At 52.0% G+C, this 69,300-nt stretch overlaps 4 protein-coding genes across 14 annotated transcripts in view; 2 read left to right on the top strand and 2 right to left on the bottom strand.

Moving 5' to 3' along the window:
- PAQR7 (progestin and adipoQ receptor family member 7) overlaps positions 1-4,667 on the top strand; it is a 9,445-nt gene extending 4,778 nt beyond the window's left edge. For all 3 annotated transcript variants that reach the window (XM_006120378.5, XM_075909175.2, XM_075909177.2), the window contains exon 2: positions 1-4,667. This exon is cut by the window's left edge and continues 578 nt beyond it. In XM_006120378.5, coding sequence (XP_006120440.2) covers positions 1-523 — 523 coding nt within the window. In that variant the 3' untranslated portion in view covers positions 524-4,667.
- Positions 4,668-10,031: 5,364 nt separating this feature from the next.
- On the top strand, positions 10,032-15,932 carry AUNIP (aurora kinase A and ninein interacting protein). 2 transcript variants are annotated; one of them, XM_075909171.2, is made up of 5 exons: positions 10,032-10,189; positions 10,469-10,623; positions 10,974-11,109; positions 11,538-11,676; positions 14,136-15,932. In XM_075909171.2, exons 3-5 carry the CDS (start codon positions 11,017-11,019, stop codon positions 15,155-15,157), a joined length of 1,254 nt encoding a protein of 417 aa, XP_075765286.2. In that variant the 5' UTR covers positions 10,032-10,189; positions 10,469-10,623; positions 10,974-11,016; the 3' UTR covers positions 15,158-15,932. The 2 variants fall into 2 exon arrangements, with proteins under 2 accessions (XP_075765286.2, XP_075765289.2); XM_075909174.2 differs by lacking the exon at positions 10,469-10,623 and having other exon boundaries at positions 10,033-10,189.
- Positions 15,933-18,092: 2,160 nt separating this feature from the next.
- MTFR1L (mitochondrial fission regulator 1 like) lies at positions 18,093-41,751 on the bottom strand. Of its 8 annotated transcripts, XR_012897671.2 has the most exons (8): positions 40,010-40,106; positions 36,340-36,477; positions 35,400-35,504; positions 34,609-34,718; positions 32,847-33,058; positions 29,038-29,347; positions 21,270-21,469; positions 18,093-18,597 (listed from the first exon to the last, which is right to left on the bottom strand). XR_012897671.2 is itself a non-coding variant. In XM_025183236.3 (7 exons), exons 2-7 carry the CDS (start codon positions 36,352-36,354, stop codon positions 18,492-18,494), a joined length of 858 nt encoding a protein of 285 aa, XP_025039021.1. In that variant the 5' UTR covers positions 36,355-36,477; positions 41,659-41,751; the 3' UTR covers positions 18,093-18,491. The 8 variants fall into 8 exon arrangements, 7 of the variants coding, with proteins under 7 accessions (XP_025039021.1, XP_075765293.1, XP_075765297.1 ...); XM_025183236.3 differs by lacking the exons at positions 21,270-21,469; positions 40,010-40,106 and adding an exon at positions 41,659-41,751; XM_075909178.2 differs by lacking the exon at positions 21,270-21,469.
- Positions 41,752-42,055: 304 nt separating this feature from the next.
- SELENON (selenoprotein N) lies at positions 42,056-68,924 on the bottom strand. Its single transcript, XM_075909170.2, has 12 exons — positions 68,724-68,924; positions 62,947-63,064; positions 61,936-62,066; positions 61,067-61,279; positions 59,592-59,716; positions 58,076-58,213; positions 56,159-56,240; positions 54,611-54,799; positions 53,353-53,458; positions 52,480-52,592; positions 51,253-51,354; positions 42,056-48,281 (listed from the first exon to the last, which is right to left on the bottom strand). The coding sequence occupies exons 1-12, from the start codon at positions 68,835-68,837 to the stop codon at positions 48,111-48,113; spliced, it is 1,602 nt and encodes a 533-aa protein (XP_075765285.1). The 5' UTR covers positions 68,838-68,924; the 3' UTR covers positions 42,056-48,110.
- Between the last annotated feature and the right edge of the window lie 376 nt (positions 68,925-69,300).

The raw sequence follows: 69,300 nt of genomic DNA, 5'->3' as shown, positions 1-69,300 counted from the left end.
GCCTGGGGCTGTTTTACTGGCTTGGTTATCCTGTGCAGGTTCCTGTTATGCTAAATATCGATATCACCAGGTTCCTCGCCATCTGAGCCGCCTGTGTCAGGAAGTGCCCTTGGGTCTGGCATATGCGCTAGATATTAGCCCAGTAATTCACCGGCTGTACACTGCTCAGCCCTCTGAGCAGGGGGATCCAGCCCTGTTATATCACAAGTGCCAGGTGCTCTTTTTCCTGATCAGCGCCTTCTTCTTCTCCTACCCTTATCCGGAGAAATGGTTTCCTGGAAAATGTCACCTCTTTGGGCAGGGACACCAGATCTTCCACGTGTTCCTGGTGCTCTGCACCCTGGCCCAGGTCCAGGCGGTGGTGCTGGACTATGAGTCAAGGCGGGAAATCTACACCAGCCTGCACGGTGACCACGCTCACAATTTCTCTGCCATGTGCCTCTTCACGGGAGCCTGCTGCCTCCTCACTGCCGCTTACATGACCAGCAAAGTGAAGTGCAAACTGAACTGCAAGGGACAGTGAACGCTGTGGAGGGGAAATTCCCCACTCTCAGCTCCAGCTGTTGGAGGGAATGCCACTCTAACAACCTGGGGTGCAGGGGTGAGGGAGTGCTTGGAAGCCTGCTCTTGTTAAGTGGGCCGCAAAGGGAGAGGCTGGGAGTGTGTGCTCGTTGGGGTTTGATGATGCACACACAGAGCCTGGAAAGGTGCATGTGTAAATGTTTTTAAAATGTTTTCTGTGTCTGCTCCTTTTCTGCATTAGAAATGCAGGCCTTGCCTTTCAAAGGCCTCAACTCAGACCTGGGAGCAAGCCCCTCTTTGCTAAATATGCATCCGGTGGCCCAGAAATCTAAGGGCTGAGACCGGTGACTTGCTCAGCTGCGCTCCTCAGCGCGTCTCCATGCAAAGCCAGTTGTGGCCAGTCTTAATATTCCTCATATTCCTCAGGCAGAGAAAACAAGTCCAGCTTGTCTTTACTTGCCGCGAGGGCGCAAACCAGGGAACAAAACAAACCCTTTTTCTGCTCAGAGCCCTTTATTAGAGATGTTAAATTGCAGTTTATCAGCTAATCAAGAAGAGATGGAATTTCCATTGACTACTCAATTAGTCGATGGGAGGGGGCTTGCTACCCCCACTACTGTTTAAATGTAGTAGGAGTCGAGCCATTTAAGCTGCAGAGCCGCAGCGGGGGTAGCTCCCAGGGGTGGCAGGATCTGGGACTAAGCAGTCTCTTACTACCCTTGAAATGCAGAGCTGCAGCGTCCCAGAGCTGGCATGACCCAGGACTGCTTAGTGCTGGCTCACGCCGGCCCCGGGAGCTACCCCTGCTGCGGCTCTGCCTTCTGTGCTCCCCACCTCCCTCCCCGCACCACGGAGCCGGTGCTGGGGGGAACCGGCTTTTGACACAGGAAGCAAGGGGGGGCAGCGAGTAGTCGACCACTCCCATACATCCCTACCTTTTATAGTCACTTTTCCTGGCACAGAGACGGACAGGTGGCCTGCCCTTCCCAGTACATAAGACAAGCGCCAGCGACGACTGGGCCCTGTCAGGAGAGGGGAGGCGTGTCTTAGAAACGAGGAGGCGGAGGAGTGGATAGAGATGGATTTGTAGGCGAGCTCGGAAAGCAGGAAGCCTTGTCAATACATTGACCCCCTAAAAGTTCCCTCGGGTGCCCCCACCAGTGCAGGTCCATGTAGCACTGCACCAAGGGAGCAGAGACGCTAGCCATTCCTGTGTCCTGCCCCGCAAAATTCCCGGGGGTGACGCCCAGCAGTGAGGGCAGCCTAGAACGGGAATGGACAGTAACTAATTGCAAGCCATTCATATAGAAAGGGCCTCATTTGCAATGTCACTGCTCCAGATTGCTGCTCATAGACACGCTCCTGCGGGACACACGCTCACTAGGCCTAGGCCAGTGTCCTGAGACACTCACCCTGCTAGCCATTATAATACAGATGGTCAATATAAATATCCTAATACAGGCTGGACCTCTCTGGCCACTGGGCTAGGGCTCCAGCCTGCTCCACCGCTGCCCCAGCGCCCCGGGGCTCTCCAGCTGCCGTCAGGACTGGAGCTCTGGGGCTGGAGTTCCACGGCCATAGAGCTCCGACCCCCCCCCCCCCCCGACTCCAGCGGCTGGGAAGCTCCGGCCCCCGCCCCAGCAGCAGAGCCAGGCAGCTGTGGAGGTCCAGCCCTGGCCACAGAACTCTGCAACCACCTGGCTCCATGGCTGGGGTCAGAGCTCTGTGGTTGCTGCTACCAGCGCTCCAGCGTGGCTGATCTGGAGCTCCCTGGCCTCTGGGGCTGGAGCACCCCACCACGCTGCCCCCCTCCCCTCCACAAGGGATCCCAGCTGAGTCTCCGCCCCTGCCCCCCGCCCTTGCCCCGTCGCCAGAGCTCCCTGTTCCTGGGCTCTGTGGTCCAGGACCATCCGTGGGCCAGTGTAGACAGCTCAGATTTGTTTTGCACAAAAAAGCCCCAATCGCCATTTTTGCGCAAAAGCGCGTCTAGATTGGCCACGGATGCTTTTGCGCAAAAGTGCTTTTACGGAGACGCGTCCGTGCCAATCTAGACGCTCTGTTCCGCAAATGCTTTTAATGGAAAACTTTTCCGTTAAAAGCATTTGCGGAAAATCGTGCCAGTCTAGACATCGCCACAGTGTTCAGCCCCCTGGGTCCCTTCCGGCCATGCAGTGTGCTTTTCTAGGACTGTGAGTAAACAGCCTCCCCTGCCAGAACAAAAAGCGGAGGGATGCAGTAAGATGAGGGCCTGAAACATCAGCCCAGGTATCACAGGCTGGATGTGAGGCCTGGCCAGCAATGGTCAAGCCTTTGCTAATATAAAGCAGAGTGAAGCTGTGAGCGAGAGGCAGGCCCTGCTCGCAGACATTGGCAAGAACAGGACTAATATCACAGAAACAAACACGCCTGCCTAAGAGGCTCCAGGCACAGGCCATGAGCTCATTCCAAAGGGGTCATGAGAGACCATTTTGTGGAGGAACACCTTGGTACACACACCCCCTACAGAATACAGGAACAAACTGTCCCAGGAGCAGGACGGGCTAAATTGGCAGCATGCTAGACAGTGATCAACCCCTGCGTACAACATAATGGGGGATCTAGGTAACATCAAAGGGTGGCAACGTGGGAAGTCAGGAGTAATGTGTAACTTGTTTGTACCTGTGTGTAAAAGTGAGCCCCAAAGGGCTGGCCTGGGGTGGGTAAGGTTTCATCCCTAGTACTGACGGAGTTGGTCGATTGTAATGGGCATATGTGTGTTAGCCTAAGTGTCAGCCCTTTGGTCTGGGGAAGCTAGGACGTCCCCCGTCTACAATAGACCCAGCCAATGCCTTTGAGCCTTTCTGATTTGGTGGCGCTCTCAGAGCCTGCTGTGTTGACTATTTGTGCATGGGCAACACAGCCAACCGGAGCAAATGCAGGGACACATGCAGCAAAATGGTGACCATCACTGGAGAAGCAGGAGACCTGTGAGGACACCACACTAGTGACTCCTGAGTGCGACACCCACATGCTCCTTCTCTTGGTATTGAAAGTAATTTCATCTGTGCGTTTTCTGCCCCTTTTACGTAAGCAAGGAGCTGATCCTGAGCAGTACCGAGTCCCTGCAGCTCCCAAGGGACTTCTCTGGCTCAGCTGCCTGCTCTTATGGCAGCTCACTGTGCATCAAGGCTGCGTCTAGACTGGCAAGTTTTTCCGCAAAAGCAATTGCTGATAACACTGGCTGCTTGAATTTCTGCAAGAACACTGACTTCCTACTGTCTGAAATCAGTACTTCTTGCGGAAATACTATGCTGCTCCCGTTCGGGCAAAAGTCCTTTTGCGCAAAAGGGCCAGTGTAGACAGCTCAGATTTATTTTCCACAAAAAAGCCCCGATCGCGAAAATGGCAATCGGGGCTTTTTTGTGGAAAAGCACGTCTAGATTGGCCATGGACGCTTTTCCGCAAAAAGTGCTTTTGCAGCAAAGTATCCGTGCCAATCTAGACGCTCTTTTCCGCAAATGCTTTTAATGGAAAAGTTTTCCGTTAAAAGCATTTGCGGAAAATCATGCCAGTCTAGACGTAGCCCAAGTGTTTTGCCAACGGAAAGGCACGTTGTAACTGCTAAAAAAGCATTAGAGAATCGTGTAATGAACCGGTGTCAGAGCATCTTTCCTCTGCTGCTCCCTTCTGGGGGAGAGGAACGCCCTTGTCCGCTCTGGTCCCCCACAAGCCATTTGGAGGGTTCCTTTATGTTCTCAAAATCCGAAGTGAGGGAGTTTTGTGCCATCTTGTCTCCGGCACTATGGATCTTGAATAATGGCTGACTTCAGTTCTCCTTAAGGCTTGTCTTCATGGGAGGCGGCATTTTCTGAATGTAAATATTTGATTCTTCTAGTCTATTGGTACACAAAAAGCCTTAGAATGTAGTGTGAATTTTAGATTATTTTTACTTTGTTGTGGGGATCCAGGATTTCTCTACCCTTAACATGTCAGAATGGCAATGGACTAACACCCATGTGCCTCCCAAAGATGGGAAGGGGTCTGGAGCTGAACTTCTCCAAGGAGTGGGTGTGTCGGGATCTAGGATTGCGATTGAATGTTAGAGAAGCTTTGCTCTGGATGGATCTCTAGTTTGTTTAAACTATTAAAATGTTTCATACATCATGGTGTTGTTTTGGAGGTTTTTAAGGCCCAGCCTGACAAAGCTTTGCCTGGGAAGATTTAGTTGGGGCTGGTCCTGCTTTGAGCAGCAGTTGGGACTCTATTACTTACCTCCTGAGGTTCCTTCCTACCCTAATCTCCAATGAGTCCATATAAAATCGACTAGGGATGCAAAACCCTGTTTACCCGGTTAAATATACAGGCAGTTCCCGGGTTACATGGATCCGACTTACATCGGATCCCTACTTACAAACGGGGTGAGGCAACCCCGCACTAGCTGCTTCCCCCCAGCAGACCAGGGAGACGCAAAGCTAGCGCCCCTCCCTCCCCCCAGCAGACCAGGGAGACGTGGAGCGGCTTTTCTCAGCAGACACCTCAGCTTGAGAATAAAGGATTGAGGGAAGTGAGGTGTGGGAGAATAAAACTGAGCTCTGGAGAAATGTTTGGCTAGAGTTTCCCCTACAATATGTACCAGTTCCGACTTACATACAAATTCAACTTAAGAACAAACCTACAGTCCCTATCTTGTACGTAACCCGGGGACTGCCTGTATTGGTAAACAGGTTAACTGGTTAAAGGGGGGGCAAGTAGGGGGCTGGAGTGGCCCCTCCTGCCACAGGCAGAGGCATGCCGGAGCAGCCCTTGCCGGAGGGACGCCCAGGCCCACCGTGGACCGGGCCTACTCCAGCCCTGGAGCAGCTCCTGTCCATGGTGGGCCCTGGCATTGGCAGTTCAGGGTGAAGGGCAAGACCTACCACCGATGGTCGGGAAGGGTTTATGGGTCACCGAAGACCACTCATGGAAATGGGTTTGTAACCGCGTGGGCTACATTTCACTTTGGCAAGACTCAGGGCAGGCTCTGAGGGAAGAGAATGCCTAGAGGTCAATAGCCAAAATGGACTATGAAAGACGCCCGAGCAGTCTGGTCCTCCTGGCTTTGAGATGATGGCCAAGCCTCTACTGACAGGCTGAGATGGATCTTGGTTTAGTTTCACAATTTTTTCTTGCTGGTAGCAGAGTTTGTTTTGCTGAAATCCTCCTTGTAGGAGTTAATTTGCGAGGCATGGAGGAGCTATTAGAGGAACACAAAGAACAAGCTCCGACAGATGTGAGCAGTGTCTCCCAGGCGCCTAGCTTCCATCCCTAGACCTGCTGCAGCGCCACATGCAGGTGGGGTCTCCTCTGATGGGGACTGTATCTTCCCACTAGCAGCAGTTCAGCTGCTTGGCCCAGGGCAGCACACAGGATTGGTTGCATTGCACTGAAGGGCCCGGCAGTCCCTGAGGGCGGAGCAAACGTGTACAGTTTTAACTTCAGCCGGTTGCCACTGGAAATAGGCCCATCAAAATCAGGATCCAGATTTCCCCTCGTCTGAGCTTAATCGGGCTCAATATAAAGGTGGTGGAATGGCCAGATGCAGGGCCGTCCTTAAGATTTATGGGGCCTTACTTAGTACTATTAAACTGTGCTCAATGGCAGCTGAGGGGGGTGAAAATGAGTTTTTAGCGCTTTGTTTTTACGCATCAGCAACACACGTGTGAAATATTTGAAAGCAAATTTTTAACTGCGGTCCTGTCGACTAACCGGCTACGTCTAGACTGGCATGATTTTCCGCAAGTTTTCCATTAACAGCATTTGCGGAAAAGAGCGTCTAGATTGGCACGGACGCTTTGCCGCAAAAGCACTTTTTGCGGAAAAGCGTCCGTGCCAATCTAGATGCGCTTTTGCGCAAAAAAGCCCCGATCGCCATTTTCGCGATTGTGGCTTTTTTGTGCAAAACAAATCTGAGCTGTCTACACTGGCCCTTTTGTGCAAAAGCTTTTGCGCAAAAGGACTTTTGCCTGAATGGGAGCAGCATAGTATTTCTGCAAGAAGCACTGATTTCTTACATGAGATCGTCAGTGTTCTTGCGGAAATTCAAGCGGCCAGTGTAGACAGCTGGCAAGTTTTTCTGCAAAAGTAGCTGCTTTTGTTGAAAAACTTGCCAGTCTAGACACAGCCACACAGTAAATTGAGAAACTGACAGTCTGTGCTTGGGGATGGCAGACGCACGTGACACTTGAATGGCTCCTCCACAGGTTCAGTGGCTGCTACTAGCGCTGGCAAGCGTTGTCACTTTTAAGTTCACTAGATCCTCTCTGGAGGAAGCAGAGCCACAGAACAGGGACAGGAAAAGGTGGGTGGGTAGACAGTAAGACCCAGTGGTACCCCAAATTTTTGGGTGTCCTATGCAACTGTGTAACCTGCCTGTGAGTAAGGGCGGCCCTGCTCAAATGAGCAAGCAGGTTTCAAACATCCTCACAATGTTGCGGGTGTTAGGAGCTGGACTTTGGTGTGGAATGTTCCCAGGTCATCATGTTCGTAGACTCATAGAACTGGAACTGGAAGGGATCATCAAGTCCAGTCCCCTGCCCTCACGGCCGGACCCAGCACCGATTCTAGTTCATCCCTGACTGGTGTCTGTCCAACCTGCTCTTAAACATCTCCAGCGGTGGAGATTCCACAACCTCCCTTGGCAATTTATTCCAGTGTGTACCCATCGTGACAGGAAGTTTTTCCTAATGTCCAACCTAAACCTCCCTCCTGCAAGTTAAGCCCATTGCTTATTTTGTTCATTTCAACACCGAGGGTCTCCTTGTCCTTTGAGAGACTGATGCTTCTCCTGTCCTGCAGGCAGCCTCTGTGCACGCAGGCTTGTCTGCTGCCAAAGAGCTCTGTGGCGCCAGCCTCCTTCCTCTTCTCGAAGCAGATGTTACTGGTGTGTCATTGTTTATGTTGCAGGCCTTTCCTTCCTGCTGCTCTTATGTGTGCATTCCAGCCTTGGCCCAAGGCACTGCATGCTGACCCCGTTTTTTTTAGCCCCGAAGGACGGAAGTGTAAGAAAAATTCAGTGATAAGTTACATTACTGAGGCTGACTTGCCTTGGTAACACCACTTGCCGTTAGTATCCAGCTGTGCAAGCCTGTGTGGTACCGAGTGGCTGTTCCGGTGCCGGTCGGCACGCCTGCCGCTCTCACAGATGGTGTCATGGTCAGCCTCTCGCTGAACTCAGCCATGATGCGTCTCATAATAGCCCCTAGCTCTGGACCCGGGGTGGAAGGGACTTGTTGAGCTCAAAGCTAGGATGTTTTCCTTGACTTCAGAGCCCACCTGCTTGGTTTATCTCTGCCTGCATTTGCCCTGCAGGGTGCAGAGCAAGGTCCAGCCATTAGTGCAGGTAACGAGCAGATTGTGCTTCAAGATTAAGAACATATGAAGAACGGTCCTTCATTGACACAGTGGCCGTATCAGGCTGGTTGGGGTTCGCATTAGGGTAAGTGTTGCTTTATAACAATGGCTGGAGCCTTCTCCCATGGGCATAGCTTGGCAGTTCCCTGTAGTGGTTGCTGGTTGTACGTCAAACATTACCATATTACTAGGCTAACGAGCCGCCCTTTGCATTATGGCCAACTGCTTCTGTGTCTGGTCCCAGGGCTTTAGCACCACCCACTTCTCCATTTGCTGTGTCTTGCTGCGGTCACGCACCAGCAGCACACCAGCTTTAGTGCACAGTGGGCACTGGTTGGCAGGTGAAGGGAGGGAGGCAGTAGAAGTTGCTGGCTGCAGGTGCAAGAGAGGGGAATGGTCACAAGCTAGTACAATGGTGGTTGCAGTCTGGCAAACTCACCTTGATACCTGAACAAGTTGGGAAGCTCTGTCCACCGTGTCTTAAGCAGAAACAAGGCGTAGTCCTGTAGCACCTTAGAGACTAACACAAATGTACATGTAGTATTATGAGCTTCTGTGGGCAAAATCCACTTCCTCAGAGCAGCTACATGACGGGTCTTTTACCGTCAGAACACCATTGCAGCATCTAGTGTCTGCGGTGGTGACCATGCTACAAACATGTAATACTCAGCGTGCTCAGCAAATGTGAAAACTGGCAAGCCATACCATTTGGCAAAGGTAGCAGTTCAAAGGCCACAAACTCGATTGTCAAATAGCCCCTGCCAGGCCCGAGCAGCAGAACTGATAAGGGAACCTGGACAGGCTGGAATCAAAGCCCTGGTAAGGCCCATAGAACTTATGTGGGTATCACTCAGGTGCGTGTGACCCATACACTTTCAGGGTGTTGTTTGGGAGCTCCTGTGTTTTGTGTGGTGGGTACAAAATAAAAAGCTTGTGACATTCAGCATTGGGCTTTTTTTTTTGCCATTGTTTTGATCTATCCTGTTTGCAATGTAGTGGAAGGCATGTTAGTCCCAGGATCTGATGAAGTGGGTTTTACCCACAGAAGCTCTTGATCCTCTACATTTGGTAGGCTCTAAGATGCCCCCAGGACTACTCATTTAAAAAGAGGGTGAGATAGTATCTTCTATTGGACCAGCAGCCTCTATTGGTGAAAGGGACACGCTTTCAAGCTCTCCAGAGCTTTTCACTTCTGGGAAAGACAGGCTACCTTTCCCAGACCTCAAGACCAGCTCTGTGGCGCACAGATGTTTGTCTCACCAACAGACAGTGGTCCAAGGAACGATAATACGTCCCCTACTTTGTAGCTCAGGCTACCATGTGCAGTGTGCGACAAACAGCACGGGCTGTGTTTCAGCTAGCGGAGGACGCACGCGCTGCGGGTTTACACCGGCCAGGCGGTTCGCGCTGTGTGATTGTTTCCAGACTGCAAGAGGCTGCACAAACCCCTCGGGATTGCTAATCGTAAATACGCAGGGACGGGCCCGGCCTGGTGTTCTAGGGCCGCGTCTGACAAACTTTTAAAATGTCAAATAGTTTTAAGGAAAAAAGTGCGGCGGGACCGGCCTGGCTTTGGGCTTGTTTGGCGGGGGGGGGGGGGGGGGGGGGGGGGGTTGGAAGCAGCCTGGAGGGGTCCCAGGGGGCAGAGGGAGGCTGCTCTCGCTGGGGGGGGGGGAGCAAGGGGCTCAAGTGGCAGTGGGGGGGTCAGGGTGGGATTTCCATGGGGGCGCTGGGATGGGTTCCCGGGGGGGGCGGTGTCGCGGTCCCTGGCTGGGTGGCTGCGCTGGGGGGGTCCCGCTGTGGCCAGGGGCTGGGCTCTGCCCCCCCGGGACGCTGCGGGGGGGGCGATGGCCCAGCAGAGGGTAACGGACCAGACGCTGGGGGGGGCTTTGGCTCACAACCCCCCCCCAGCTGCATTGCCCGCGCAGGTCTGTCCCCCCCCCGCGCCCGCTGCCGGTTATAACCGCCCTGAGGGGGCAGGGCCGAGCGGGGGGGATGGTGAATGCCGGGGGGGGGGCGCGGCGGAAAGCGGAGGGGGCGGGGCCATAAGTTGCCGAGCCGCGCCCAGAGGGGGAGGGGCGGTACCCGCGCGCGCCTGGCGCCCGGCGGGGCCACTGTGATTGGCTCCCGTCCCGGCTGGCCCCGCCCCCCGCCGCTCGTGAGGCGCTGAGGCGGGAGCGGCGGTTGGCGGCCGCGCGCTGGGTGCAGGGCGGCCCCCTGCGGGCTCGAGCCACCAGCAGCGCCGCGCGCCTGGCGGGGAGCAACTTGCAGAGCGCTCGGGGGCGGGGCTTGGGGGCAGGTAGGAGCTGGCTGCAGTGGGCTGGGGGGGCGGAGCCTGGGGCTGCAGTGGGCTGGGGGCTGCAGTGCTATTGGGGGCGGGGCTGGGGGCGGAGCCTGGGGCTGCAGTGGTGCCTGGGGGCGGAGCCTGGGGCTGCAGTGGTGCCTGGGGGTGGAGCCTGGGGCTGCAGTGTGTTGGGGGTGGAGCCTGGGGCTGCAGTGTGTTGGGGGTGGAGCCTGGGGCTGCAGTGCTATTGGGGGTGGGGGAAGGGCCAGGGACTTATCCAGCCCATTCTCACAGCACCAGGGACAGGGGCCCTGCCCCGCGAGCTCCCCTCTCCTGCCAGCTCGGCAGGCCCTGCCTTGCTGCCCCAGCCCCGTGGTCCCCGACGCTCGGGCTGTGGGTCTGTTCGGAGCCCGTCCCCCCCCCAATCTCAAGACTGAACCTGCCCCCAGGTGAGTAGCTCTGGGATGTAAACCTTGTATCCTGTTCGCTGCTTTTCTCTAGGCTCACCTGGGTTTGCTCGTCCCCAGCTTCCCCAGGGGGTGGCACTTGGCCGTGGGAGCTACTCCCGCTGCACTACCCACGGGGCAGTTTCCACTTGTTGTAAAATTCCTTTTTCATGTTCAGGTCACTCACTTTCCAAGCAGGTACACACGTATGCCTTGGTAAATCAGGTACAAAAGATTAAATCAGTTGTCCAAGGTGTGTCAGAGCCAGTTTGTATCAACTGTCCCACCATTGTGCTGGAAATTGTTCATAGCCTGGTACACCGCTGGCAATGCTCTGGCCTACCTTATTTCAGGTTGCAGCAGCTCCTTCGTTTGGGTACTGAAAAAGGATCAGCCATGAAACGTTTAAGAAAAAGCAGCAATGCTGAGCAGCTTGAGACTTGTGGCATCTGGCTGGACACTGCAAAGTTAAAGAAGCGCAAAGTACAGGTAATACAGCTATACTGTTTGTGTTGTCATAGCCGTGTACATCCCTTAAACCTACTGCTTGAGGGTCTCTACCCTAAGGAGTTTACGATCCAAGTTAGAGAGCTCAGATGATGAGCTACCATAGCAACAGGAGAGATTGGCAGGGGAAGAAGCCTAGCTTGTTTTTACCTCTCCCTTTTTTTAAAAAGGAGCCTTCACCAAATTGTCTTAGGTGTGGCAGTGGGGAGTATCCTAACAGAGACTAGCAATGCAAGGAAGGATTTAATGGTGAAGAGATAGGATTTGAGACTTATTTGGGGGGGAAGGGTACTTCATTCCACAGTGGTACCACACTGCTTGAAAGGAAATAAAGGGCATAACAAGGAGAGGGGAATTATGTCACTTATGTCACAGGTTTAATTCACTCTAGCACTTCTCTCCCCATCCAGACTCTCATATCCAAGCCAACTTCATACGTGCCAAATCCACTTATTGAGAAGAACTATAATAGTAATATTTCAATCAATTTACCTCAGCCATGCACCAAGCAAACTACCATCTCTTCATTCTTCAGCATTCAACCAACAGGTACTGTAAAGAAATTTTTTACACGGGGGAGGGGTGGGGAGGAAGGAAGGGGGATTGACCGAATTTCTGTGCAAACATATATTGTCCAGTGAGGACAGAAAATCCACCTAGTGTTATTTCAAGGCATTTTCGATTAGAAGAGTTTAAATTAGAGCAGAGACTAAATCACATGGGATGGGTAGATCAGACCCAAAATGAACAGAGTCCCTTCAGCTCTCTTCCCAAATTTGCCTGATTGTATTCCCTACAAATTTTAAAGGCTGGGATTTTCAAAGGAACCTAATTCATCCTGTATTTGTATAAATCTGGAACTGACGCTACAGTTCACTGATTGTACAAGACTAACATTGATTTACACTTGAACTATCTTACCCATTACCAAGATAGCTTCCCCAATTATCACCTCTAATACCATTAACTCACAAACATCCCACTCTCCCCACCTCTAATATCATCAATTCACAGACACTTACCTTCCTTCCTTTCCCTCCCCCTGCATCCCCCTCCTGTTCTGAAATGTGATTTGTCCTTTTCATATGTGTTCATTTTTTTAAATTGTATCCTTTGGTTTATATGGTTGTGACAATTTTCTTCCACTATTTGATCTAAGGAAGTGGGTCTGGCCCACGAAAGCTCATCATCTAATAAACCATCTTGTTAGTCTTTAAAGTGCTGCATAGTCCTGCATTTTGCTTCAGCTACCCCAGACTAACATGGCTACATTTCTATCACCATTGATTTAAACAAGACCATTGTGCTGTAGAAGGGCTATAGGATCAGGACCTTTGTTGGGGAGGGTAGCACATTAACCCTAAAGTGTTAAAGCTGAGAGGAGATGGTAGGGGAAGGTGTACTCATACTATTGACACATCTCTAATTGGTTTAGCCTACTAGGTCCATCTAGTGTTGAATTTTATCTAACACAGTGTTTCAGTTCTGAAATGCTGACTGTGAGCTAAGCTGTGGCTCAATTCCTATGCTTGGGCTGCTGGAGTGAGCACACCAATGGCTTTGGGGGACCTGAGCCTAGCAGTCTTGATTTTTTTTTTTTAAACACACTCAAACTACTATGTCTCATTTTATTTGTCTCTTGTGGGCAGGGCTTGTAACAGTGCTATTCAACCTCTGCTTATGCTTTGTGCTATTGCCAGCTTCCTGTAGATTCAGTGCATGAAGGTTCCTATCCTTGTATTCACTATAGAGTCCTACTGCAAGATTTATTTTAGACTTCCCTTTAGAAAACTTCAAGCAGTAGTTACTATTGTGTTGTAAATATTAGCTCTTTATTCTGAAATTGAGGGAAAGCTGGAATCTTGGGTAGGATTTAGAAATTGCATTATTTCAAATGGTTTCCAAAGCAGGTGTTTCCTTAATCTAGAGATTTTAAGTTCACTTTCCCACATTCCTCGTGCATCACTAGCTTATAAAGAAGGGAAACATCTAATAGTTAATCACTAAATAGCAATCATATCATTTTGATTCACAAGATTAGAAACTTAGTTTTTATTGCACTGTTCATTAGTAAAACACCTCACAAATATACTGTCATCAAAATCACTGCAACTACCTTAGGGGTGGAAAAATAGGCATTACATAACTGCTAAATGCCACAGCCTATTGAAAGTGTAAGGAACATAAGGTAGGTGGAATGTTTTTTTTTTGAAGCTGGAATTTGACTCTTTGAGGGAGGCTTGAGGAAGAGACAGCACCAAGTAAGGATGTTAAAATGTGGAGACTAGTTGATGGAATTTCCATCGACTAGTCGATAGGCACTTCCGCATTCCTCCCTTGAAATGTACATTTCAAAGGAGGAATGCAGGACTCTAGGTACAGCCCAGAGTCAGGGGGAAGTCCCACTGTCTGAGCTGCATGCAGCGCCTGCTTTGAAATGCACAAGAGCCCCCAGCATTTCAAAACCATGGAACCCGGGGTCAGCTGGGGACTCCCCAGTTGATCCTGGGTTCTGGGGAAGTGCCCTGGGGAGCCCGGGATCATCTGGGAGTCCCCAGCTGCACCTGGGCTCCACAGCAGCTGCCCCTTTGAAATGTGCAGAGGTGGTGTTTTAAAGGGGCAACCACCGCACAGCTGATCCGCAGGGGGATATCAACCAGTCAAAAGACTAGCTGATAAGCAAATGCTTATCTGATAGTCGACTAGTATTTAACATCCCTAGCCCCAAGATGTCATTTCACTTCACCCTCATGGAGGGATATCTTGCTTGATTGTTGCCGCCTTGCTTCCCTTACTGGACCAGCTCTTTCACTAATTTCTGCAAGGAGGCAGAGCTATTAGGATGTTGTGAAACTCATCTGGCTGCATCCAAATCAGAGGAGGGATGGGGCATAATGTACAGTTAGCTAAATCAAATGTGGAGAGGCACTCTGCCACTCATGGCTAAATCTTGAGTTTGAAGAATTTGCATATCATCCCCGTTGCCTTATTCAAATACTTTTTTTCAGGTGAAAAGGATGAACACTTAAAGCCCTATTCTTTTATGGCAAATACAACTCTCAAAGGAAAAGGCTCTGATTCCTTGGCTGTGAAGAACTGTGTACCTCCTAAGCTAGTGGCAGTCCAGGATCCAACCCTGAGCCCTCAGGAGGCCAACATTCAGGAGTGTAGCCAGCCACTTGTACAACACACACAAGAGTGGAACATTCCTCTGCTGAACGAAGCACAGTGTAACATCACGAAGGAGTGCACAGCCATCGCAAGGATCTCTGCTGGTGAGACAGAAGACTCTACCCCCATAAACTTCACACAGGATTCAGAGGGCAATAGGGTTTTAGCTCACAAAAATGCAGCTGACTCATTCCCTGGAAGTGTTTCTGTAGTACATGGAATAATTTCAAGGAAGAGGGAGACTTACTGGACAGGAGAGAAAGAGGGCCTTTTGTGTTCCAAGAGTGGGAGAACGAGAATGGGCCTCAAACCTAAACACGTGATGAAGCAAGGTGGGAAATGCAAAAACCCGCCCTTCAGTGGAATTTCTTGTGTGGATTTCTCAGACATTGAGAATATAAATCCTGCTCCAAAGAGAAAGAAAGGCCAGACCACTCGTCCTCTGCCCCAGGGGCAAACAGCTAAAGCAGAGCTTCTGAGAGACAGTCAAAATTGTGCTGGTTTTTGGACAAGAAACTATTACAATATGGCTGGTTCAGCAGAAGAGCAGGGGGGCAGTAAAAATAGTCCTGCTACGCAATTGTTTACCCAGGATTCAGAGGGACACAGAATCATTTCTCATCAGCACTTTGATAAGAATGTCAGATCTCCTTTGCAGAAAAAGTGTCTACAGGACAAAACCAACTCCGTTCACTGGGCAACTAGCCCACCCACTGCAGCTTGCTTTAAGGTTTATTCCTCAGGGGCATCAGCCAGGACTCCTTTAGCTACTACAGCCATGAATTCATGTGAGCCTGATTTATGCTATGACTTGCTATTCACAGAGGATTCAGAAGGAAATAGAATGATCAAACATTGAGTCATTTTTGCTGAGAAACTGACACTTTAGTGTACACGAACATTCATCTGACGTCTCCACAGTGCACTGCTTTCTTTATGAAAGACTTATTCCTTGTATACGTGTACACATGGTAGATACTGCCTATTGCTGAGTGGTCTAGACCCAGACATGTAGGCTAGTTACTCTGCATGCAGACTTGTCTTTGATTAAAAAGAGATTTTGCACACACACAGTGTTGTAATCAAGTTTTCACATCTAGCCCTACTTCTGTGAACACAGTGACCATGTTGTCATACACTGAGTTAGTAAGCCCTTTTAGGGGGAGAGGGGGCAGAAGGAAAGGGTGATCAATTTGCGTATGTGACAAGGCTTGGCTCAGTAGTGGCTCTACCAAAAAACCCCTGTGGGTATCTTTGATCTCATAGGTTGAGGGATAAGGGCCTATTACTATTCAATGCACCTTGCCCTTGAGTTAGAAATTCCCATTCTTCTTGTAACATTTCTATTTTGCAATATGGCTAAGAAGCCAAAAAGGTTTCCTGACCTCAGTCCTACAGTGTCCACAAACCAGAAGAGCCACATGGTATGCAGGCTAGCCTGTCTCTTAACCCTCCCTCTTCCCACAGGTAAATGTGCTCTAACAGTGACTGACCCCAGAATTTAGGTTCGGTTGCCCGTGTGTGTTTATTTTTTTAGTCATAACATAAAATTCACTGGTAGATCTTAAAAACGGACAGGACCTGTATATAACTAACAGCCTTGGGATTATTTAAATAAAGAAATTTGTAAAGGACACAGAACCTGTTGCTTCAGCATATTGATAGGTGTTTTGAAGAAACTTACCCAGCACTAATTTGCCTGCAGCTTCCTTTGAAGCATGTAGTATTGGTTACTTGACTCGATGGAGCCCCTGGGCTGATGTTGGGTCATATTTTGTTCTAACCAGACCACAGGGGCTATATACAAAGCCTAATACTTCTTGAGGGGCACAGATAGTGGCTCTACCCAGTTCTTACACATTTCTTCCTAAATCTGTCCACTAAATTAGCAGAATTAAGTTACTTGACCCAGCAGCCAAACCAAAGATAATTAGAATCTAGGTGTTCCATCCCTCCTGAAGTCAACTGGTGTGGGGAAGGAAGAGATACACAGCAGGAAATTCGTACCTTGCAAAAGTTTGTAGCTGTGCACAGGGTAGAATCCTAGACTAAGTGCTGGCTGATTGCCAGGAGGGTGTGTAAATAAAGCAAGAGTTCTGTTTCAAAATATGAACCTTGAGACCGCCACTATGAGCAGATCTGGTGTCAATCGACAGGGCTCCAAACTGCCCTAGCAGGGATAGGGAAGAAGTCAGGATAGGAGCTTTCTCGCTGGCCCTACCTGCAGAAGATTTTAACAGCACATTTCCTCCCTGTCTGAGCCAGCTGCTGCAGGAGCAACTTGAATTGAGTGTTTTCCCCTATTTGCCACACTGCCAGGGAAGAGTCTGGCTTAAGGTCTAATTCCTCCTGCTCTGTTGCTGCTGTGTAAGGAGATTAAGAGGCCAATTCACACTCCACTGGGAGGTAGCATGATCATGTAGGGCAGGAATATCACACAAAAATGCCACCATTTGTATTAGCTGACCCACATGTCCCTGTTATAGGGGATCAGGGTCCTATGTTTTCATCTGACACTGCAGCATGCCTACAGCTGTGTGGATATAGATATATTGTGGGAAATGCGGCTATTCCCTATTTACTCACCAGTTGGTACCATAGCAGAGGATTGTGGGTATAGAATTGTGCAATGCCACACATTCCCTACTGAGGCCTACAATGTGTGCCTGCCAGTCCTCTCAGTCACACTATCCCATCCTACTGCAGAGACAGGGGAACTATTGTGGTTAGACACCAACTGCACGTGGTGTGTTTGAGGGAGAACGACAGCGTAGTGTCTAGTTTCCTGCAGCACAAATATTGTGGGAATGCTGCCGTGGAAACTGCTCATTCACTGACATTCCTACTGCTGCTTATTCTAAACACACAGTAAACACATTGAATTTTCAATTCTCTCCTGAGCTGCAAGGATAGCAGAGTGACTTCAGACACACACACAACAAAGTACCAGCTTATTGAAAGCAATACTGAGAGACCAGGAAGAGGCAGCCACTGCACTCAGATTGCTGGACATAGAGAGGTCACATGGAGTCAATACGCAGAATGATGATCCATGCCATATGCTTCAGACAATCACTGAGGCTCATGCCAGCAACACTCTTCTGTGAACAATGTTTCCGATACAAGCAGAAGATGGTACCAATAAAAACAAAAACAAAAACCCCACAGTTCTCAGCAACAGCTGTACTATCAAGGAAATCTACAAATATTATTTGACCACCAAGTAGGTGGCTCCATTTATAAGGAAATTCATATACCTTGAATATGGCTGAGAGATATATTAGCATAGCATGACACTGCAACCTGTGACTCATTTAACTCTTTCCTTTCCTCCCACATGGTTTTCTACAGGATTCACCCCCTAGCTGTGATGGTTCAGTAGATATGCCTTCAGACATTATCTGGATGAAATTCTTACTGAATTTTATGTTAATAAAATAAAATCAATCTAATAGAAAGAACATGTAAATGAAACACTGGAATTCTTGACAGTTACTTTAGAGTAGACTGTAAGTGTCATGTAATGTGACTTTGGGGACAAGCTTTAAAATATTACAAACTAAAAGTCACCAGCCAACAGCAGCTTAGAAAATAGATCTTGATTAAATGAGACAGGAAAGTAATTGGAAGAAACCTTAGGGAATGGAATCCTCTTTGAGCAAATAATGGAAGCTCTTAACCACCCTCAATACAATGAGAACTTCCTTTAAAAACTGAGAACCCAGAAGGAAGAAATAACATACTCTCATGGATAGCTTTGCACCCAACGTTCCCTAGACAGAGAAACAAGTAGATGCTTTATGTTCATTTATATTATAAATTAGTGGCTAGTCATATTGCAACAAGACCATTGTGAATCAAATTAACTTAAATCATTAAAGTCACTTTGGGGAAAACACAGATAAGAGAACTTCATCTAGCAACACTCGCATCACTCGGTGGAAAAAGCGGTTACCAGTAATGCTTCAAAAATGTGGAAAAGAATTTCCCTTTTCTTAGAAAGTTTTGATATATTCAGAGACATGGAAAACACTGCATATCCACAGTTTCCTTTTTGAATAGGTTTCCAGTGCAGAAATCATATTTAGTTAGTGAAGAGGCAAAAAAGTTTTATCCTTAGGAAGGCAGCTACTGTGGAGAAAAATCTCAGGAGCACAATACACTTGCTTACAGAGTTAAATTAAAGTGTAATATCAGTTCTCTTTCATGGTTACATCTTCATCCTTTAGAGCAAATTTTCTTCTTAACACTTCTGATATAAGAACAGCAGGGTCTTCTTCCTTCAATAAAGTTCGGTTCCTGGTGGAGGATACAAAATTAAATGTAACAGCAGCAATTTGGATAGAGATTCTTCAAAATCTATAGATGACACTTTCTGCTAGGCCCAAGCTTTAGGATTTTGTTTACATTTTAAAAATAAGCCTAATTATGAGAAATGTGTCACTGAAACCACTTTTATTTATGCATCTGACGAAGTGGGTCTTTGCCCACTAAAGCTTATGCTCCAATATCTCTGTTCGTCTATAAGGTGCCACAGGACTCCTTGTCACTTTTATTTAAGCATTTTCCTACAGCAATGGGAACCCTGCATGGTTTCGTCAGAGTTGAGTAAAATGCAAAAACTGAATAGAAGACAAAATGAATACAGGCAGTCCCCGAGTTACGCGGATCCGACTTATGTTGGATCCGCAGTTACGAACGGGGCCGTTCCTCTCCCTGGTCTCCAGCAGACCAGGGAGAGGAAGCAAAGCGGCGGAACACAAAGCTCCGCGGCTTGGCTCTGCTTTGCCCCCCCGTCCCCCTGGTCCTCCGCGGCTTGGCTCTGCTTTACCCGCCCCCGCCCCCGCCCCCCCCCCCCTTTTCCCCCTGGTCTGAAGACCAGGGGGACGGGGGCAAAGCAGAGCAAAGCCACGGAGCCCGAGGGCAGCAGGACAGCCACGGTGCGTCTGGGCTGTCCCACTGCCCCCGTGCTCCGTGGCTTTGCTCCGGACACCTGTGGTACAGCAGCTGGGGCGCTGCCAGTTGGTTCCGTAGCGCCGCTCTGGGCACTACTGGACCAACCGGGCAGCACCCCAGCTGTTCTGCCCCAGGCGTCCTGATTCAGCCACTGCTGGTCAGATTCAGCAGCGGCTGAATCAGGACGCCTGGGGCAGAGCAGCTTGGGTGCTGCTGGGTTGGTCCAGTAGCGCCAAGGAACGGTGGCACTACTGGACCAACCCAGCAGCACCCCAGCTGCTCTGCCCCAGGCGTCCCCAAGTCAGCCGCTGCTGAAACTGACCTGTGGCTGACTACAGGAAGCCCCTGCCCCGGGCTTCCTGGAATCAGCCGCTGATCAGTTTCAGCAGCAGCTGACTTGGGGATGCCTGGGGTTCTTAAGTTGAATCTGTATGTAAGTCAGAACTGGCGTCCAGATTCAGCCGCTGTTGAAACTGATCAGTTTCAGCAGCGGCTGAATCTGGATGCCAGTTCCGACTTACATACAGATTCAACTTAAGAACAAACCTACAGTCCCTATCTTGTACGTAACCCGGGGACTGCCTGTAGTGCATTCCTGCCTAGGCAACGTTCAGTCACAGTTTCCATTAACTTCAAGGGGAAATCATACATCTAAGTGCCCCAAGTGGTGTAGAAATATCTCCGCCTATATTGCACTCCCGCCCACTCCAGTTTTAAATCTGTAATGTTAACACCATGTAAGGAGAAATGTGCAAAATACAAGCTGTGTAGAGGCCTATTTCAGTTCAAAATCATATAACAAATGATCTATGGTGGTAACTTTAAAATGAGGAACTGCTCACTTGCATGTCTTTGTGCAATAAAAAGAGGCTTCTTCAGTTTTACCTCCCCATTTCTCACATAATTCCATGTTAGTTGCATGGAAGGCAGAAGTGGGAGCTGCATCTTAGAAATCCTGGTGATGAGTTTATTTTACAATATGTGAGCCTATTTCACAGGAAACCAAAAGGTCTGAATTATATTGGGTGACTGTTATTTGAAAATAAGTATTCCATGATAATAGCCACGGAGTTCAGGGTTTAATATTTTAGAATAAAAAATCCCTATAGGCTGGAAAACATTCTAGAGTTTTGAAATCTCTTAAAAGCCTCTAAAAGCCTCATTCTAACTAGATGAAAGTTCTAACTAAGTTTTAACTAGATGAAATTATGGTTTGCTGTATTTGTTTTAAACACCTTCAGTCACTTAATCCCACATTTGCACTGAAAACCGCATGGCAAAACTTTTGTTGTTGGGGGTGATGTGGGGTTTAAGCACCTTATGAACAACAGAAGTTGTGTTGATCAGTTGCAAGTGTAAACCTTGCCTAAGTGATCAGATTTAAGTTCACAGACAGGCCTGAAGCCATGGGTTGACCCCCTAGTACTACATGTGCATGCATTGCTTAACTTCAGCTTTGAAATCTTGTAGATAGAAACACTCCTCTGATTTCACCAGAATCAAGGATTCCCTGCCATGAGCGCAGAGACAGGTAGACAAGGTTCAGAGTACACACAAGAATTTCCGAAGCCATTACTCCATCTGGAGAAGCTTAAGAATCCAAAATCATCCAATCAAGTGCTCCCAAAGGTATAGGAGGGAAGCCAAGAGCAGGTGCAAGAAGCGGCTGGATGAGCAGTGGCAAAGAGAGACTGCCGCAATAAAGATGGAAGTTGTACCGATCACAAGGAAAAAGCTTCTCTCCACCACGGGTAGCTAAAGGAGAAATCAGGGAGAACAAGCCCCCAGCAGCGGGGCACAACCAGCAGCTCTCGTAGAAAACTGACACCAGGCAACTAGCAGCAGAGGCGGGACCTTCAACCAGCATCCAGCAGCACAGTTATTAAGATCAGCATCTTGATTCTTTAGAACTGTTCACTGAACAAGGACCAGGGAAGTAACCAAGGGCAAATTAACGAGCAATTACACCTGAATTCGACCAATTCCATTATTAGTACTTATAAAAACATACTCACATTCAAAGCAGGTCCTCATGCTACATGTTTTTAAGCACAGACAATGCGCGGATCAGCTGGAGCACTACAGACAAGTCCTTTCCAAAAGGCATCAGATATTAAAAGGGCTCTATTCTGATTTTAATGGTAGAAACATGCAAATGTGTCTCATACTCATTCCTGAAGTTTCCAGGTTGGGGGGGTGGGGTTAACATCAGTTCCTAAACAGGAGCATCAGAGAAGCATTGATTTAATCATCTGGGCACCTCCACCCATCAAACTTAATTGGTCACTGAACTCCCTTTTTAGGCATATTCATTTTACAGTGCTGGCTCTGGTACCATCTTCATTCTGGAAATCGATCCGATCGAGGACAGATCCCGGGGAAGCTGCCTCTTGAAAACAGCTTCCGTTCATCATGCTACTAAATCAAACATCCATGAGGCTGCCTCTACTGGAACGTCCCTAGAATCACCACAATAACCTCACGGAGACCAGAGTCTCTGTAACCAGTTCTACGCTGACTGCGATCGTTCACCAGAGACGGCTGTGGCAAAGGTATTTCAGAACTCACCAAGTTGCATCAACTGCAAAATCTCAGATGCTCTAGGAATAACCTCACGAGAGTTCGTCACGTTCACTTGATTTCTGTTCACTACCCAGTTAATGAGAAATACGGAGCTGAGGCCAGCAGGATGCCACAGCAAAACCATCTAAATGAGGCTCTAGGGCTGGGCAATTCAAGTCTTGAGATCCACCCTAAGAAATCCCAGCTTCTGGAGTCTTGTTGCTCTGCCAGCCAAGCCAGGCAGAGAGGTGCAAGCACATTAGGATGTCCCAGCCAGCCATAGCCACACGTATGAGGCATCACCATGGAATGAGACCAGCATGGGGGGCAGTCATCAATTTGCTCTGGTCAAACAAGAGTGCTTATTCGCTAAACTGTTCATCAGTTAACCGCAAAGTTTCACAACATACTATTCACCCAGCTCTCACTGTAACCCTCATGTCCAAGTGCACGGCCGCCAGCTGGAGGCCAGGCAACCGACAGAGGCAGACGAGAGCAATGCAGCCGAACTCAAGCACTACACGATCTCAAGCCTGCCGTTATAGATTAGATTCTACAGCCGAAGGGAGAAAAGCAATGCCTTCTCACAAACGAATGCAGTTCTTACAGTAAACCCACTAGACACATGAGTATTCGCGTTATCATTACCACAGCATTTACCTAATATCTGCACCATTCATTCTGACCCAATCAGATAGTACAGGCAGTCCCCGGGTTACGTACAAGATAGGGACTGTAGGTTTGTTCTTAAGTTGAATCTGTATGTAAGTCGGAACTGGCGTCAGCCGCTGCTGAAACTGACCAGCTTCAACAGCGGCTGAATCTGGACGCCAGTTCTGACTTACATACAGATTCAACTTAAGAACCCCAGGCGTCCCCAAGTCAGCTGCTGCTGAAACTGATCAGCGGCTGATTCCAGGAAGCCCAGGGCAGAGCAACTCTGCCTTGGGCTTCCTGTAGTCAGCCCCTGGTCTGTTTCAGCAGCGGCTGACTTGGGGACGCCTGGGGCAGAGCAGCTGGGGTGCTGCTGGGTTGGTACAGTAGCACCGAGGAGTGGCGCTGCGGGACCAACCCGGCAGCACCCCAGCTGCTCTACCCCAGGCGTAGGCAAGAAAAGCCTGGTCTGCTGGGGGGGGAGGGGGGGCACTAGCTGCACCCTCCCCCCCAGCAGACCAGGGAGACGCGGGTGGCGGGACCGCCCGCATCCTCCACGGCTTTGCTCCGTCTCCCTGGTCTACTGACCAGGGAGACGGGGAGCAAAGCCTTGGAGCACGCCCACAGCGGGACAGCCTAGGCGCGCCCGGGCTGTCCCGCTGCGGGCGTGCTCCAAGGCTTTGCTCCTGTCCCTCTGGTCTGCTGGGGGGGGGGGTCCAGCAAAGCCGCTGGACCCCCCCACCAGACCAGGGACATCAGAGCAAAGCCGCCGCCTGGTTGGCTTTGCTCGTTTGCCCGGGAGCAAAGCCGCCCAGGCGGCGGCTTTGCTCGAGTGTCCCTGGTCTGCTGGGAGGGTCCAGCGGCTTTGCTGGACCCCCCCAGCAGACCAGGGAGACCGGGAGAAGCTTTTCTCACCCCGGAGGACACGGTGACGACCCGCCGCCCGTGAGCTCCGGGGCGAGAAAAGCTCCATTCGTAAGTGCGGATCCGACATAAGTCGGGGACTGCCTGTACATTAAAATCATTTACATACAAATGTGATTTCAGCTTCTACTGTTAATCGGGCCAGCAGTTGATCTGTGTGGAAAACAGGCCTCAGCAGAACAGAAAAGCAAAGTTCTTCCTGCTCTCTGCCCACCCAGGCCCCGTGGGATAAAATGTGTTAAATAGCCTAACACAAAAGTTGTATTCTACTTTATAGAAGACTGTGCTAATAATTCCCAGGAATACCTCCCTTCCTGAAAGAAGGCCAGTGGAACACAGCTACCCGGAGATGAACTAGCCCCTTCTTTAGAGAAAGGCATACGCCGGTAGGATACTGGCTGGGTCTACACTTAAAATATCACGTTGATCTAGCTCTGCAGCTCAGGGCTTTGAAGAATGTCATGCCCTGAGTGCCATGGAGAAGCTGGCCTGGCACAAGAGCAGCTAGGTCGATGGAAAAATTCTTCCAACCTGGCTGCCACCTCTTGGAGTGCTGGATTAACTACACTGATGGAAAATCCCCTTCCCTCAATGTAGGAAGTGTCTGCGTTGGTGCCACAGCCGTATACGCGCTCTCACAGTCCCTAACATTACGCTGGTCCCATTCTCTTGCTCCTGCATCTCAGAGACTCCCAGTGACGTCGATGGGAACTACTGAGAAATAAGCAGCAAGACAACTCAGGCCCTTCTCTCTCGGAGACATTCAGTTCTACTTAGCTGAGTGTTCTCACAGCTGGCTGTGCATCCATGCTCATGCTCAGGCTCTGCGTAGGTGGGGGAGGTAGTCTACTCATGGGGACAGACTCGCATGTGGATGTACACTGACTTCCTGGGGAATCACGCAATTCCATCTCATTTGGGGGAAGAGAATGACTGGCACTGAGGAGACGGTTGTTGCCCCCCCCAATAGTCTCTCACCTTGGACAGAATCAGCTGCATGATCAGCTGTGAATTCATCAACGTCACCAACTGTTGCTGTGCTGAACAACTCCTTTAACTTCACCTGAAACGCCCTGAGGTTCACGCTAGGGCCCGTCCTGCACAACAGGCGTGTAATTGCTAAAGTCACTGTTGCCTTCCAATCACCCGGTCGCATGCAGGGGCACGGTTTCATCTAGATTGTTCACCGTGGCAATGCTCCTGTTCCTGCCAATCCTAAGGAGAGGTCATTGCTCTCTCCCTACCCTCCAGCCCAACATTCACCCTGGTGGCAACCCGCTCCTCAGAACATGAACCTGTGGCTCAGAAACAAGAGCTAACCGTCTTATGAGCAGTCCTTCCATGACAAGCTTTTGAGAGGACTTCAGCTGTGTCCACTGAAGACATTCAACTCCACATCTAAGCCCTGCAGGAGAGTACAGAGGATGACTGAATAGATCCAGAACGGGGAGAATATTGCTCAGTCTATTCTCACGCTAACCAGGCTGCTCGACCACATTCAATAATCATTTTGGGTACGTCTACACTGCATGCTTACTTTGGAACAAGCTCCTCTGGAAGATATATTCCGAAGCAGAGCGGCCACGCCACAGGGAAGCCTCATACTTAGTCCAAGGCAGGCTCCCCTAATATAGATGCGCTATCTTGAGTTAGAGCCCCAGGAAGCACTGGGGAGAAATCACTTAGCTCCTCACCAGGGCCATTCTATTTCAAAACAGCAGCCGTGGAGCGTCCACACTGCAGCTATTTCAGAAGAGGAGCTATTCCTCGTGGGACGAGGTTCACAGAAGTTGGACTGAGCCGCCCGTTGATATTTGGGAATAACGGTGCGGTGTAGACGAACCCTCAGATTAAGTTACAAAACAGTCACTATCCTTGTTTCTAAAGCTCTCCAGGGATTTACCCCAGCCTGCCCCAAAGACCTTGTGAAACGCCTCTTGAGCTAGCACCTGTCTTCTGTCCCTTCCAAATGATCTGGAGAATGCTGGTGTGAGTTACCTTCTCATGTGGAATGAGCATCCGGACTCTCCCACCTAAAATGAATATTGCAGCTCTTTCCCCAATCAGTGTTGTTCTGCATAGCGCACGGTTCCCAGGCTCAAAACCCTAGGTCAGCGTTTCCCAAACTATGGGCCGTGGCCCGGTACAAAAATACCAGGCCTCAGCATACCTGGTGGCTGCTGGCAGGGCTGGCCTTAGGCCGATTCGGGCCCCGCGCCCCTGAACCCGGAAGTTCTGGCGAGTTACAGAGCCGGGGGCCCTACTCCACCAATACGTGGAGCTGAGTCTCTCCCCCAGCTCTGCCTGGAGCAGGCCCGGGCCCCCCCGCACGTCCACCCACCCCACCCCCAGAGCATCTCCGCTGTGCGCGGCTCCTCCTCACTGCCTGCTGCTGCCCATGTGCGGCGTTGCACATGGGCAGGGAGGACGCCCGGGCGTGGCGTGATGTCATGGCCCAGGATTTTAAAAGTCTTCGGAGGCACGTGGCGGGGCCACGCTGGCTCCGGGTTCGGCCTCCGGGGCCTGAGCATGGCCTCCAGCCCCGCAATGTGGAAGGCAGAAGGTAGGGAACGGGCTTGGGCGGCGAGGCGGAGGCGGGGGGAGGGGAAGGCACCAAGGGACAGGGTGCAGGAGAGAGAGACAAGTGCCAGGGGGCCAAGTGCAGACAATGAGGGAAAGGGCAGGAGGGGAGGTGTCAGTGGGAGGGGGGACAGGGTGATGCTGGGAGAGGAGAGGAGGGGGAAGGGCATTGGGGGCTGGAGGGGAAGGTGCTGGGAGAAGGCTAGAAAGAAGGGGTGGGCATGAGGAAAGCCAGGATGGAGCAAGTCATGTGTGAGGGCACGGAGAGGCAGGAGGGGAATGGGGCAGAGTGGTGAGGGGTTGGGTATTAGGGGCAAAGGGGGCAGGGGCAGTAAGGGAAGGGGGAAGCACCAGGAGGGTGCAGGGCTAAGGGAAGGTGCAGGAGCCAGAGGATTCTGGGGTGAGGAGGGGAGAGCTGGCCACCGGAAGCAGCACTGAATGGGGGAATCGGGGCAGGCTGGGGAGATTGGGGGCTGGTGGAAGCAGGGCTGCCCAGGGGTGCGAGGTTGGGGGCAGGGAGCTGGCCGGGGAAGATGTGGAGGGCTGGCCAAGGGAGATTGGGAGGAGAAGCGGGGAAGAACTGGCTGCCTGGGAGGGGGTTGGGGGAAGTGGGGCTGGCCAGAGGCGCAGCGGGGGAGCAGGGGGGAGGAATGAATCGACCTGCGGGGAGTGGGACTGATCCGGCCACATGCAGATCTTGGGGTGCTGCCCCGTCCCCCCCTGTCCCCCACAAAGCATAAAGGATGAGTTAGTCCGGCCCGGGGATTCTATTCCCCCCCCGCCCCCCCCCGGAGTAGTTGCGAACTGGCTGGCTGGTGGACACACTCACGCAGCCTGAGCACATTTACCAGCCAGGCAGTTCGAAACTGCAAACTGATACCTCTAGTAATAATACAATTTACTTAATGACAAAATACCAGACGTGTTCTATGTCTGGTATTTTCTTACTTTGTTTTTTGTGTGTTTATATTTTTGGGCTGCAAAAAGCAGTACTAAAAAAAAGGGTTCCAACTAAAGTAAAAAGTTTGGGAAACCCTGGTCTAACCAGCTTTCTGTCTGTCTTACAGCCCAATTATCCAATCCATATTCCTTAACTTGCTGGCAAGAATTTTGTAGGTGACCATATCAAAAGCTTTGCTAAAGCTGGCACTGGGGGTTTTGGGAGGACCAGAAACAATTGATTTGAATATTCATCATTTGATTAATGAATATGCAAATATGCAAATGAACATTACCAGTCCTCCAAAAGTGAGAGAATGGATTTACTGGTCCCCGTGTCAAAAAGTTTGGGAACCCCTGCCCTAGGTGTTCAGCAATTTCCCGTCACACAAGAATTTATGACCTGTCAATTTGCTTTGTCTATTTGCAGGTACATTTACTCAATGAGGGTTAAATATTGTGTTGTACAAGTGTAAAAAATGCTTGTAGGCACATTAACTACATTTTATCCCATTTCCGATGGAGGTTCAAATTTAGAAGTTTGAAGAAAGTCTGACTTTCTATCATCAAATAAATAAATAAATTCACATTTCCCAAGCAGGACACAACAGATTAAATTATCTAATGCCTAACTGACAACAGACATTGCTGCAACCCTGCTAACTCCTGCAAAATGACAAGTACTTCTTTGAAAATTCATCTCCTTTGGTTGTGATAAATCAAAATTGCAAAGGATGCCAAAAAAGCTCCTTTGGACAAGCAGGAAAAAATTAAAATCAGCAATTCAAAAGAGGATATATGTACAGTGTATATTCATGAGGGAGGGGAACTCATTTAAGCTCTGAATCCTACTCCAGTCTCCAGAAAGATTAAGGACAAGAATTATAAGGAAGAAGGGATACATTTCTATTTCTGAATAATATTTCTTTGGAAAATTTGAGAGCAATGATATTTTAGGTGCAGGCTGAGCTGTACAAAGTATATTCAGTTCGTTTTATTATATTTTATGATATTCTATTTGTGTCTGGTGCCATAAGAATTACATTTCTCTTTAACTGGAGTAGAGAGAAAATTTGTTAGGTGCATAATAATGATTCAAAATGTTCTTTTTTCTGATACTGAACAGGACTCCCAACAATAGAAATGGCCACATGTATGTTGAACTTTACTTGTGTAAGGGCTGACCTTTATCAAGGCAATTCCATGTACTGTCCTATTTCACATGGACAACAGAGGCCAGGGGAGATATTAGGTTAGGCCTATACTAGGCGCGGAAGGTCGGCTTAAGGAACACAACTCCAGCTACGTAAATAACGGAGCTGGAGTTGACATACCATAAGCTGAGCTTGGCACCGTCTCCACAGTGGGAGGTTGATGGGAACAAATGCTCTCATTGGCTTCCCTTACTCCTCGGGAATCGAGGAGTACTTGACCGAGGACACCCAGAGCATTTGATTTAGAAGGTCTTAACTAGACCCCCTAAATCGAATGCCAGAAGATTGATCTCCGGCATGGCAAGTGGAAACGTGGCCTTAGAGAAGGTACTTTTTCCACTGGGCGGGGGATGGTCCTGTCCCTGACAACGTGCAGGGAACCAGTGACACAGCATTCTTGGGGTACAAGACAACAGTACTATACATTTGTTTTCAGGACCAGCATGAGGAAGGCAGTTTGCCTAATCACACACTGCATGGAACATACACAGAGCTCAGAGGTGAAGGATGTGCAGATACAAGACAATAGCAAGGAAGTATCTCAGAGTCACAGCATGGATGTCTCCTCTCCCCACATGTACATTTTACTAACAAAGGATATTCTCTCTCAGTAAAAAAATCAAGATGATTTTTGGTATGGATGGGTTGAAGCAGAGTTGTCAAGCGGTGTGCTAGTAAACCTGCAGCAGTTCTACCCTTAAATTCAAAGGCTTGACTTGACTCAAAGGCTATCATTTGGGAAGCAAATAAAAGAGATATAGAAATATCAGCATTTCTTATGCACAGCAAATATTTCTTTGTAAACATGAGGACAGATGAACACAATCATCAATGTGTCTATAATGCTTTGGCTCAAAAAAGATGACGAGCATTCATGCAGAAAATAAAAGGAGGTTCAGAAAAGACTTACAAATCTTTGTTCTGTTTCATCCTATGAATGTCTTTAAGTATGCCCATCATGTCTGCAAAACTGCTGGCCTTCGAAAGACACACAGAATCTTCCTCGTCAACATCCTTTGGCTCTGATTTACAACATTCAGAGGTTGCAGAACAAAGCATGGAAACGGATGGAAGCTCCGGAATTTCTAATTCTGCCTCCTCTGTGATGTCACTAATGACAAAGGAAGTTGTAGATTGGAATGAGGATCCAAAACAAGGTAAGGGAGAAGACACATTTGAACTTCCTGGAGATAATAAATCTGGCGTTAATGAAGTGGAAGCTGAAAAAGAAAACAACATACGTAAACTAATGCCAAACCACCTCACTTTTCTAAGCAGCAGAATACAAATCAAGCTCAGATCTTAGCCAACCTCCCCCAAGATATGCAAAAGTAAATACGGTCAGGGCTTTCCCTCTTATCATACACATGCACACTGCTTCCTACATCACCATGCCTCCCAGTCTGAGCCCCATCGCTTCTTACACAATGCTTCCGTCTACAAATCTAGGTAGACATACAACCTCCATCACTACAGTACCCGCGCATCTCACAAGCCCCCAAGGAGCGCAGGAAGTACTATTCCCATTTTACAGGTGGGAAACCAAGGCACTGAGATTAAATTATGTGGTTAAGGACAAACCAGGTATCTGTGAAATCTGGGAAAAGAACAAATGTATCCTGGTTTCCAGCCCAATTCCTTAACCAGAAGGCCATTTTTCCTCTCCCAATCCAGAATGTTCCTCCCACAGCACCAACCCCTGCCTCTAATCAGACCAACACAATGCCTGCCTCAAGTCACTTCCTTTCCATTTCATTCCAAAAACCATTCCACATGAATCTGAGGCATTTCTACAAATGACACAGTGTGAACACAGGCCTGGGAACCAGGAACTCCTGCATTTTAATTTTGCTCCTCATCTTCTGAGGAGGAAGAACAAGGGAACACAGTCTCTCCAAAGAAGGGACGTCTGATCAGAGCAGCTCCTGCCTGCAGGATGCCCACATCCACCGCAAGCAGGGGCTGCGTCCCCTGCCTGCAGCAGGCTTGCTCCTGCCCCACCGGTTATACCTTCACATCCCTACTCTGCATAGTACATTCTATGTCAAATTATGGATTGTTTTCCATACAGATCAGATAATCCCTTTGGGCTTTGTCTTTTTGTAAGAGTCCCAACATGCCAGATAGCAGGGAAATAATTACTGTTCTACATATGCATCCTAAATAGGACCATGGAAATATGGAAAAATTCAAATCTTCTGTGAGGTAGTATTACACATTGGGTCAGTGTGTCTGTCTCAATGCATCATCCCCTTCCCAAAGGTAAGGAAAATACCCTAGTTACCTAACAAAACGACCAGCAAGATCAATTCCTACGTGCATGAAATATTCATAGAATCCTAGAACTGGGAAGGGAGCTCAAGAGTTCATTAAGTCCAGCCCCTGCTTTCACAGCAGAGGCAAAGCTCCATCTAGGTCATCCCTGATGGATGTTTTCTAACCGGTTCTTAAATATCTCCAATGATGGAGATTCCACAACCTCTCTAGGCAATTTATTCCAGTGTTTAAACACCCGGACAGGCAGGAAGTTTTTCCTAATGTCCAACCTAAACCTCCCTTGCTGCAATTTAAGCCCCTTGCTTCTTGTCCTGTCCTCACAGGTCAAGGAGAATGATATTTCTCCCTCCTGCTTGTGATACTTTTTCAGATATTTGAAAACTGCAATCATATTAAGTGAATGTCTTTGGAAAATGACAACTTGACCAAAGTTTGCAGTGAGAAAGTTACACAAGTATCGCCTTGCTTAGGGAAGAAGTGGGATGAAAAGGCTCATCTGGTTTTAGCAAGAGCTATAATCTACTCAGTTATTAAACCCCAATTTTACTTCTCAACTTGGACACACTGAAGCCGTTACTGCCCTGTAGGGCTTACACAGAATGAAAGGTGCAAACAGCTGATTAAGAGGTGGTGCAACTGGACCTTTAGGGTCAAATTCTTCCTTCAGTTACATTTGAGCCAGCATGTCCAGGGATTATAGCCCAAGCTTGGAAATCAAGAAATCTCAGTTTGAGACAGCTCTGCCATGCACATCCTGTCTCGTCTTGTTTCAGAGAATATCTGCCGCAGTTTTCACATCTGTAAACACACACTGCTCCCCTCGGTATTCCGCGCATGTAACTGTGACCCATAAACTTGTGGCCTGCCCCAAGTGGATCCCCACAGATGCACATAGCATCTCATTTAAAAATTGAGATCTACCACGTGAACACCTAATATAGTAAAGACAGATAAAAGAGTGGGAATGAGCTGAACATAATACGTAAAATTTGTGCTTGAAATGCAGAGGCCAACATTCAAACTGAATCCATTATAGTCTGGAGATGTTATGAGTTAGTGGCTTCCATTGTTTATAAGGTTGTAAATGAGTCATAGCTGACTTCTGAATACTACGATGGTAATTTTCATAAAAGTGTCACCCCACTCAAAATGGAAAAAGGCTATCGCATTTGTTTTTGACAAAATTCCCCTCCCCACTCCTTTTATGCCATTGACTGAAAGCCAAATCATAACCTCTACCTTTAGCTGTATACCGACCATACAAGTACACTACATGTGAACAACAGATGCAGGTTCCCACAAGAGAAGCTGGTTTGGAGGAGGTTCAAGCTCCAGTCAAGTGCTGAGTTGCTACTTTTAAAGGTTTTAAAGTTGCAAGACTGACAAGATGCCAAGACTACAGGTCTCCCACAGCTCTATGACTGACTGGTCAGCAAGACAAACAAAACATAGCAGTCTGTTTATTTCCAGAGCCCTCCAGAAGAAACTAGACCATTAGAGCAAATTCAAGGATAGAATTTCCTCTTTCATCCTAAATTTACTTGAATTTTTGGGCTTAAATGGTCTGATGTTAATTGTGTTTCACTACAGACAGCAGTTAACCAACAAGTTAAAACAAGAATTAATTCAGGAAGATGATGTGCACATGGTCAGACTAGATGATCACAACGTGCTCTTCTGGCTTTAGAGTCTCTTAACCGGTGAACTCCAGCCAGCCTCTTCTTAAAAAGCCTCTCTGGTCAAAAACCAGAACATCACATTCCCAAAGAAACACAGGAAAACGGCCCCTGTTTTACACCAAAGACGAGACTTGATACCAAACATTTTCATTCAGTGAAGGCACTCAGTCTAGAGAGTCAACAGCCTCTCTCCACTGAGTACTCCACACAGTTATACTTGAGCTTGGTTACTCTTAATTTAAGCCAGGCTTTTCTGATTCAACAAATGCCAGCGCCTACAAGCAATATCAATCCCTCTACCGACATCACAAAGAACACTGCACAAACAAGAGGTGGGAAGAATTCACAAGGGCTGAGTAGAATTAGTCATGTATGTCACGTTGCACTAGATTTTGGATACTGAATTGCACTTAAGTCCCTGCCAATTCTCAGGAAACCGTAGGGTTCAGCACAATTGTCATCTCCCTACTAATCGAAAAACTATGATGCTCCGCTCAGCTGTAGTTTTAGCCGTGAGCTGTGTGGACAGCTTTGGCTATGCATACCACTAAAGACATACCCTTTGTATTAGAGCCCTGTGTCACATGAGAGAGAACATAAAAATAGATTTGGGTCTTCCATTGTATGTGTGCAAAACATCAGAATACTGGCAGTGTTTCAATAAAGTATCTGACCAGTGCTGACTGGTCTTTACCACCTAATCATCACTGTTCACCTTCTCAAGCCTTTCGTGGCTAGAAAGGAAGGGCTGTTACATTTCTACCTGGATCTGCAGCTACAATTTTAGCTATTTGACTCCGCAGGTGACTCAGCTCATCTTGAAGCTCAGTCGTCCGACTGAGGGCAGGTAAACCAGGTTTCTTCAAGGCCAGTAGCTTCTCTTCCTGCTTTCTCAAGTTGGGGACTGAAGCATTTCGCTGTATAACAAAGAACGGGCTAGGCTTCCATTTGTGCTTCAGTGGACGAGTGTCACTCCTGAGAGGTACAGCACAAAAGCATATTAGTCTCACAAACGGAACAGACGCCACTTGAGCAATAGCATTTTGTATTTCTGCAGCCTTCTACCAAGACTGCAAAGCCCTTTACAACCAATACATCACAAGGCTCTCGGGACAGATATTATCCCTGTTCTGCGCAGGAGGAAAACGAGGCATTGAAACTGCTGCCCGACAAAGAAAGTTTCTGGCAGAGGCAGGACAAAAAATGAAGCTCCGAACTTCCAGTCTAGAGCAGGGTTACTGAAGACGTGGCTCGCAGCCCATTTGTTTGCAGCCCACAGTGCAGTTTGGATTTACATGGGGCTCAACACTTGGCCCATCGGTGGGATCCTTTGGACGCGGCCTCCACTGGGAACACGCTCCACAACAGCGAGGCACTGAAAGACGCAAGCAGACGGGCTGGCTGGCACAGACGGGTACAGGGTGTCGGCGTTTCTAGCCCCCAGGAAGGAGGTTCCGGGAGCACTGGGGCATTGTGGGAAGTGCTGGCTGCTTAGCCTTGTAGGCAGAGCCTGAGAGGTGCTGACTGGTTCACACTGGCCACGTCTGGGTCCAGTGCTGCGGTTTAAGGCTTAATCTTTGTATTCAAGCCTGTCAGGGTGAAAGAAGCTATTTGCATATATTTGCAACCACACTTAAGTTGTGGCCCTCGGCATGCGCTGTGAGTATCAATGTGGCCTCCGGGGCTTCCAAAGTTGAGCCGCCCTGGTCTAGTTCCTTACCTGGTAGTCCTCTCTTCCTGCTGGTTTTCATGTCTACGCAACAGAGTGGCACTTGATATTATGTGCTCATGGGGGGAAATCACCTTTACATAGTCTCTTGGACTTCAAAAGGCCCGTGCTATTTTTCACAGGATGCATTAATATTAAAATTACTGGCCTGCCCTAGAACTTCAGAACCAAAATGCATAGAAGTGGAGTCCCTGGAGTCACAGGTTTGAATCCCAGAAGGGATACCACAGCCCTTCATCATTTTGGCGTAGATCCCTGGGCGCCATAGAGTTTACTGGGTGGAGCCTTTTCCCACATGGGAATCTATCTGTTGACTTTGATTTTTATCTGCTTAGGTTTAAGTACCCATTCTCCAGATACTTACTGATGCTGTGTCTTCCACTCCCCTCCCTTATTCCTCTCCTCCCCTCAACTCTCTTCTCCTCTCCTATTTATTTCGAGTGTTCACATCCTAAACTCATAATTCCGGTCATCTGAAGAAGTGGGCTATGCCCACGGGAGCTCATGATACCATCCACATGTTTTGTTAGTCTACAAGGTGCTACCAGACCATTTGTTATTGTCAGTAAGGGTTCGTCTTAGTGTCCTTGGCCAAAATTTCTCATCCTTCCTCACTATGAAATAGCTTTCAAAGAAAAGAACAAAACAAAAAACAAAAATCAACAGGCATCTCACTGGAACAACTCAAAAAGTGAACAGAAATTATAAGCATTTGATCAGATACTGTTGTATCTTTCACAAAATAAGCCACCATATAGGAGGAATGGAAAGATATGGGGAGAGAGAGAGAAAGTACCTGACTCTAGCATATGTTTCTTCTTCATCTGCCGCTATCCACAAAATATCTGCCAGAGTGGGGACTGGAGGTACATCATTTAGATAAAGATCTGAAATGTTTGGTAAGACCTAGGAAAAACGGAGCCGCATTATAAGAAATAATGGTTTTGTTCTGCTAATGTGTTTGGTACAATTTAAAGATGATGCATTCTCCACATCAGATTCTAGCTGAGTCTTTGCTGTACAAAGCCAGCATAGATGGATTCAGATAAATACACTGTTTCCATGTACTGGTTTATGCATTGTTGATGCATATCATACAAATGGAAAATGAACCTATGAAAACACTATAGCCTGAAAGCAGCCCAGAATGGAAGTTAATGAGCACACGAATACCTCTTTCAGCTACAAAGCAACATCATTACTGAGCTAATGCTCAAGCACTGAACTAGGTAGGCATGTACCATGAACCTCATGTTATGATTTGGGAAACAGACCCAGGGAGGTTAAATGACTTGACCAAGGTCACACACTGATTAGTATCTCAGCTGGGAATAGGAGCTAGCAGTTAGCTCATGTGCCATCCTGATTATATAGAATGGGTTGTTCCCAGATGGCACTGATCATTTAAGGGATTCACAAACCTAGGAAGAATGAAAATGGTTAACGCAGATACTGACTGCATGTGGTGCATTTCCAATTCCCAAAAGGCTTTTGCTATGGAAAGAATGGCAAATCAGAATTACTGGCCTTGCTAAAGAACTGCAGAGTCCTGTATAGATTTCTAGTATCTCTTACGCATTCCCTTACCTCAAAGGATGCTCTGGGACAGGGTTTTAAAGGAAGAGTTGTCCCAATCCTCCTGACAACACTGCGCGATGAGCCATAGGATTTGTTCTGCCAAATTGGGATAGTCTGAGAATCAAGACATTTAATAACATTTCAAATAAATGCAAAATAGATTTCTGAAAGTGTTGAGAACTGCCATATATACAAATCCAAAGGCACCCCTTTAATTAAGTGTACCAGCAATCGCTAATATCTATTTTCAAATTCAGATCCCCTTTCTACAAATCTATGTCTAAATTTACATACATGGAAGTCAATGAAGGGATGTAATGTGTCTAAACACCCCGGCCTGCTGCTGACAAGCTATGCCGGGCGACTGGAGTAGCCTGTCCGCAGTGGGCCCCCCCGGAAGGGCAGAGCCTTGCCTCTGGCAGGTAAGAAACTGCTCCAGCCCCCACCAGTTAATTGGTTAACCTTTTACATCCCTAACCTCTTTTGATAGTTGGTTGATAAAATGTCTTTGTAAGACATACAAAGTCCATATTTTGGATCTAAATTATTGGACAGTGTTCATTTTAAATGTAAATTATTTACTCATATAATAAATAAATGGAATCACCAGGCAACAAATGCATCAATTCCTATTGCATAGATTTGAAAGCCACAGCAGCACTTGATTTAGGTATCATAAGAAGTTCCTTAATGTATTTGTAATCTCACAATTCAAGCAGAATAGTTACATTTTAGAAATAATAAATCACAATACGGAGTGCAAGAATACGGAGTGAGTACATGAAATGATACAGCTGCCCCTACCCCAGCTCTAGCCCAAGCAATAAAGGCCAGGGGTGCTGGAAGGGAGATGAGCAGCGGTGTCCCTCTCATGCTGCATTCCGCAGAAGGAGAAGTTTGCAGTCCTCTGGCTCTATGTAAGTATTTTAGAAAGAAATGTTTTACTTACTGACTCAGTTTCCATCGCAGTTACTGTACAGAAGGGTCCCACACGGGATGAACAATGAAATCAGAGATGAAAACTGCAGTGCCAAGAAACATAAGGCAGCTTCATATTACTTCATCTCGAAGATCACAGCTTTTCTCACTTAAAAAAAAAAAATCACAGAGAGCCTAGATGTAGGCAAGTTCCATATCTGTGTACTTAAACATCAATAGCTGAGCTATACGCAGGCTCTGTAGAGTTACCAGAAGCAATTACAAAATGACACACAGAAGAGCAGTTAACATGGCTCTTTTCTGAGCACGCAATTCTTTTAGAATGAGCCTGGGGCCAGGGAACTCCGCCACCTTTACAGCTGAGATAAATATCAAGTGGGAAATTGTTCCTCTGCGCTCGCAATACTCCCGGACTTGGAATAGCAGGAACTGCACAGCCTTCCCCAGAACACATGTTTAATCTCAGCGGAGAAGCAATGCATGAGCTGAACTAAAGAGCAAGCGTGGTCACGTGTCGAGAGCCAGACGGGATGACAGGACCCCTGTGTTCTACTCTTCTCTTCCACAAAGTTAACATGATGACTGCCAGGTCACTACCCTCCGGATGCATCAGTAAATACCTCTTGGCCACGGCACTAGCCTCCCAAAGCAGGAGTCAGTAGGGCTCAGGCATCTCTTCCCTGAGCTCCTCAGAGGCAGTTGCCAATGGGGCAGGTTTTTAGGTGGACAGAGAGGCTGGGAAATGTGTGAAGACAGGACTCTGACTCTCACCCACCACCCATCTACACTCTCACTCCCAAGTGGATGGAAAGAGCAAGGGCAGAAAAATACCCTCCCCTCCCCCTGCACACACCTCCAAGCCACAGGAGCAGCTAAAGGGCCCATCTTTGCTAGTAGTGACAGGAACTGCCAGCTGAACACTGTACCATTCACAGCATAGGATCAAATGTTCCACTTGCTGGGAAACTGGGGGAGGATGGAACAATACCATCTAAAAACATTAAGCTGTGGCAGTTACATCTGGCCTTTAGGATGCTTGAGACCCATGAAAGAGAATCCTCTAGTGACGGGCCCATCAAGGAAAATCATTCTGTTTTTAGCTTTTTTATGTTTTGTCAATCTTGTACATTTCACAGGATGTTGTATACAGTCCGTTTCCTGTTAGTTGTGGGGGAGGGGGCTCTCACACACAAGGACAGAGAGAAGGGTATTTAAAAATAGTAAAATCCACTATATAATTGACAGAGTTTGTCTGTGTCTGTCCAAGAATGCTTCCTAAAAGGTAAGAGCTAAGACCACCAAATTCAGTATGCAGCTTCTTCTAACTTAAAGCAAGGTCAGTATTTGGTTGTCCCAAGAAAATGAACTGTGCCTGGAATGGGATTGCTTCTCATCAAACCATACAGAAAAGACAGAATCAACACAGGTGAAAGGGCTGGCTTGGGGCATGACTCCTCAAGCTTCCAAGAAGCTGGCTTCCAAGTGACCTTTAGAAGGGCCCCAACCTACTGCGGAGAGAGGGGGCTTGGGTAGTTCTGTTTCCCCAGAGCAGCCTGCATGCTGAACTCCTCACCCCAGAGCAATGATTCAAATGAAGCATGGACATTTTCATTTCATTTTCCAAACAAAAAAGATAAATTGAGTTAAGGACCCGAGCCACACTGGGTACATTTTCTAGTGTTACTATAAACCCACAGAGTTTGGCTAGGGGGCTCAAGGGCAGGTGTCATTCTCAGAAATACACCTAACTCAGGCTTTTGAAGTTGATTACATTTCAGCTGATGTTGTCTCTTTATGCTCCTTATTTTTAACATGCCTAGGCTGTTTTAACAAGCATCAGTGAAACAATGGAGAAAGTCTCATGCTGGCAAAGGTCAGCAACAAGAAACTGCTGCTCTGACTGACAAGATCCAAATAGAAGCCAAAGACAACATTTAAAAGGACACTCCTCCCCAACATAAGCAGGCCTCTCTCTTAGATTAGGCAGTTAGCTGTCTCAAAGGGATTCCCTCCCCTTCCCCTAGCTTGTTTCCTTTCCTTGGTTTCTCTTGGGAGAAGGTTAATTTGCCACAGTCCATTTTCATCCCTTGCAGTAACATTAGTACCATACAATTACAGGAAGAAATGCATGAAGCAAGCAACTGCCTCTAACCAAGATCTGCAATCACCATGGTATCCAGTTGTCTTTATATATAGAAGCGTTCACCTCACGTTTGCTGTGATAAAATCACCATCTTTTTTCCACAGTCACCTCCACAAAACTGGTGCTCAACAGCAACAAGTGGGGCAAAGGACATCAGGCGTAGAGAAAGCAAGCCATGACAGCCTCCTCTGCACGGAACCAAGGTCAGCAAAGCGACACATGCTAACAGTATCACAGCTCAGTCAACCAAAAATAACTACACATGACAGAGATGGGCAAGCCAAAGTGTTCTTCATCCTGCAGCATGCACAGAACCACCACTAACAGCCCCCTGGCTCACAGGTCGTTTATGTAGTCCAGAGCCCACAGAATAATGAAATGGGGGAGAAGCCAAAGAGGAATTGAACAAATTCAGCTGCGACAGCTTCAGGACAGATAATCAAATCTATTGTTCCAGGACAAGTTCAGCTGTTTCCAAAATTGAAGAGAAATTTCCCATGGCTGAAGAAACACTACAAACCACTCACATGCCACTACTGAATCACAGTGATGCAAGAAACTCTGATCACACACATTAGAGAAAGCTAGGCACATCTGGCTTCCCTAGCCTTGTCCCAAGTGGGACTAGGGGCCTTTTTGGTTTGAGTGGAGAGATTTATTTTGAAAAACATTAAATGAATCACTGGCCACTGTACTGCTAGGGACGCCTGGGGAAGTGACGTGAAAATTAACAGGCAACTAGAGTGTGCATGTCTTTGTTAGCTTTAATTCCAACTAAAAAGCACTGGGCAAGATGAAGTAGGAAGGGAGTCGAGTGGGGGGCGAAGTGGTTCAGTGTGAAATCAGGAGCCAGGACTCTCGGATTCTATTCCCAGCTCTGGGAGAGAATGTGGCCTAGTGGTTAGAGAAGAAGCCTCTGCGTTCTGGCTGGCTCGTCAAGCATTCCTCCAGGTTACGGGCTTCACCTCGTAGAGCTTCAGCGTCTCCATTTGGAAAACGAGGCCGATAGCAGAGACCTGCTTGCGAGGAGCCCCCTCTGCTCAAAACCCACCTGGGGGGGGGAGGTTTGCAGAAAGGCAAAGGGGGGGGGAGGGAGGTTTGCAGAAAGGCAAAGGGGGGGGGAGGGAGGTTTGCAGAAAGGCAAAGGGGGGGGGGGGATGCTCCTAGCAGGGCCCCCCCCCCGACTCTCCAGCGATGCCGCGCTGGGAAGGTTCGGCCGCAAACGTCGCCAAAAGCGAACGCGGGTCGGACGCTCCTTGTGCCTCGCGCCGGGCACGTTCCGCGAGCAGCGCAGCGCGGGGAAGCACCCGGGGGGGGCTGCCTGGGATCCCCCCGCCGCTGGCTCAGCCCCCCAGCAGGGCAGGGGCCCCGATCCGCTCTTGGCCCCCCGAAGCTGGGGGGAGCCCAGCCCGCAGGGAGCGCGCGGAGCGGGGGGGGGGGACAGAACCTGCCCGGGCTCTTCTGTCGGCAAAGCCGCCAGCGAGACGGGCGGGGGCAGCACCGGAGTGACCCCCTCCCCCCACAGCACCCCTCTCACCACCGCTTCCGCTCAGCCATGGGGCCTGACCCGGAAGCAGAACGGCCCTAACCCCACTCCCGGCCCCTCCCGTGAACGGCGCCCCTTGCGTGGTGACGTCATGCCGTGGCTCCGTGGGGCGGGGCCCATAGCAAGAGCCGCAGCCCCCATCGCCCCCCCCGCCTAGTCAGAACGAGACCGCGGGGCGTTTGGAACGAGGCAGCGCCCCCCCCCCCGGAACAGACTGGGCCCGGCTCCGGGGGGGGGGCAGCCGGGGGCCTCCCCCACCCCCTAACGACCTCTCCCCCCCCGCGCTGGGGCCCCCCCCCCCCCGGCCTCTTTCCCCCCCCCCCGCGCTGGGGCCTCTCCCCCCCACGGCCCCTCTCCCCCCCGCGCTGGGGCCTTCCCCCCCCCCCCGGCCTCTTCCCCCCCCCCGCGCTGGGGCCTTCCCCCCCCCCGGCCTCTTCCCCCCCCCCCCTCCCCCCCCCGCGCTGGGGCCTCTCCCCCCGGCCTCTTTTCCCCCTCCGGACTCTCCCCCCCACGGCCCCTCTCCCCCCCCGCGCTGGGGCCTCTCCCCCCACGGCCCCTCTCCCCCCCCCCCGCGCTGGGGCCTCCCCCCCCGCGCTGGGGCCTCTCCCCCCGGCCTCTTCCCCCCCCCCCGCGCTGGGGCCTCTCCCCCCCAGCCTCTTCCCCCCCCCCCGGACTCTCCCCCCCACGGTCTCTTCTCCCCCCCCCGCGCTGGAGCCCCCGGGCCCCGGCTCCAGCCGACACTGGGGGCTTCACTGATGGTTTCTGCGGGGCTGGTCCTTTCATGGGCGGCTGGCGGCAGCCCTGGACACGGCTCGTCTCCCCTGACTCTTCCCTCCTGCTGGGCCCTTGGCAGGAGCAGCGAGGTGCAGGGCCGGGCTGCTGGGGAGCAGCCAACGCACTGGAGTCAAGGGTGCTGTGGGCTTGACAGGCATCAGCAAGGCTCCGTCCTGCCCGCCACACGCAGCTACCTCCATCGCTGGGGTGTGATCCAGCCCCCGCAGGCTGCTTGCTGCTCCCCACCCTGCAGCAGGTGCACCGCTCGGCTATGCAAAACGTATCCCTCCCGCCGCCTCATCCAGAGACAGACGCCACATGCTGGGGGTTACCTAGGCTCTCGGTTGTACGGGAGCTACCAAGTACCATGGGGCAGGAGGAATTGGTGTGGCAAACGATTTCCAATCAAAGACCACAAGGCCAATTGGATACATAATAGCAATGTAGCAGCATTATTCACTTTGCAAGGGATTGTTCCTACCAGTAATTGGGATAATTTAGCTTAAGGAGAGTGATTTTACTTTGGTAGGTGGTGCTATGCAGTCAGGGGTTTGATGGTCACTAAACACAGCCTTTCAGAATGTCCCTCATCCCCACTAGGCCAGTCCTGAAAACATTCTAGGAGAGGAGTCATGCACGTTTCATTTGTAACTTGCCCTGCCTACCTCAGTTTCTTCCTGCTTTTACAGTGAAGCTTTGGACATAGGCCAATTGCTAAAGAAGGGACTAGAGCCACTGGCAGAAACATAACACAACCATGCTGGTTGCCCCAGCAGGAAGGGGCCAGGAGTCAGCATATCTCAACTCCAATCCCACCTCTGTTGCATAAAGCCTATTTAGCCTTAGCCAGTCAAACGTTAAAATACCTTGACATTTGAGTCTGCCCATGCCCAGACCACAGGAGAGTCAGTCTCCTCAAAAATGGCCTTGGTTCTAGGATTTTTGTCAATTCCAGAACATCATTAGTTCCTTCTAATAGTCATGGTGACCTTCAGTGTTGACAGCAACATTCTGCTGGAGGTATTGCACTGCAGCCAAGGGCGTTTTGCCTGAGAAGAAAAAAACCCAAATGGATCTGAAGCTCTGTGATATACAGGAGGGTGGACCTTTGTGTTGGCTCTGGCTCAAAACACCGGCCCTCAGCCATTAATAGTGCTGATGCCCCTTCCCTCATAACTATGCCAGCTACTCTTGTGTGTGCGCCCAGCCGTTTCAAACCTGCTGATTCAGTCAAACAGCAAACATCTCAAAATGACAAGCATGTATTTTCCAGATTTTTATTACAGGAAAAAAGTGAACTAAGCTGGTACAGCTGGTAAAATTGAGAACATTTCTCACAAAGATTACCTAGAAAGCTCACCCAGAACACTGAGCTAATGCCTAATGTAATGCTTTTTCTGTAGGTATGGCTAGTAACAAAGCCATAATCAGGTATTTAAATATGTAAAGCCATTTTAGAAAGAATGAGGATTTAGGGTGTTTTGTGCATACAATTTTCCACACTGACCTCTGTCTGTGTATTAGCTTATTACCAGTAACACCAGTAAAGTCTAGGGAACACATAATGGAGAAGAGTGTCAATGGTTAAGACAAGGTATGTACCTGATTTATAGACTGGCTGGTATTACCCAACAGAGTATTTCTTCTCTCCACCACACTAAATAGATAATCAATGACTAAGTAATCCTTGAGATCTCTCAAATGCAGCTACAGAAACTGTCCAGCATAGTCTGACTACAACTTTTTAAAATTAGTTACACACACATTAGAACTGAAACATTTACTTTGTAAAAAATACACTATTTGAGAACATTCACCTCTAAATGTGAATTGTCTCTAGGCAAGAGTACTAGGCGAAAATAAATTTTACACAAACTGATTAAAAAAACTCCCAGAGGGGGAAGAAATGAAATACTTTTTTTTCCTGAAATACTGTCAGAAATCAGCCCTGACCCATTTGCAATTTAAGATCAGACCGTCACAAAGCACAGATGATCAGGGAAAAAAATGCTTCTACTTCATCCTCTGTAGATATAGCAAAACCACCTATAAAAGCTTAGGAAGTATGTAGTAAAAATATGAAAAATGGCACATATTGAAAAAGTGTAAGACCCTGCTTTTGTTCAGAGTCCACCTCTCAAAATTAGATCGATGATTACACGAGTAAAAATAGCAATTTGTTCTTTTAGGCAGCATTACCGTTACAAGATTAATACTGGAATTAGACTCTTTGAGATTCATACAATAGCTTCTGAGCTGGAGTATACTGCTAATTTTTGGAGCAACAAGAATTCTTCCCACCATGCTTAATTTCTAATTAGTTGATTCCAATTTAGGTAGGAGAAATGCCTGTTTCAGTGTTGCAAGAGGAAAATGTAGCCAGTTTGGACAATGTTATGGATAACACAACATAGGTCTGGGTTTTGAAACTAATTTGGAAATGTCTTAGGCACTATCTGCCTTAGAGAACCATTGGTGTCATATTAATCAGCGTCAACCCGACTGTTCTAATTCTCATTAAGTCTAGACACACTCATGAGGCTGTGTCTACACTGGCGCGATCTTGTGCAAAAGCAGCCGCTCTTGCATAAAAACTTGCTGCCTGTCTACACCGTCCATGTGTTCTTGCGCAAGTAAACTGATGTTCTAATGTATGAAATCAGGGCTTCTTGCGTCAGAACTCTGCCGCTGCCGCTCAGGAATAAGCCATTTTCCGCAACTGTTCTTGTGCGAGAGGCTAGTGTAAACAGGCAACATGAATTTCTTGCGCAAGAATGTCCTATGGTTAAATGGCCGTCAGAGCTCTCTTGCGCAAGAGAGCGTCTACACTGACAAGGATGCTCTTGCGCAAAAGCACATGCCAGTGTAGACTCTCTCTTACACAACTACTTTAACACAAGAACTCTTGCGCTAAAGAGTTTTTGCGCACGATCACGCCAGTGTAGACGTAGCCTCAGTGTTGTACTAGTGGAAGGTTTTACCCTGCAGCCACGTGAATGCGGCACTTTGGCCTTTGTGAATGTATCCCAAAGTTCTCAACACTGCTTCCTGGTGAATTCTGGTTATCCTGCTGTGGTGACTGATGTGCTTTAGCACAACAGCGAGGGAAATGCTTTCACCAGTTGTATCGTACTACTGTGGTGAGACATTCCCATTGGCATGGTCTTTAGCACCAGCTGATGCAGCTCAGCCAGTAAACTATGAACTTAGGAGATTCCGAATAAGAGTACATAGCACTTCTCACGGATTTAACGCTACAGCCATGAGGAGACTCTAATGGAGACAGGACCCTGGAAAATGTATGTTTTAATCGCACTATTTTCATGCCTGGAGAAATAGAAAAGTCTCTAGCCTTTCCTCGGGAACCCTGCATTTCGATTCTGTAATTGCAAAGCTGGACAGAGGGAAGAGCATCTGATCTGATCTCCTTCCTCAGCCTAAAGATATCTACACTAGGGATGTCAAATCCTGTTTAATCAGTTAACTGGTTAAACGTTATGTTTAACTGGCTGACCAATTAAACCGGGCGAGCAGGGGGGAGGCTGTGCTGGAGTGTCCCCCCCCAACCACCACAGATGGGGGCTGTTCCATCTGGGCTTGTGCATCCCTGCCCACAGCATGCCTGGAGCCTGGGGGGGGGGGGCTCCTCCAGCCCCCACTGATTAACCATAGCCCACACCCATTATGGCTAAACATTCACAGCCCTAATTTATCCAAGGGATGGTTGGACCGTTAATGCCCCTGATTAAAGTGCTTTTAATTACATCAAGTTTTGAAACTCCCCAAAGTCTGGGTCTAGGCTAAGCCCAGGATTTCCAAAGGGTGCTAAGTGAAAAAAAACTGCAGCCTGAGCCAGCAGACTCCCTTTAACACGGGGGGGGGAAGGGGGGGCTAAGCCAGCTGCACTGTGGTCACAGTTCTTCTTGGTCAGACGATGCCGTTTACACAGCGGACAGGGCTTACCGTCACAACCGCCAGCAAAGATGCTGCCAAGCCGGAGTCTGTAATGCACGTCCAGAGTTTCAAGATGCTAGCAGGAGCCCACACAACAGTTAGAAAGCTGATACAGGGAGACATCTCCCGGGTAAGCAAGAGGAGCTTTTTGTCATGGATTACACACTCCGCGAAGGAAGGAAAACGAGAGACTCAAATAGTTCAGGGCGTTGGGGGCGGGTTTTGTATTTGGTCCCTGGAGTGTGATTTGAACTAAAATGTGCTTCAGAGAGCAGAAAAGGGGACAACAGCCCTGTTGTTTGCCAGCAGCAATTGATTGCTTTTAATTGTTTACCACTGATGCTCCGTCTCTTCTGACCTACCAACAGGAATGTGCACTAAAATCCAGCTGCCACAAAAGTAATTGTTTATGACGACTGCAATGCAGTGATACTATTTTAAAATGTTCACACACACAGATGAACACAATCAACATGGCTTTTGTAAAGGCAAATCATGCCTCGCCAATCTATCAGACTTCTCTGAGGGGATAACAAACGTATGGATAAGCACGATCTAGTGAATATAGTGTTCTTGGACTTTGGGAAAGCTTTTGATGAGGTCCGTCACCAAAGGCTCTTAAGAAAGCCAACCAGTCATGGGTAAAGAGGGAAGGCCATCTTGTGGATTGGTAACTGGTTAAAAGACAGGAAACAAAGGGTAGGAATAAAAAGTCAGTTTTCAGAATGGAGAGAGGTAAAAACTGGGGTCTCCCAAGGTATGTCTACACAGCAAAGTTATTTCGGGATACCAGAGGTCTTTTGAACGTGTCTGCTGTTTCAAAATAAAGCGGACGCGCTATTTCACCATCCCTGTAAACCTCATCGTACGAGGAGTAAGGGGTGGCTCGAAATAGCACTGTATGTCGAAATTTGGCATTGTGTAGACAGCACCAAATGACAAAATGAGCTACGCAATTTGCGTCCCTTATTTCGAGTTTCGGGTGCTATGTAGACGCACCCCCAGGAACCTGTAATGGGACCAGTGCTGTGATCTGGAAAAGCGGGGAAACAGTGAAGTGGCAAAGTCTACAGAGAACACAAAACTGCTCACAAGAGGTAAGTCCAAAGCAGACTGAAGAGTTGCAAAGGGATCTCACAAAACTGGGTGACTGAACAACAAAATGGCAGATTAAATTCAGTGTTGATAAATGCACATTTTGAAAACAATGCTAACTGTGCACACACAACCATGGGATCTAAATTAGCCGTTACCGCTCAAGAGAGATCTTGAAGCCATCAAGTCTAATTCTTTGAAACCATCCGCCCAATGTAAAGCAGCACTCAAAAAAGCAAGTAGAATGTTCGAGACCATTAGGAAAGGGTTAGATAATAAGACAACACAGATCATCATGCCACTGTATAAATCCAGGGTGCGCCCACGCCATGAATAGTGCGCACACTTCTAATCCCCCATCTCAAAACAGAGATATTAGCAATGGAATGGTTCAGAAAAGGGCCATAATGTGAGTAAGGAGATAAAACCAGCTGGGGACTGGTCAGCTTGGAAAAGAGACGAGTAACGGGGATATGACCGAGGTCTCTACGACTGCGAATGGTGTGGAGGGAGTGAACATGGAAGTGTTATTTACCCCTTTGCATAAGAACGAGGGGGTCACCAATTAAATGACTAGGCAGCAGGTTTAAATCAAACACAAATCCTCACAATGCACAGACACAGCCTGTGGACCAAGACTATAACAGGGTTCAAAACAGAATTAGAGAATTTTATAGAGGAGAGGTCCAAGGATGCAACCCCATGCTTGGGTGTCCTTAAACCTCTAAAGACCAGATGCTGGACCAGACAATGGGATGGATCACTTGATAACTGCCTTGGTTTTTCAGTCCCTCTGAAAGATCTGGCATTGGCCATTGCTGGAAGATGGGGCAGTGGGCGAGATGGACCACCGTTCTGACCCAGTATAGCCACTCTTGTGCAAAATCCAGCGTTATCCTATCACTGGTAACAGCTGCGTTTTGTGAGCTCAGCTTCGTCTCTATGTTCTTAACTAAATGTCACCCCCACTTTTAAGCCATGTTATATTTGTATAAAGTAAGTGATAATACTCGGGATGGTTAGAGACGAAGGATCAAAAGTATTTTGTCTGGGCAAGTTCTCCTTCATTTGTTGCACTTGGAAAATTCTCAGGTGCAGCTTTCAAAGCAGTTAGTAAAAAGAAAACAAACACACTTTTCAGTTTTACCGGAGGCAACCTGCAGGAAACACTATGAGCCTCCCATTTCAAAAGAAACGTTTGCATTTTGCTTCTGAAGGAGGACTGGGTGATTCATTTCCATGATGCCAATTGGAAATGTGGAAAGAAAATAAATCTGGGCAGTAGCATGTTGTGATCATACAGGAAATGGGAGAACTTTTGGATGACCCTGGCACGTCAGGTCCAGGTCCAGGTCCAGGTCCAGGTCCGGGACGTCTCACGGAATGAAAACTCGCAAGGCGCTGACCAACATTGAAGACACATTTGTTGATCAATTTCCCACGGCCAATAGCACCATAACAATTTCATAATCCCCCTTTAAGGCAAAATCTTGAATCAATAAAACGGGTGTTATACCAGGCCACAAAGCACAACCAAGACGGGCTCTAGCAGACCTGGGAGTGGATTATTTCCAGCCATGAAGGCTCTCGAGTTGCAACAACCTACCTTCAGATAGACACATGGTCAGCAAAGGTCTTCTAGCAGATGGTGAGTTGCTACAGTGGCCGGATAGCCAGCTCCACAACCCAGGAGCACAATACACACCAGTTTATAGACCAGAGTCAACACCCTGAATTGCACGGAGAAGCCAAGAGAACTGGTGTGGTTTGCAAAATGCTGGTAGGAAGCATTCTGCGCTGCAGAGCCAGTCCCGCAAGGCTGTCACACAGAGTAGTACTTAGCGTGAGCGCCGACCTTCATTGGGACTACTGCACCGTGCTGCTCATCAAGAGTCATGGGGGCAGAAACGAGGCCCTGGATAACCAGCATTTCTAGGGTTCAGTCAATGTAGCTATCGGATGGTGCAGCCTTTTTACTGAAGTCAGAAAACAAGAGGGCTGCTAACAGACCAGACTTTGAGACATCGCCACAGAGTTCGCATTTCAGCTTCGAAATCAAAGTATTTTAGCTCCTGCAGAAGTCCTCTAAACGCAAAAGGACAAGGTAAGTGAAGTATTAAAAAGATGGATTCTAGAATCAAGACTCCAGACCTAGAATCTTCTACGCTTCAGTACCAGGGCCATGTCCATGCTGTAGATTAGGACCAATTCCCTTAATCAAAGGGACTCTACGGTCTTTGGCCACCACTGCTGGGCGTCCCCCACCCTCTTAGGTCTGCAGGAATGGTTTGGCTCTTTGCAGCCCTTCCTTCAGGAACTGGAGGTAGGTTGCAGTGGAAGGATCTTCAAAATTGGAGGAGAAACTAAAGATGCTGCTCTCAACTTCTTCAGGCTTCATAGAAGTAATGTCCAGGAAATAGTTGGCATTGATATGGTGAATCTGGGAAAGCAAAGGAGGTGCACGTTGGCAGGACAGCTTACCAGGAACATGCACCATCCAGTGCATTAGCCTACAGCCGTCCAGTACCTGGTTCGCCCTTCACCTCAACTCCCAGGTGTCCCCGGGGGCGGGGCCGGAGAGAGTCACTCAGCCCTGCACCTCCCCTGCAGCCAGAGGTGACTCAGCCGGCAGGCAGAACAGAAGGGTTAGTGGTTTGCAGGGACACAGTGCAGCACAGACTGGTCGGCACAGGACCCAGGAGCTGTCAGTCAACCCAGCTTGAGGAGAGGGGGCTCAGGGCCCTGTCTGCAGGCAGCCCCGCCTCCCCCTTTGGCTGGCTTCCCGGACCAAAGGGGTCACCTGGTCACACCCCCTCTCAGACTCAGGCTGATGGGCTGCGTTCGCTCTCAGTGAATCATACCTGCAAGTCCCATCCCCCTCTGAACAGCAGAGCAGTGCCCAGGGAAACTGAGGCACGCATGCGGGGCCCACGGCAGGACAGCAGGAGTCACCCATAACACAACAAAGCAAGCAGCGGGAACGCAACCCCCCACATCGTCACACTACACAACAAAGCAAGCAGCGTGACACACAACCCCCATGTCATCACACTACACAACAAAGCAAGCAGCGTGACACACAACCCCCACATCATCACACTACACAACAAAGCAAGCAGCGTGACACACAACCCCCACGTCGTCACACTACACAACAAAGCAAGCAGCGGGAACGCAACCCCCACGTCGTCACACTACACAACAAAGCAAGCAGCGGGAACGCAACCCCCACGTCGTCACACCACACAACAAAGCAAGCAGCGGGAACGCAACCCCCACGTCGTCACACCACACAACAAAGCAAGCAGCGGGAACGCAACCCCCACGTCGTCACACCACACAACAAAGCAAGCAGAGGGAATGCAACCCCCACGTCGTCACACCACACAACAAAGCAAGCAGCGGGAACGCAACCCCCACGTCGTCACACCACACAACAAAGCAAGCAGAGGGAATGCAACCCCCACGTCGTCACACTACACAACAAAGCAAGCAGCGTGACACACAACCCCCACGTCATCACACTACACAACAAAGCAAGCAGCGGGAATGCAACCCCCACGTCGTCACACCACACAACAAAGCAAGCAGCGTGACACACAACCCCCACGTCGTCACACTACACAACAAAGCAAGCAGCGGGAATGCAACCCCCACGTCGTCACACCACACAACAAAGCAAGCAGCGTGACACACAACCCCCACGTCGTCACACTACACAACAAAGCAAGCAGCGGGAATGCAAACCCCACGTCGTCACACCACACAACAAAGCAAGCAGCGGGAACGCAACCCCCACGTCGTCACACCACACAACAAAGCAAGCAGCGGGAACGCAACCCCCACGTCGTCACACCACACAACAAAGCAAGCAGCGGGAACGCAACCCCCACGTCGTCACACCACACAACAAAGCAAGCAGCGGGAACGCAACCCCCACGTCGTCACACCACACAACAAAGCAAGCAGCGGGAACGCAACCCCCACGTCGTCACACCACACAACAAAGCAAGCAGAGGGAATGCAACCCCCACGTCGTCACACTACACAACAAAGCAAGCAGAGGGAATGCAACCCCCACGTCGTCACACCACACAACAAAGCAAGCAGAGGGAATGCAACCCCCACGTCGTCACACCACACAACAAAGCAAGCAGCGCGACACACAACCCCCACGTCGTCACACCACACAACAAAGCAAGCAGCGCGACACACAACCCCCACGTCGTCACACCAGGTTCTCCAAGTGCTTTGTAACTGTTAATGAATGAAGCCTCCGAACCCCCGTGGGCGGGAAGGCAGAGATGCTCCCATTTCACAGATGGGAACGGGGGGACCAAATGATTCATGGCCAAGTTTTCAAGGGTGCTGAGGACCCGCAGCTCCCATCCACCACCGTGGGGGTGGGGTCGCTCGGTACTTCTGAGAACATCAGGCCCTGGGTCCTTTGGGCAGGACCACACACACAGGAGCCCTGCGGCAGAGCCAGGAAAAGCTCCCGGATCCCAGTTAACTCCAGGGAGCCTGGGAGGCATTTTCAACATGCGCCTCGATACGGTGACACCACGTCTCCCCCCAGGCGTCCAAGGGTTAACTCAGTCCTGGGGCTGCAGACGGGGTGTGGACGTCGCAGCTGCCAATACTGAGCCAAGCCCAGCGTCTGGTCAGCCCAAGTAAGAGACAGTGGCCCCAAAGCCGAGCGACAAGCCCAAAGGACGGGGCGGGGCGGAGATCGCTGCTGGGACCCGCTGTTCAGAGACACAGGGCCAGGCAGGAGCATCTGGGGTGTGGAGGAGTGGAGCACGCGGGCTGCACACGCAATAGCCACTAGGCAGGCGGGCTGCAGCGCCCTGGGGCCAGGCAGGAGCCGATGCTGGGAGCCTGCGTGCCTGGCGAGCAGCCATCAGGGAGCCCAGCCAATGCCGCAGCAGCGGGGAATTGAGTAGTGAGCAGACAGGTGCCGTTAAAGCAGGCAGGCTGGACACAGGACTGGGAGGGAGGAACTGACAGGCCCTGAGATCAGGTCCTGGTGACGGACCAGAACTCGAGGACTCAGTTTCCCCATCAGTAAAACAGCGCTATTTGCCAATTCTCCTCTGGCTCCTGCAGGAGCATGCTGGGCGCTTGGCGGGTGCAGCTGTGAGCTGCAGGGGGTGCAGGTTTGCTGCGTCCCAGGACAAGCAGCGCTGTGCGAATGCTCAGTCGGGAAGGGAAGATCCTGGGCACTTAGTGCCCACAAGTGGCTGCGCTGGCTCGTGTCACCCCGCAGCCCTTGGCCAGCCCAAGACGAAGGGTCACGTCGCTGTGAGTGCCCAGCATGCGCCAGGCGGTTTGCAGGCACTTCCCCGAGACGCCTGGGGGGCAAGGAGGGGGAGGGGAGAGGCAGGGCCCAAACCCAGCCCCAGACGTACCACTGTGCCGTTGGGAAGGCAGATCATCATCTCCACGGGGAAGTTGTATTTCTCCAGATGCAGGGCGGCCAGCTGGCTGGAGAATTTATCTTGTCTCCTGGCCTGCAAAAGGGGCCCCAAAAGAGCGTGTGTGGGCATCACGGCTACCGGCCCGGAGCAAGAGCAATGCAAGATGCCCGTGGGGGCAGGGACGGGGCAGTGGATGCCAGGCCGAACAGCTGTTCAACAGCCGCCACGTAAACACAGGGGCTTGGGTTTTCTCTGCCCAACTGCCTATTGCAGTCAGGACACCCCACTCGACTCTGCCCCGTCCCCGGCTAGCCAATACCCCACACTGCAGGCGGCCAGTGGCCTCGGGACGCGCTGTTCCGGAGCCTGGCTCGCGGCGCCCGGCCGTGCAGCACGAGCAGAGTGGAGAGTAACGGGCTGGGGAACAGACACCACTTGCGATCCGTGTCAGGGTCGGCTCCCCCCAGCCAGACAGGACGCGCCACCGCGCCGAGGGGTGCACAGAAGATGCCTATCCGGTGACACCGCGGCTGTTTCAAGGGAGACTCCGGCGCCGTTCCTGGGTTCATCTCCATCAGTGCCTGGTTTTAGTCCCGCAAAAGGAGCCTAAGACCCCTGGAGACAGACCCTCTCCCAGATCTGCAGAGCAGGCACAGCAACCCCCTCCCTCCAGCAGAGCACCCCAAGTCAGCCTGCAGGGAGCCCCAGGAGTTCTCCCTCCAGCCAGGCCCATGAGGGCAGCCCCCACAGAGCTAGTGAGGGGCCAAGGTGCTGGTGTCCAGAGAGAGACTCAAGTTGATAATGCAAAGCCCTGTCTGCACGGACATCACCTGTCAGCTGCTTCTCCAGCCCCTCCCGGCGCCTGTCTAGACCCCGAGTGACGCTACGGGCATTTATCTGCACAGCACCACCCTCCCGGGGCTGGGGGGTAGGGCTTTGGTCAGGACAGCGGCACAGCCCTGCCCACGCGAGCCTGCTGAGGGACAGGGGACCCCTCAGTCTCTAACACCCAAAGGCATAGGCAGAGGCATTATACCCACTTCACAGATAGGCAGTGTGAGGCTCAGAGCCTGAGGGAACGGAACCCAAACGTCTGCAGCCCCTTGGCCACCAGCCCATCCTCCTGTAAATTCTCCAGGCCCCAGGACCAGGGCGGTCAAGCGGGTCCCTTTCCCCAGCACTAGACGCAAGGCAGCAGGAGGCTCCGAAGACGCTCACCTGTAGCTCTTCCAGCTCCTTCACCAGAGACCAGCTGCTGACGAAGCTCTCGTTCAGCAGAGCGAGGACGGGCGAACTTTCCAGGACCGTCTCCCGGAGAGTCCGCCCCGAACCTGGCCCGGGATGACAGAGAGAGGGGGAGGAAGGGCTAGTTTGCCGAGCTGCCTGGCACTGCTGTGCTGGTAACTGGGGTGTGGATGCTTTGCCGGCTGGGGGCTGCCTTGGCAGCCTGCATGGGACCCCCCAGCAGGGCACAAGGAGTTTGACGTGGCCCTGAACAAGGACAGGAGCGTTTTGCTGCACCCACCAGGCAGCTTTAGGCCATTTCCTGTTTGCAGGGCAGGTGGGCTGCTCCCAGAGTAACGTAACCAGCGCCGACTGCAGCCAGCTTCCCCTTTAGCAGGGACACGCAGGCTGCAGCAGCAGGGGGCCAGCCGTGTGCCCAGAGGGGCTCGCTGCACTCTGGGAGGGTAGGGCTCGTGCCCCCAGCCTCGCAGCAGAGTGGGTGCCAGGCAGTGGGCTCGGGGGGAGCAGCGGTTCCCACCACTCTGCACAGGCGCGAGGCTGCAAGGTGCCGGGCAGGACGGCTGCAGCCCGGGCCCCTCCCGTGACATCGGTCAGAAAAACAGAGGGGCCGAAGCACCCGCCTTAGCCCGAGCGCCAAGCCTGCCCCACGACCAGCGCGCTCTGCATGGGGGGCGGGGACAGGCTGCAGGGCTCCAGCACAGCCACTCTGGGTCAAGCCATCTACTCCACGAGCCCCTGCAGCTGGCTCCCCCGCAGCCAGTGGCCCTGGGGAAGCCATTTCTTTGCTGGCCGGGGGGGGGGCTTGGCTGCTCTCGCAGGGTCCCCGGAAGGGCGGCAGCAGCTCACCTCAGCAGGACTGGTCGTCCAAGGCGCCCCACAGCAGGATGGAGTGCACCAGCTTCTTTTCGGCTTTCGCCCTCTCGAAGGCCTGCGTGAAGGGAAGGTAGGAAACCTGCAAGCAGAGAGCTGGTTGTAGACGCTGCCGCCCCGGGGCCACAGCGGGGCGCAGAGACGCTGCCGCTCCGCGTCCAGACACGGCCACTGGGCCCCGGCACCACTACGACGCTCAGCCCCCTCCGGCCTTTCCCCGAAGCGTCTGCCACCGGACTCCAGCCCCCAGTCGTCGGGGAGCCCTGCGCAGGCCCCAGCTCTGCAGGTATCCGCACGTCTGCAGGGTTCGGATATCCGCATCTGCGCCCCGGCAGCTAGCCAGCCTGGCCCGGCTCTGGATCGGCGCGGGGCTCTTCCCACTCACTAGTGACTGCGCCGGCATTCCCGGCTCTCCAGGACTCTCACCCGCAGGAAAGGAGAGGCCTTCCCTCTGGTGCGGGGAGGGGGAAAAGGGGGGGTTTGAAGTGCCAGGAGTTCCCCCCGCCCATGGGCTGTTACAGAGCTGGTGCTGGTGCACAGTTGTGCGCTCTCTGCGCCCAGCCAGGCCTGTGGCATCGGGCCCAGGAACAGGTGTTCGAAAAGGGGCTGTGGTCAGAAAGGCTGCTCACACGTCGCCACGGCGACCCTGCGGCAAGCCGGCTCCACACGCTCACGGGCCCTTTCGCGCCCTCTGAGAACCTCCTGAAACATTTGCTCCAAAGGACCCTTTTCCCGCCACCGCTCCCACGTCCCGGCCAGGCAGCAGCCACCTGCTTTAGCTGCCGCTGGCGCATTAAGTCACTCGGGCCCCCCGTGCTACAGTCGCTTGTCATCGCATGACCCCGCGCTGCCCGTGGGCCGTGCGTTAAGACAGCCGTGCAGCGTTTAGCTGGGGAAAAAGCAACCACCGCTATTCACCTCTCCAAATAGCCCCAGTGGCTACCGCTGGAGCATGAGAGAGCAGGCCTCTCTTCTGGCCTCTGCCACTGGCTCCCTGCGTGGCCCTGGTCAACTTCTCCGACTGTCCCCCTCCCCTGGCCCCAAATGTAAACGGGACTCATGCGCTTAGCTCACACTGAAGGGCCTGAACCGGATTCAGTCAAGTCCAAGGCTGGAAGTGCTAGAGGTGTGGAATATTAATGGCTCTACAAGCCACGGACAGGTGCACACCGGTGGAGGGCCCCCTCCAAACCACATGCTGAAGCAGCCATGGGGGGGGGGGGAAGTGTCTTACCTTCTTAAACGGGTACATGGCCACCTCTAGTTTCTGGGCTGCCTCCTCCCAACTCATCTCCTGCTGCCAGCGTATCTCCTCAAAGACAAACTGAACCGGCTCCCCCGCCGGGTCCCTGCTGTCCAGCACGTTGCCGTTTTCGTCGTGAATGACGGAAGGGATGGACGGCCCCGAAGATTCCAATTCCATCTACACGACAAGGCCAGAGAGCTCCGGTCCGAGAAGCGACATTTGTAGCTCCCTCCCCTAAAGGGCAGGCCCATGCCCAGGACAAAGACATTCACTACGGGAGAAAGTCGATCTGAGATACGCAACTGCAGCTGTGTGACTAGCGTAGCTGGAGTCGCCGTGCCTTAGCTCGACTTCCTGCAGCGTCCCCACGGTGGGAGGTCAACGGGAGAAACTCTCCCGTCCTCACTCATTGTGACCCCGCAGAGTACTGGAGTCAGTGGGGGCGCGATCAGCGGTTGATTTAGTGGGTCTTTACTAGACCCTCTAAATCGAACCCTGGGAGATTGATCTCCCATTCGCACCCGAGTGATTTAAATGAAAACAAGGTAGATTGTCCCTTTGATTTGTATTCCCTGGGGCCTCACTGAGTCTGCTCCGTATGTGCACAAGTGGGATGGATCTCCTGAGCTTACTGGCTCCCCTCCAGGGATGGCTCTGTGCCGGTCTGGGTGGGAAATGCATCACACACACATTCACCTTGTTACGCTGCAGCACAGTTTGTGTGTGACGATATTCCATGCTGGGGCACCTGACAGCCACGTAGTCCCTCGGATTGGTCAAGTTTCCAGTAACAGGCTTGTGCTTTGCCCAGGCAGCAGCGATCCCTCTAACAGTTCCCTCTCATGTGCGGAATGAATTTTGTTATTCGCACCAATATGGGGGTGACATCTGGCATCACCTTCATACTGGTGCACATAAAAAAATTCATGTGGGGGTGGGGCCAAGGAGTCCGAAGCGTGGGAGTGGGCTCAGAGCTGTGGCAGAAGGTGGGGTGCAGGCTCTGGGGCGGGGCTGAGGCAGAAGGTTCTGTTCCATGTGGTTTTGGGCCTGGTCACAACACTGTTATTTGTCATTATTTGGGAGGGAAAAAACCATTTCAAAGAAAATCAGAATCGCCAGTCCCAGGCCTCCAAAAGTCACAGGCCCCCTCAGCCCCAGTTATTAGCTTTTTAAACGATTAATTCTAAGCCAGATCGATTTTGCGGTTTTTTATTCGCTCTCTGGGTTCAGGCTCCCAAGTTCTTCCTCCACAGCCACGTGGGCCACAAAAGGACTTGAATTTTAATGCCCAGATTCCAGTGTCATCACATGACCCCAGGAGCTCAGGGCTCAAGAAGAACCACTCGCTACTGTGAGCAGCGTGATAAAAACAATGAGTTAGGACCATGGGGCACAGGGCCCGCCAGGCACCCTGGAGACACCCGGGTCACCAGGTGAAAAACCAACAGCGACAGCGGGGGGGCGGGGGGAGGGGAGGGGGAGCTGCCTGTCTCCTAGATGCTGCGCGCACACAAAGAGGAGCGAGTTACTACACACCTGAGGTAAGTAACCTATATCCACTTCCATGCTGCTGCTTTCACTAGCCCCGTACAGCCATTCCATGTCGACGTTGAGCGACCTGGCGGGAGAAGCCAGCACGCGCCGTCAGAGCCTCTTCAACATCCGTGCGGACGAACGAGCTTTGCACTCGGTAACTCAACTAGAGTCACCGCTCCCTGAACGCCCCCACCCCAACGCCGGACTCAGGACCAGCGCCCTGGCGCTGCCGAGCACGGGCCCAGCAGGCCTGGTTCCCACCGAAGGGCCAGGGTCTAAGCCTGTGATTCCCAACCTTTTTCCCATGGAGGAACCCCTAAAATAATTTTTCATATCCCGAGGAACCCCTACCTATGAAAACGTTGACAGCGGGACGCGCAATGCAATTACTGCTAAATTATTGTAAAGAAAATGTATCTGGAAAGAGCTGTTATATATTTATATATAGTCAGCCTACACTGTAAGAAAAAAAGGTTATTTATTGATTCCACAATTTCTTGCGGAACCCGACGATGGTCGGGGGAACCCTGCTTGGGAAACACTGGTCTAAGCGCCTGCCCGACAGGATGCAGGGCGAGGCAGAGTCATGCATGAGCTTGGGCGGGGGGGGGGGGATGTTCGTGTCCCCTCTAACTGAGCACTTGGGGAGTCCATCCCTGTCGAACGTTTCTTTGCAAACAGCTCCCAGAGGGAGCCCACTGCCCGAACCATCAGTCACCAGGTAACGCCACCCAGAGTTCCCATTCAAACCCCTGCTGCTCCAGCAAAAATGGAGCTTTTATCTCCTGAAATGCTTCCAGCCCCTTGCTGGACGGAAATAACCAGCGAGTGTAAATCTCTGGCCTTTGAAATAGCAAGCGAGTCACACTCGGCTCGACTGCGCACACCAGGGATCTCTGGGGGTTTCTCCCCCGCCCCAGATGTTCCAAACTGCCACAAGAGGGGACTGCCGGGTTCCGTGTGGGTATCTAGTCCACAAATCAGAGCCTTGGATAAGCCGAGTGGTTTCAGTGGCTGCATTGAAAAGCATCCAGCGGCTGTAACTACGGGCTCGCTCAGCTTTAGCGAGGAGAGTCGAGCCTCTTCCATTTTTATTTACAAGGGGATCATTGCAAAATGGAAATCGCCCGGAGGTGTGTACCGTCACCCAGGCACTGCATGATCCGTCTGGGGATTTCGGCAGCCCTGCTACATCTGCAGTGGTCTTTACAGCAGCCTCTCCTCTATTTGCCACCTAAGACCTCCCCGGGGCGCTTTCAAGGGTAGCTAGCAACACGTTCCTCAGGAACAGAGGCTGGCAGCAGCACAGGCAAGGAAGATGATAACAATATAGCTTGTAACTTTCATGCAACGTTTTCCGAGGACTTTACGGAACACTAATTGAGTCTCCCGCCCGTGTTGGAGAAATTCCTTATTTCACAGCCACAGAAGTTGGCAAAAAACAAACCAAGCAACCCAAGTCACTCCAAGTCTCTGACAGAGCCAGGAACAGAGTCTAACTCTCCTGGGTCCCAGTCCCACGTTACAGTGAAATCGGATACAGAGTAGTAACCACGAGGTAATTGACGTGCCCTTTGGAGCAGACACACGGTTACTGGGAATCAGAGCGTGGGCGCCAGGGTGCCAATTCACACGCAGACACAGATTCCAGTCTGAGTGTGTGTGGGGGGGTCATCTCATTTCCCCGTGCTCTGATTCCCCCGCATGACAGGGACAGCGATACCTGGCTCAAAGAGGCAAATCTTGGTTTCAGGAGTCAATGCCCTGTGGTATCGCCTGCCAGACGTTCCTGTAGGCACAAGGAGCAGCCCGAGATCCGGGACACGCAGGGAAACTGGCGCGTCACTCGTGCCCCGGTTTCCAATGCGTCCCCGCTCTTTGCTCAGCGAGCACCAAGGGAAGAGACACGGCCCCTACCTCTTGTTGGGCACAAAGAGCTTGAACTCTCGGACGTGGGAGGAGTCTCTGGAGAGGACGATGTGGCCTGTGAACTGGGCAGGGGAAAACCAGAAGGGGAAATCCGGGGGCTCGTTCAGCTGGAACTCGGCGTGGATCCTGAAACAGGAACAGGATCAGCAGGGTCAGACGGGCCAGGTGCTAGTCACCTTGTTTCACGCGCGTCTGGGGCACTCCGATCAAGGGTGCCGGAACATCGGTAGGGATAGGGGCCCCACCAGTGCCAGAATCAGGGGGCCTGGGGCAATGCCCCCCATTTTTAACATGGGTGTAGCTTTGGGGGCCACACTGTCCCCCCAAACTGCAAGCCTCGGGCAGACACGAAGAGGTGGCGGTAGGGGTGGCACGTTGCTGCCCCCCAGCAGTGCTGCTCTAGAACCGCCCCCCCAACTGCACCCACGTTCAAAGGGGAAGGTGTGGCCCCCGGCTCTCCTGGGTCTGGTGCTTACAAGAACCGTCTGCAAGACAAACCAGCCACAAGCGCTCTGCCAGGGCCACCCATGGGTGGGTGCCCCGGGGCCTCCGGGCCGTCACCGCTGCTCCCCCAGCAGCAACAGTGGCGGGAAGCCGGCACAGCGCGGTCCAGGTGGGCTGGGCACCAGAGGATAGTCCCAGCCCCGCCCCCTTCTGCCTGAGGCTCCGCCCTTTCCAGGGGCAGAACTGAGCCCCTCCCACCTTGCCCAGGCCGGGTAATGTCTGTCACCAGCCCTGCGCCCTTCTCGGGACATCGGTTTGAGAGACCAGCTCCGGCCTCCCCAGAGGCCTTTGCTTAGCCCTGGAGGGGGGTGGGAGTGAGGGCTTGTTTACAGGGCAATCGCATCTCATGCCCCATCAGCTCAGGCAAAAGCAGAAGTTTCAGCTCCAGCCACAGAGCTGCCAAGAGGAGACACGTTCAAAGCCACTTCCTGCTTCGCCCTTAGCCACAGGGCGTGGCGGGGAGCAGACTCACTTGCATGGGGGGGGGGGAGGGGGAATTCTGGGTCTGCTGTCAGCTGGCCTTGCCAATATTTGCCCCTCCCGCTCCCCAGATCTCATGCAGTCTGAGTAAACCCCCAGCCTGGGGCAAGGTCATGACCCCTGTTCTGGACAACCCCTTTTGTGGTTTTCTTCCACCCCCACGACATGAACATCACTGACAGGCTTGCTGTGAAAGTCCCAGCCAGCCCCCCCCCCCACACACACACTTCATTAGTTGCTTTTAGGGTTGCCAGGTGTCGGGTTTTGAACCGGACAGTCCAGTATTTGAGCTTTCTGTTCGGGAAACAAATCGAGAAACTAGAACTGTTGGGTATTTTCTAACGAGGATGCACTGTCGATTGTGAGGTCATGGCGAGTGTGTCCGGTATTTCTGCTGAAACCATCTGGCCACCCTGGCTTGCTTTGATGCTATTTTGCATGGTGGGAGTCAAATTTAAACCGCACCAATCCCCTTCCACCGCCCCTCCCAGTCCCAGAGCACCAGCTGGGAGGCGCTTACCTGAGCGCGATCAGGTAGTAGAACTCACTGATCGCCTGGACACAGGCCACTGCTCCTTGAGGGGCAAAGCGAGTTTTGACAAACGGACGGGGGTGGAACATGCTCAAGAGCTTGTGGATTAGGATCTAGGGAAAGAATCGGAGAAGTAGGGAAAAACCCGGCAGCGCAATGGCCTTTGATGTGGGGCCTCAGCGACGCCGACATTGCAAGTCTGCTCCCTACGCGGGCAGGATGAAACAATGCCCGTGACTAGGAGCTGGCAAACAATTCTCAGCTGCCATTTTTGCCTCCCTGCGAGGATGGAATCCCACCGCCTCGCAAACAGATCCCATGCCCGGCAGCGTACTAGCCCCCGTCTTCAGACACTCGCTATTTCCTGAGCCCGGCAGCCGAGTACCGCAAACGGACTGGATCCCAGGCTGCGCGTGACACTGATACGGGGGACGCGACGTGGTTTGCAGCTGGAAGTGAGCACAGACGCCAGCCACGGAAAGGTGCTGAGCGTGGCAGGACTGACGCCTGCCCGAACACCCTGCGGGCAGAGCCTTTCCCACCTGATTTTACAGCCCCAACGCAAGAATCTCTTGCTGGGGGGAGGGTACATGAGGCCACCGTGTGGCAAAGCACAGTAATTCCACACAATCATTACAGACGGGAGCGGAGAATCTTCCTCAATGAGGGTTTTGTTATTTCAAAATGTCGCGTAGGTGGCCTGGCCGTTGTTGCCATCCCCTGCTGCCCTGGATCTTCTCGGCTTTGCTCTCATGTGAAAGGCGTCTCCTTTAGGAGCTCCCCTAGCACTGCCCAGGGGTGTCCATTTAGGGAGACGTGACACCCGAGAACCGTGGCCACACCAGCGAGGTTTTGGGCAGTTTCCACCGTTACTAAAGCTCAGTCTAGTCGCTACGTCACATCCTCCCCAGGGCGCCTCCTCCACGCTTCTCGGCCACTGGCTCCTTCTTCCTCTCCTCTGCAGTGCAGGCTACACAGACCGCCCCGCCACGTGCACGCTGGGGCCCCGCCCAAACCAGAGCCCCTGGAGATGTCTCGCAGAGCCCGGGGCTCCGCAGAGCACAGTTTGAGAAACACTGGACTAGGCTGCCCCTTGATATACTTTTTACCCACTGCCTTTTCTTGTCCGGCCCCCCCCCAATTTTCCCTTCTTCCACCCCCCTCCCGTCTCTCCTATTTATTTTGGTCCTAGACATCCAACACTCCGGCCATCTGAAGAGGTGGGCCGCGCCCACGAAAGCCCCCGATCCATCGACACGTTTGGTGAGTCTATAAAGTGCTACCAGACCGCGTGTTGTTTTTTCAGTTTACATGTTTAGTTTGTGAGAGCTCACAGCCCAAGGGGACACTGGCCACATGCTGCTCATTACACTGAGACAACTACACAATTGATACTGTGGAAGCATCTGTTACAAGCCAGCCACCCGAGGGAGATCCTGGCTCTTACTGAGGGAGGCTCCTACCTCTTTGCCCTTGGGGGCGGGCGGGTAGAAGCGGTTGTTGGAAAGGTAGCCGGTGAAGATGTTGAGTTCACTTGGGATTATCCACCAGGGATCACCAAGTTCTAGTTTATTCTTTGGGGGTAGAAACGCTTTGAACTGCTTGGCAGACATCACGCTCACAGGGGTGGCCGGGGCTGTCCAGTTCCGTAGGCCAGACAGGGCGACATGAGAAATCTGCAAAGAGAACCACGTGTCAGAACCAGCTAACGAGCTGTAGCAACATTTAAAAGGTTTGTTCTACAGGAGGCAGACGGCAACGAACCTCGGCACAGAGGTCAGATTCTGGGGTGAGAAAAAGTGGCACTAGATTCAAATTCCACCCACAACCAAGTGCCACTCAAAATCCCACACCAGCGGGAAGGCCCAGCTAAAAATAACCAGCAGTGAAAACATTTGCTCACCCCAGTACTTGGACTCGATAGCAATAAATGGCAAGGAAATGATTACATACAAGGCAGAGATTGCTACACACCAGAGTTAACACCTCATTGAGAAAACGGGGGTAATTTACACAGCTATAGTTTCAAACGGCATTGCAGATTCCACTAGAAAACAATGCACCAGGTCACCTGCAGAAGGTTTTCTTCACATTCACATGAGCTGGAAGTTTAGATGTATTTTTTTAAATGTTTAAATGCTGAGTAAACTGGCGATGCCACCAGTAAAAATGCCCAACCAATCCACCGACAGCCTCAGCAGGATCTCTACTCCCAGAGGGAACAGCTAACATAATAAGCACGATATGCCACTCCTGTGGGTAGTTACAGCCCCTAGTACCACTGCATGGGAATTTGGGGTTTCCAGTCATACATGTCACGCAGGATACCTACTCCTAGGAAACCATCTTTGCTCTTTGTCATGGTTTCGAGGAGCAGGGGCTGGAATTTAGCGACGATCGATAGCGTCTCCCCATTGGGATCCAGCGTCTCTTCCTCTTCAAAGTCAGAGACAGGAGTGACACCTGAACAGAACACAGGGAAATGATCATACGTGTATAACAGTCTAACGTGCAAGTTCTTGGTACCTCACACCCATCCTTATGCTGCACGTTACAGCTCTTAGCAACAGAAGTGAAACCTGCCGGCTACTTGAGTTAAAGAAGAATCTCCCCTTAACTGATAGCAGTATAAAGTCCATGACACACAGCTGAACAGTTTGTGTTGCGTCCAGCAGGGGCAGGATACACAATCTGGCCACTTCATGATATTATGAGAAAGGCTGCAATTCATTCCCTCCTGCATGTTACGTGGACATCAAACACAGTAAGCCAGGCACGTGGGCAGCCTCTCAGGAGAGATTCCAGTGCTGCCCAGCTGATTAACAGCGCACCCTCAGCTCAGTTTTGTTTCTACTGGTGGTGCACATCGGCACATGCCTCAGTGCACACAACAAAATTTAATCTGCACATGGACGCCCGAGATTAGCGGGAACACTGGTCACCAGGTTTCACTCAGATAGGCACAGCTGAGAACCATTTGGTACATGTCGAGCCTGCATGACAAACTTCTGCAGCCAGAGGAAATCTGAATGAACTAGCTCAGGCCAAGTCAGAGCTGAGCTAAATCCGCTGCATCCAACCCTTCCAAATCCCCTTTAAGCCCTGGACAAAGTAACTTATGTACTTTACTAGTCCAACAATGGGCGCTTCCGTCTTATAAAAATGCTTTGTGCGACTGCGGTGTCTGGTGCATCAGCCTTTGCAAAAAAAAACCACTGACAGCTTTGCAGCCCCTCGCTGTGTCAATCAGCCCTAAGACCAGCACAAACACAGATAACGAGCCATCGAGCACATGCAGCGCTGGGACCGTCCTGACAGCTGACCTTCCCAGGTGCACACCCACCTGTTAATTTCTCTGCTATTGGCTTGAACTCCTCAGGGCTGATGTACAGATCCTTGTCAGTGTCCAGAGAAGAGAAGAGAAACAGCCCCTCGTTCCCCAGAGACTTCAAGGCCGTCTCCTGGTTTGGAAAGCAGAGAGGCAGGTAGGAATTAATGCAGATGTTTTACTAGGCCCCCATCAGCTCTCCAGTTGCTAGGCCCCCTGCCCAGCTGCAAACAAAGCCATCAGTGCGCTGTGGGTGCCAGGGAGCAATCACGCGAGGATTCCCCGTTGGGATCCCTTCCTCGGGGGCACCCGGCATGGGCAGCGGGATGGACCGTTGGTCTGAGCCAGCCTGGCTGCTCTGATGTTCTTCACCACCACAGCGCCGGGCCTGGGAACGGTTTCCATGGACGCGTTAAACCCACATCTGGCCAACCCCCCCCATTTGTTCCGCTTCGCCTGCTCTCTTGGCGCGTCTTTGCCCAGGGAACGTGTCCCCTCCAAGAGCTGCCAGCCGTGGATATCCGCGAGGGGCCTGGGCTGCGGGGGCGCCGTGACGGCGTCCGGACGAGGCGACTCACGGAACCGGCCAGCGCGGCGGGAGCGGCGAGCGCCGAACGCAGATGATCCAGACGTTGCCAGGGCCTGGGCGGAAGGGTCCCCGTTCGCAGGGCGCAGAGGAAGCGAACTGGGCCCTTGCGTTGCTCCCTCTGCCAGATCAACGCTTACATTCCAGCCCAGCTCAACCCGCACTCACCTCCCACATCACCCCAGCAAACGGGGGCTAGACCAGCGCCTCCAGCTGGCTGCTCCCGGCGGGGAGAGGTGCCTGGGGCCTACTCCGATTCTGCCCTCAATGGCGCTGAACCTTGGGGAGTGGGTCATCATCGGCACTCTGGGCCTCAGTTTCCCCTGGCAGACTCTGACCCTCCCAAGAGCAGCCTGCGCCCTGTGGGATGAGCTCCAGCAGCGCTGAGACCAGCGGGTGCCGCTCAAACCCAATTCCCCCGCGGAGCAGACCGTGCCGCCCGCAGAGCCCAGGAGAGAGCCCGGTGGGGAGGTCAGACAAATCCTAGCCCTCTGCCAGGCTGCAGCAGATCCACGGTCGCCCGCCCCGCATGGCTTCACAGGCAGGGAAGAGAGCCCCCCGGTCCAGCCCGAACCCTCCAGGGGGCTAAGGACCCAGCATCGTGCGGGGCTCCCCTCCCCGCCCCCATCAGCCTGCCCCGAGCGTGGGCTCCCCTCCCCGCCCCCATCAGCCTGCCCCGAGCGTGGGCTCCCCTCCCCTCCCCCATCAGCCTGCCCCGAGCGTGGGCTCCCCTCCCCGCCCCCATCAGCCTGCCCCGAGCGTGGGCTCCCCTCCCCTCCCCCATCAGCCTGCCCCGAGCGTGGGCTCCCCTCCCCGCCCCCATCAGCCTGCCCCGAGCGTGGGCTCCCCTCCCCGCCCCCATCAGCCTGCCCCGAGCGTGGGCTCCCCTCCCCGCCCCCATCAGCCTGCCCCGAGCGTGGGCTCCCCTCCCCTCCCCCATCAGCCTGCCCCGAGCGTGGGCTCCCCTCCCCGCCCCCATCAGCCTGCCCCGAGCGTGGGCTCCCCTCCCCGCCCCCATCAGCCTGCCCCGAGCGTGGGCTCCCCTCCCCGCCCCCATCAGCCTGCCCCGAGCGTGGGCTCCCCTCCCCTCCCCCATCAGCCTGCCCCGAGCGTGGGCTCCCCTCCCCTCCCCTCCCCCATCAGCCTGCCCCGAGCGTGGGCTCCCCTCCCCTCCCCCATCAGCCTGCCCCGAGCGTGGGCTCGCCTCCTGTCCGCATCTCTCAGTGCTGGGCGGCCTGCGTGCAGCCCCCGGGGTCGTGTGTGGGGCTGGGACTGTTGCCCACACACCAGGTTCTGCTGGTTTCCGCCTGCAGAGGTTGTTTCCTACCAACCAGTGCTACTGAAGTGCCAGACACAAGGCAAGGGCATGTGCAGTAGGGATGTAAAAGCTCGTTTAGTTGGGCCACAGGGCTGGAGCAGTTGGCGGGCAGCGAGGGTGACCGGGAAGCCTCACCGGTTCAGGGCACGGCTTCCCAGGTAACCATGAACGTCCCTGACGGGCAGCGAGAGGGCGCTGACCTGTCCGTGGATCTGCCAAAACGCGGAGTCCCGGGCACCCTGGAGACGAACCGACTTATTGGGGCAGAAGCTTTCGTGGGTCAAAACCGCTGTGGGTGAGACATCTGACGAAACGGTCTGACCCACAAAAGCGCCTGTTGGTCTCTCAGGTGCCCCAGGACGCCGCGTCCTTTTCACATTGACCGCGAGCTCCCCCCTCATCCAACGCGCTGCCCCGGCGCAGTCGGCTCGCACCACAAACTCCAGGGACACAAGCACAGGAGCAAAACGACCCTCTCCAGGGAGGCCGTCTGGGTTCCGACGATCTTGCAGCCACAAGGCTAGTTCCCCCATCGCCGGTCCGTCCCATGGCCCCTCTCCAGTCTCTGGTCCTCTCTCCCATGGGCTCTCCGGAGGGATCCCATTCCGAGCGCGCCAGCTGGGCCTTTTCGCGGGTGAGGCCTTGGCTTCCAACGCTGCGCTGAGCAGCCTCTCTGTGGGGTTTGTGGGGCCCCAGGCAGGACGCTGGGAGTGCGGCCCGGGCCCGGCCGGTGGATGGTGAATACTCAGCAGTGCAGGACCCCGAGGAATTTGCCTTGCTCGCCCTGCCCTACAGCCGGGCCTGCTCTTTGGCCTCCGCCCCCTCCAACAGGCCAGGCCAGTCTTGCCCCATGCCGAGGGACGGAAATCTGTCCCAGCCAGATCTGAGGAAGTGGGTCCATGAAAGCTCATCACCTAATAAACCATCTTGTTAGTCTTTAAAGTGCTGCACGGTCCTGTCTTTTGTGGCAGCTGCACCAGACTAACACGGCTGCATCTCTGTCACTGTCCCAGCCAGTGCGACACAGAGAGCTCGATACAGACGTCTGCTGTGACGCCTGGCCGGTGCGAGGGGGATGGTGTGTGTGGGGGGGACTCGAGAATGAATTCCTCTCGAGGGGTAAGAGCCAACGTGTGCTCAGCACCGGATCCCAAACATCTGTCCCATGAGACACGCCGGGGACCCGTCCAGGCAGCCAGTGCTGGGCAGCAGGAGAGTTTCCTAGAAAATTAAGGACTAACCCTAGAACCGCAGCAAAGCGGAAAGCAAGGAACCACGGCTGCGCATGACCACGGACTCCTGGCCCAGCTGCTACCGATTCGGACCAGGCAACCCTCGACTCCGACACTCGCTCAGTAAACAGGGATGTAAAACCAGTCAACCGACTACAGAGAAGGGCGGGTGGGGGTCACAGCGGCCCCCAGGCCACAGGCAGGGGCTGCTCCAGCCCAGCCAGAGCAGCTCCCATCCGCAGAGCAGCCCCCTGCCCACGGCAGGCAGGAAGCTGCTGAAGCCTCCACCGATTGGTTACACATTCCCCTCCCTACTGTGACGGACCCTTTTCCAGGCAACACTCCGGCCGTCCATCAGTTCCGCACAAAGCTGGTTCCATCGGAACAAGGGGATCGACAGGCACCCAGCACAGATGCTGCAGCTCCATGTTGCTCACCCCCATCACCTCCAAACAGGGGCGGGGCCCAGGGCAGCACAATATCGCGGGAGACAATATCGTGCCCCACTGGAGACAACAACCCGCCCAGGGAACGGGGCTCTCTGTAGAGCGCGAGTCAGGCCCGAAGGCCGAGGGATGGAAAGCCGAAGGGAAAGAGAAACTGGCTTTTGCCTTTCCATAGTGCACGTGTTAAATCAAGCCAAAAAACGGCCCCTAGGGTTGGTTATTTTTACCTCAGCAAGATTAGGAGCAAGAACGTTTTGCTGAAGGGGTGAAGAGCCGGCGCTTTCTCAGTCCTCAGATGTAATGTTAGGAGGGAGCCGAGTCTTCACAAAAAACGGTTCCTCCCACGTGTTTGTCACCCCTGTGAATTGGACAGGCGCCGACAAAGGAAAAGCCTAAAGCACAGGTTTAAAGAGTCTGAATGGAAAAACTCTCCCAGCTGTTTGGATTTCAATCTCTTCTCTTGCAGTGCCCAGTCCAGTCTGTTTGCCTGTGGTCCCCTGACTCCTTCAGCAAGAGCAGAGCAGATGAGACCTGCTCTGTCCTGTGTAAACACAGTCAGAGAAAAGAGTTCTAAAACCAGAAATCCTCTCAGATCCTCTGCGTGTCTCCTACAACCGCAGCGAAGAGCAGACATGTTTGCCTGTACAGCCACCTTGACAGAATGCTGAGGACAAAATGGACTTGATGCATGAGGGAGGCCAAAAAGGATTTTTTTCAAGTTCACCATTTGCTCTTTTATCATTGAAATATCCGGAATTTGCAGTCTGGTCTTTGCTGGAGGTTTTCCGACATGTCAGTGTGAGGTTTTCCCATCTTAAATGAGAAGTCAGGGGTGGGAAGGAGGAGAAGAATCTTGCACAAAGATGACCCTTTGCCAAGGATCATGTTAGGCATTTGAGTTACATAATTATTAAAACTAAAACAAGTTTTAAGTCAGTCAGAGTAGCCACTCAGCTTCCGAGCAGAGCAGAGCTGAATTTCTAGTGTACAAAAAGGTTTAAAAGAAATTCAGATCTTCCTAAACACAGAACAAAGCATCAAGAGGGCCCAGAAGCTCCTTTTCCCTTCCGAGGTCACTTGAACATTAGCTCAAAGGATTTTAACCCAATAGGAACCGAGGCCAGGCAATGGCAACATGAGCCTCCACCCCCACCCCGCCTCTCTCTGCTCCTCTCCCGGTGTGCACCCCTTCCCCCAAGCCCTCTCCCCTAAGGGCTGCGGCCTTGGGGATCGCCGGGGGGCCTGGCACAGGGTGGGAGCAGGGGTCAGGCCTTGCGGCAGCAGGAGCCATGGGAAGCGGAGTGACGCAGCAGCCTGCTCCGCTCCCCTGACATCTCGCAGGTCAGTCTGGTCGCTGCGAGGGCGGGAGCCCAACCCTGCTGCTGGCCCCAGCCCACCCAAGGCCCCACGGGCTCACTTGAGCACGGGGCTGTCCCAGCTAGAGGCGGTCACCACAGGGCCCGGTGCGGCCGCCCCGAACGGGGCTATGGATGGGACGGCTCCGCACACCCCTCGCCCGGGTCACAGGGTGTGCCAGCGGCAGGGCGGAGCTAGCAGGTGGGGGGGCAGCCACGGGGGGGGACCTACCGCCCTCTTGGAGCCACAGCCAGAGGGGGGTGCCCGTGGGCCTGCTGGGAGGACGGACTGGCCCTGGCCCTGGCCCTAAAGTAAGTTGAGTCTGAGACCCCAGCTGTGGCCCGTGGCGCGCACCACGGCGGCACCCTGAGCGCGCCAGCTCCTTGGGGCCGGCGCACGGTGCGTTTGGGCAGCACCTAGCGCGGGGCCCGGGCCAGGCGCAGCGCGAAGCGCCCCGGCACCTTCCACCATCCGGGCTGCGCCCCGCCGCGCTCCATCCCGGCTGGCGGGGAACCGGAGTCGGGCTGATTTCAGGAGGGGCCCCCCGCGGCCAGGCTGGGACGGGGGCACCGAGAAGGCCGGGGGAGGGTCGCACAACGGGCTCGGGGGGACGGGAAATCTCGCACGGAAGAGCCAGAGTCCGCGGGCACCGGGACGAGTCAGCAAAGCGCGAGAGTCCGGGGAGCCCCCAGACCCCCCCGGGAAAGGCGGCCCCCCCCGCCCGCAGCCAGAGCCCCCCCCAGCCGAGCCCCCCCCCCCCCCCGCCCGCAGCCAGAGCCCCCCGCCCCCCCGCCCGCAGCCAGAGCCCCCCGGCCCGGGCCGGTCTCCCCGCGCCCATCACCGACCCCCCGTACCTGGCGCCGGGCCAGCGCGTCCCGATGCTGCTTCACCGCGAGCAGCGCGGCCAGCAGGGCCAGGGCCAGGGCCAGGCGGGGCAGCCGCGGCGCGGGGCCCGGGGGCTCGGCCATGCCCGCTGCTCCGCCCGGCTCCCCGCTCCGCCGGGCCGCGCTGGGGGCGGCGTCAAAGGGCCCGGGCGGGGCCGATTGTCGGGCCCGGGGCAGCGGCTGCGCGGCCTGGACTCCGCGCCCGGCTCCCTGCAGGGGTGGGATCGCGGGACACAGGGTTGCAGCCCCTCCCCTCCAGCCCAGCCCCCCAACCCTCCCCCCACAGCCCAGCCCAGGCCCCCCAACCCTCTCCCCCCCCCGCAGTCCAGCCCCTCATCCCTCTCCCCTCCAGTCCCACATCCCTCCCCCCCAACCATTCCTCTCACAGCCTAACCCCTCCTCCCCATAGCCCAGCTCCCTCTAACCCTCCAACCCTGACTAGCTTCCACATCCCCCTTTAGCCCCCTAACTCTTTCCCCTCAAGCCCCCTAGACCCCTCCCCCCAGTTCGTTGCCCTGCAGCTCCCAGGCTCCAGAAGCCCCCCCTC

The sequence above is a fragment of the Pelodiscus sinensis genome, chromosome 26 (assembly GCF_052426305.1).
Source record: "Pelodiscus sinensis isolate ZL-2025 chromosome 26, ASM5242630v1, whole genome shotgun sequence".
Taxonomy (NCBI): domain Eukaryota; kingdom Metazoa; phylum Chordata; order Testudines; family Trionychidae; genus Pelodiscus; species Pelodiscus sinensis.
The sequence above is the reverse complement of the archived record's forward strand: the minus strand, read 5'-3'. Positions and strand labels throughout refer to the sequence as shown.

What these genes read in the sequence shown, in the direction of transcription:
- MTFR1L (XM_025183236.3), bottom strand. An exon ending in GTCCCAGAGCATCCTTTGAG is followed by an intron (nt 34,719 to 35,399) that starts GTAAGGGAATGC and finishes CGTTTTTCCTAG; the next exon opens with GTCTTACCAAACATTTCAGA. An exon ending in GAAACATATGCTAGAGTCAG is followed by an intron (nt 33,059 to 34,608) that starts GTACTTTCTCTC and finishes TGTACCTCTCAG; the next exon opens with GAGTGACACTCGTCCACTGA.
- AUNIP (XM_075909171.2), top strand. Translation starts at nt 11,017, where the DNA reads ATGAAACGTTTAAGAAAAAGCAGCAATGCTGAGCAGCTTGAGACTTGT. An exon ending in TAAAGAAGCGCAAAGTACAG is followed by an intron (nt 11,110 to 11,537) that starts GTAATACAGCTA and finishes CTCCCCATCCAG; the next exon opens with ACTCTCATATCCAAGCCAAC. An exon ending in CTTCAGCATTCAACCAACAG is followed by an intron (nt 11,677 to 14,135) that starts GTACTGTAAAGA and finishes ACTTTTTTTCAG; the next exon opens with GTGAAAAGGATGAACACTTA.